The sequence below is a fragment of the Dermacentor variabilis genome, chromosome 7, assembly GCF_050947875.1.
Source record: "Dermacentor variabilis isolate Ectoservices chromosome 7, ASM5094787v1, whole genome shotgun sequence".
Classification (NCBI taxonomy): Eukaryota; Metazoa; Arthropoda; class Arachnida; order Ixodida; family Ixodidae; genus Dermacentor; species Dermacentor variabilis.
In genome coordinates this window covers 98,814,888-98,875,835 of record NC_134574.1, presented here as the reverse complement: position 1 = coordinate 98,875,835, position 60,948 = coordinate 98,814,888, and the positions used below count along the sequence as shown (strand labels likewise).

The following is a 60,948-nucleotide window of genomic DNA, read 5'->3' as shown; positions in this document are numbered from 1 at the left end:
CAGCACTTGAAGTTCAAATGATTACGGGCCCGGTTTATTTCCCAATACGCTCTCGGGCTACAGAGCCAGCACTAATCTGCCACCAACCGCTTTCTCGCGAATTCCTAAGCCCAGCAGATTGCTAAGCCCAGCAGAGACATGTTTGCGCCACCACACTAATTTGACGTCTGGTCAGTAGAAGTGTTGTTTACGGCGCACATGTGCGTGTACGAGCATTCTAATGAGTGGATTAGCAGGCAATTGCGAGTAGTATGGTTAGTTATTTATGCATGACGCCATCAGGATGGTTATTTGCCGATAATGAATCATGTTGTAAATAATTTTATTGAATATTGGTGCCAAGCATTTGTTGGAATAACCACAAAACGGGACAAGAGCGACAGAGGCTCGCAGAATGAAAAATGCGCTGTGATGAACACGCATGTGCAGGAGAAATGTACGCGTATGTTAAAGTCATGAGTGAGCCAATGCGTCAAGCGAAAAGAGCGCGCTTTTTAACAGTCGTCATCAATCGTATAGATAGCTGAAAAGAAAAAAAAATGTAGCAAGCACTGATCTCCTCGATGATGGAAGACATGTTCCGAGACGTCAACAATATCAGCCCAGCATCCTTCATAAATGAGTACACCAGAGGACTAAGACTAAGTCCTTTGTGAACACAGGAGGTAGGTGATGGCGTCGAGATCCGTTGCGGTTATCGTCATGACCGTGATGTTAGCAGCCACGTTAATTAGCGCTTATCAGAGCGGAGAGGGAAACTGCGAAAACTGCAAGCGCAAAAAGGAATGCCAACCGGCAGAGAAACCTGAAGAGAACCCGAAAGACACACTGGAAGGAGCACCACAAGCTGCCCCTGAAATAAATGCGGAAGAAAACCACCAAGAAAAACCAGGCGAAGAAAAGGCAGTAAAAAGAGACGTGGATATTGCAACGGTAAGTACTTTCTGTGGATTTCTTTGCCAGATACTTAATATGGATTGTAAGTTCATGACCTCCTAACGAAAAAATATGGCCGTTTATAAGACTAAAGGACATTGAGGGGGTGACATCATCGCTGACATTTCACTGGTTGTCAATTGCGTACTTTTTTGGTGTTAGTTTTATTATCAGCATCTTGCGAAACTAATAATAGGAAGTAATGCATTCCTTTGAGGCCCCACTAGACTTGATGTAGTTTAGATTAGTATACGCAATATATATATATATATATAAATATATATATAGTGCTTGCAAATATACGTCAAGCCTGTTCTCCGGTTATCCAGATTTTAAGAAAAGAATATTGAGGATATCCGGTTTGAACAACAGGTTAGCTGGATATTCGAAGCTACTAGGTTCTCCCGCTTAAATTATTTGAAGCGCAAGCTATTTTAGTTCAAGCACCTCTGAATTTAATTCAGCTGCCACACATTTAATCTCAGCACCAAAATATATTAATCCAAAGATGCATTAGCGGAGTTGTTCTAGGATGTTCAAAATTATGAAGAAATGCTTTAATTTTGCGCCGACCAAACATAACTGAATAGCTTTCTTGAGGAGCGTTGTCATGTCACTAGAAAAATGCCTTTCCCGCTCGGTACATGATCTGAATAATGCACTGTTATCGACACTACTGCCATGAGCAGGTCACGTGAAACGCAGCTATTTGATGGCTTCGCTAACATGCATTGAAATAAAGAGGCATCCAGCAACAAACCGTTGATTTCTAAAGTTGATAAAAACAGGCTGAAAAGAGCATCACGTGACCTCTCAACAGTTCATTTTCTACAAGGCCCATTCACATGGATATCACATGAACGAGCCTCTTACAATCTCTGCGATTATAACCACGTAACACATCTGAGATCGCGTGGAAGATCACGTATCTCACGCAACATCCGCCAGCATATTCTTCATTCTCAACCATAGTGACATGGATATCAAACCATCGGGCTTCAAAGGAGCTCTGTGATGATACCTACGGAGGGTACGCTAGACCACGTGGTAAAGGATGTCACGTGACCTTGCGTAACTTTCGGAGGCCCACATGTGATTCATAAACACAGTGAGATGGGTGTCAAACGAACGGGAATCGCAAGAGCTTTGCGATGATACGCACGTAGCGAACGTCGAATCACGTGGGAGACGCTGTCCCATAACCTCACGTATGTTTTGTTGGCCCATGCGTGTTTCCCAACTATACTGACATGGATATCAAGCAATGGGGCTTCGAACAAGGTCTGCCATGGAACACACTCCGCGTACTTCAGACCACGTGAAGAAGAGTCACCGAGATCACGTAACTTTAGCCAGATCATGGGTAATTTACCAACCATACCGACATGGATAGCCCACGAATGGGAGAATCAAAACTTTGCTATGGTGTACACGTAGTTAACGTCAAATCACGTTGGAAAGGGTGTCACGTGACCTCACGTATGATTCGCTAGCCCATGAGTGATTATCAACAATATTGACATGAATATCAAACGATCGGGCTTCGAACAAGGTTTGCAATGTTATGCACTTCGCGTACTTTAGACTACGTGGAAAAGAATCACGTGACATCACGTAACTTTAGCCAGACCATGGGTAATTACCAACCATGTCGACATGGATATCAAACCAACTGGAATAGAGCAATCTACGTGGTGGTGCCCACATAGCGAGACTCGTAGCAGGCGGCGAAGGGTATCACGTGACCTCTCATAACTTTCGCAGGCGCGTAGATGCTTCTCAATTATATTGACATGGGTAGCATATTAAAAACACCTAGACTGCAGCAAAACACTCATGTATACACATCGCCCAATCACTTGAACAGCCGCTGGCAGTGCTTCGCCTGCCGGCTGCGTCGGGATGACCGAGCGAAGAGCGACAGCAGCGCCCCGAGATGCGAGAACCTATGGCGGGCCAACGCATTCACAGAAGTTCGAAAACGGAAACCTAATCTAGGAACATTGGGTGGGACTGCGAGCGGTTACGACGAATCACGACGTTTACTGCGCATCCTTTCGTGATGAATGGAGACTTTAATGCCCGCCACTATCTCTCGGAAAGCTCTCAGATAAACTGGAGGGGCAGAATATTAGTGTTACTGGCCTACGAAAAAGAGCTGTTTTTGTTAAATGATGGAAATCCCACCTTTCTGCGTGGAATTGTCTACAGTAGCTGCCTGGGCCTCACCTTTGTTTCAAGCTCCTTTAACAAAAATGGTCAGGTTGTTTTCGGATTTTCGGCAAGACACCACCTCCCCTCTTATCTTGTGATTGAAGGGCTGAAGGGCTCCAAGTTACCCGGCGTCACCCAATGTATCGACTGGCCCATGTTGAAATCAACTGTGGAAGATGGCTGTCGTGAGGGCTCATCCTCTACCCCAGAGCGCACTATGAAGGGGGCCCAAGAGCCGCCCATGCATTCGCTTTCGAGAATATCTGAACGCACCTAATACGACATTGCATTAGAGAAGCTTCGTACAAGAAAGTATATAAAGAAAGTATAGAAAGAGAAAAGTATATAACAGCTGTGTCTTAACAGTACTCACCTACGGGACAGAAACCTGGAGGCTTACGAAAAGAGTTCTACTCAAATTGAGGACGACGCAACGAGCTATGGAAAGAAGAATGATAGGTGTAACGTTAAGGGATAAGAAAAGAGCAGATTGGGTGAGGGAACAAACGCGAGTTAATGACGTCTTAGTTGAAATCAAGAAAAAGAAATGGGCATGGGCAGGACATGTAATGAGGAGGGAAGATAACCGATGGTCATTAAGGGTTACGGACTGGATCCCAAGGGAAGGGAAGCGTAGCAGGGGGCGGCAGAAAGTTAGGTGGGCGCATGAGATTAAGAAGTTTGCAGGGACGGCATGGCCACAATTAGTACATGACCGGGGTTGTTGGAGAAGTATGGGAGAGGCCTTTGCCCTGCAGTGGTCGTAACCAGGCTGATGATGATGATGATGTACAAGGCGTCGCCGTGCAGAGCGAAGATATAGGCGCACGAAGTCGGTACATGACTTGAGGTTAGCCAGGTGATCACAAAAGGAAACTCATCTTGGCATGGACAAACTCGCTTCGCAAATATGGCTGTCGTTCGGCGAATGTTTGGATCAAGGAAAATCTTTTTCTCGCATATGGAGAACTGTTCGTGGTCTCCGTGGAACCTCTCAGCAACGCCATTCTTTCAAGTCTTGGGCACTTTACCATCAATGCACAGAGATTGACATCACTGAGGATTTCTGCAGGAGGATTTATGGAGAAACGAGTACGAACATCGACGCTCGACCACTCACATATTTCATGCGAACATCGCATGGGCAGTCCTTTCCCCACGGACGACATCGAAGCTGAAGTTGCCTTGTGCAAGCGTACACCATCACCAGAACCCGACCGTATAACTTATCGTGCCCTATGTAATCTTGGTAAATAGGCTTGGAAAGTGCTTTTTCACTTGTTCAACAGCTCCTGGCAGACAGACATGGTTCCACAGGAATGGAAGACCGTTCGCTTAATTCCACTGCTCAGGCCTGGTAAGTCGCCTGTAGAAATTTAATCACACAGACCGAATGCGCTTGCGAGCTACTTCAGAAAACTAATGGAGAGAATGGTTCTAGCAAAATAAGAATGATACCGCGAACATTACCAAGTACATCAAGACACAATCGCAGGTTTCATGCATAGTCGTTCTTCCATAGACAACGTTATCGACTTTGTCGAGCACCAGGAATCCTGCAAACGATTATCTGCTGCATTGTTTTGGATGTTAAGGGAGCATATAATAACGCACGCAGCAGTCTTCCGCACGTTAGAGGCAGTGGAACTTGGCGGCAATATGCACTTCTGGATTGGTAGCTACCTACAAAGATCATTTTTCATACACACCAAGGATGACGCAATCTCTCAACATTGCAGTAACAGTGGGGTTCCTCAGAATTGAGTACTGAACCCAACACTCTTCAATTTAACACTCATTGGACTCGCCGACATCCTTCCATTCACCATGCCGCTCTCCATCTATGCCGACCGCATTTGTATTTGGATGGCAGGCGTGGCACGACCTTAGCTTCGCGCACGGCTTCAGAATGCAGGCACATTAACATCACCGTACCTTCGGGAAGAATGACTTCAAATATTATTACGTAAGAAGACGCAGATGAAAAGCTATATACAAGAATATTTACAACGTAATACGCCACACTTGGCCAAGAGGCAACAGCCCGCGCTAGCCTCCAATCGTCGTAGTTGTCTCCTTACTGCTCGCCTCTTTGTCATTGGAAATACTATTCCGTAGCACTACCTCCGGCGGCAAAAGCACCGTGCCGGAGCGACTAAAGGCCGGGATCGGCAGCAGTGTAGTAGGCCTTGAACCTACTGACGTGCACGACATCACTAAATGCCAGAGTAAATGACGAGGTTAAGCTCACAGGAAGAATTTCGTACGTCACAGGCTTCACCTGGCGCAGCACGCGGTAGGGCCCTGTGTATCGCGAAAGGGGCTTCTCTGAAACTCCGACGTAGCGAGAGGGCGACCACAGGAGCACGAGCGCACCAGGCGAAAGCTGTACGTCACGGTGGCGGGCGTTGTACTGACGCTGCTGAGTGGTTTGCGAGTCAGTCGAGCACGGGCAAGCTGGCGTGCATGGTCGGGGAGGACGATGGCGTCGCGCGCATACTCGCTTGTTAAGCTCGCAGCAGGAGGAAGTGCCGTGTCAAGGGGCATGGTCGGTTCGCGACCGTACAGTAGGTACAATGGAGAAAATCTGGCGGTGTATTGCCGGGAAGAATTATAAGCAAATGAGACGTAAGGAAGGGCAATGTCCCAGACGTGGTGGCCCTTGGAAACGTACACGTACTTGCACAGCATATCGGTAAGAGTACGGTTTAACCGCTCTGTCAGGCCATTGGTTTGAGGATGGTATGAGGCAGTCAGCTTGTGTTGAGTGGAGCAGGAACGCCCAATGTCGGCGATAACTTTTGAGAGGAAGTTACGACCACGGCCAGTAAGCAGCTGTCGCGGGGCGCCATGAAGTAAGATAATGTCAGGCAAGGGAAAGTCCGCGACGTCAGTGGCGCAACTGGTAGGGAGAGCCTGCGTGATAGCGTATCGGGTGGCGTAATCAGTAGCGACGGCTACCCATTTGTTCCCAGAGGATGACGTGGGAAAGGGACAGAGGAGGTCTAATCTAACACGAAAGAACAGGTTCCACAGGGACGGTGATCGGCTGGAGATGACCGGCAGGTAGCACCTGGGGACTTTCCCGACGCTGGCAAGGATACCAGGCAGCAACACAGCGTCGGACGGAGCGAGCGAGACCAGGCCAATAGAAGCGGCGGCGGAAGCGGTCGTACGTGCGGGTTACGCCAAAATGTTCTGCAGTGGGTTCGTCATGCATCTCAAAAAGCACAGTCTGTCGTAGATGTTTTGGCGCGAGAAGAAGATCAGATCCGTCAGGGAGGAAGTTTTTTTCGGTACAGAATGCCGCCCTGGAGGACATATCGGCGCACGGATGCGTCGGTAGGTTTAGAGCGCAGGCGCTCGATGAGTGCTCGCAGCGATAAGTCTCGGTACGGCTCATCGGCGATTTTAGCGAAGGCGGACACAGAGAAAATTCCGTTGGCGGTACTACTGTCGGCGCCGTCAGGCTTGTCTACCGGCTAACGAGACAGACAGTCAGTGTCCTTGTGTAGCCGGCCAGATTTGTAGGTGACAGTATACGAATATTTTGGGAGGCGTAAGGCCCAGCGACCAAGTCTTTCTGCACGATCTTTCAGTGAGCATAACCAGCAAAGCGCGTGATGGTCTGTGACAATGGAAAAGGGACGGCCATATAAGTGTGGGCGGCACTTCACAACCGCCAAATCTAGGGCCAGACACTCACGCTCAGTTATGGAATAGTTGCGCTCGGAGGGTCAGAGGAGCCTGTTGGGGTAAGCGATAGCACGGTCGTTGCTGCGCTGGCGTTGTGCCAGTACTGTGCCAATTCCGTGACCGCTGGCATCAGTACGGACTTCCGCAGGCGCAGAAGGATCGAAATGGGCCAGAATGGGAGGCGTTGTGAGAAGGTTGATTAGATGCAAGAATGCAGAGGCTTTGTTATCGCCCCACTGGATAGGGGCATCTTTGTTCAAAAGCTCGGTTAGTGGTGTGCTATGGCCGCAAAATTTTTCACGAAACGGTGGAAGTACGAACAAAGGCCGATGAAGCTGCGCACATCCTTGACACACTTCGGAACAGGGAAGGGCGTAACAGCATGGATCTTGCCTGGTTCCGGTTGCACTCCGTTCGCGTCAACGAGATGCCCAAGGACGGTAATCTGGCGATGGCCGAATTGGCACTTCGATGCATTGAGTTGCCGAACGGCTTGACGAAAAACGTCCAGGACTGCCGAGAGGCGCTCGAGGTGCGTAGCGAATGTTGGGAAGAATACTGTAACGTCGTCCAAGTAGCACAGGCACATGGACCATTTAAAACCGTGAAGAAGGAAGTCTATCATGCGTTCGAAAGTGGAAGGAGCGTTACATAGACCGAACGGCATCACTACGAATTGATAAAGACATTCGGGTGTTACAAAAGCAGTCTTCTCGCGGTCGAGATCCTCCACGGCAACTTGCTTGTAGCCGGAGCGAAGGTCAATAGAGGAGAAGTAGCGAGCACCGTGGAGGCAGTCAAGGGCGTCACCAATGCGAGGTAGGGGATACACGTCCTTTTTGGTAACCCTGTTAAGGTGCCGATTCTTCACGCAAAAGCGCCATGAGCCATCCTTCTTTTTTACCAGTACAACAGGTGACGCTCATGGACTACATGACGGTTCTATAATGTTCTTGGCAAGCATATTGCGGACCTCTGCGTGAATAATTTGACGCTCAGCCAGTGACCCTCGATACGGGCGGCGATGAAAAGGAAGGGCATCGCCGGTATTAATGCGATGTTTAACAGCTGTAGTTTGGGCCGAAGGACGATCGTTAAAGTCAAAAATATCGTGGTAGGAAAACGTAACGCGGTAGAGCTCACGAGCGTGCTCGGACGGCATGTCGGGCGCAAGCATCTTCTGTAAGTCGGCGATGGTACAAGTTGCCGACTGCGGTGGTAGAGGAGGATCGGCTGAATTATCGTCTACTGCAATAGATGCTATTGAGTGATCCTCGAATGAGCAACGCTTGGCCAGAGACATCTTGCGTGGTAGAACTTGTGTCGTGAAGCCAAAATTGACCACTGGCAGGCAGACACAATTCGCCGTAATAGATAAAACGGTATGAGGTACTGGGATCCCGTGTGTAAGTAGGACGTCTTGCATAGGAGCCGCGATGTAGTGACCGTCGCGCACTGGTGGAGATGACACTAAGTCAATGTAAGCCAGTGCCGAAGGTGGCAAGCGAACGTAGTCAACGAAACTGAGGCGACTAGGTTGTGTTTCAGCGGTATCCAGAACGGGCAGGTCAAGGCGGAGAGTACTGGCGGAACAATCCATGAGAGCAGAATGTGCGGAGAGGAAGTCTAAGCCGAGGATGATGTCGTGGGGACAGGGGGCGATGACTGTAAATAGCACGATTGTGGAGCGATCGGCGAAGGAGACACGGGTGGCACACATACCAAGTACGGGGGCTGTTCCGCCATTGGGGACACGGACAACAGGCATCATTGCAGGCGTGACTATTTTCCTCAGGTGATTACGAAGGTCAGCGCTCATTACCGACAAATGCGACCCAGTGTCTATAAGAGCAGATACAGAAACACCGTTTACTTGCACGTGAAGAAGGCTCAGAGGAGTGGGCAACGTCAGTTGAGGATTTGACGGCGTAGGCAGAAATGCAGCGTCACCTCGAGGCGCTGCATCATCTAGTTTCCGGCTGGGAGCGGCGCCCGAAGGGAGTCGGCGAAAAGGAGCGACGGTGCTGGCGAGAGCGAGATTGTAATCGTTGGGGCGAAGGTGAATGTGAATAGGGGCGGTTCGGTGCAGGAGAATCAGGGGCGGTATTATCGGAGCCTGAGACATAGGAACGAGAAGGGCTACCTGAGGGGCGTGAGTAGTAAGTATAAGCGGACTGGGTCTGGGAAGTCCAGCGACTGTGACCGTGCCGAGAAGTGTGCGCGATTCGACGGCAGTGAAAACAAATCGGCTTGTCGACAGCAGTGCGCCATTCAGATGGGTTGCGGTAACGTGGTGGGTAAGAAGATGCGGGACGGGGCGGAATTGAAGAAGCCGGGTGAGCACCAGGGCGACGGGCTGAGCAGATGTTGTGAAGACCCATGTTTTCGAACTCCTCGCGGACAACTGCCTGGATCAGGGAAACCGTGACTGCAGATGCGTTGGTGGGGCTGGAGTCGAAGGCAGCCTCAATCTCCCGCCGGGCGATCCTGGTAATATCGCCAGTGTTGTTGGGACGAGGAGCGTCGGCACAGGAAGATGTCGCTGGGGTGTTGGGCAAACGGGCAAGCTGCATGTCGATACGTCGGCTTTTAGCGAGTTCCAGGCGACGGCAGTCTTTTATAACTGCATCCAACGTCGCGATGTTGTTGAATACGAGCAAGTTGAAGGCGTCATGGGCAATGCCTTTCAGGATGTGGGATACCTCGTCTGACTCAGTCATGGGTGCGTCAACTTTGCGGCACAGAGCCAAGAAGTCCTGAATGTACGTGACATAGGGCTCTGTTGGCGTCTGCACACGGCCGCAAAGCACCTTCTGCGCGGCAAGTTGGTGACCGTAGGGGTTGTCGAACAAGTCTCGAAGCTTTTGCTCGAGCAAATCCCAACTGGTAACTCATCTTCGTTTGTCCGAAACCAAACTCGAGGTGGGCCACCGAGGTAAAAGACTACGTTGGCGAGCATGATAGTAGGGTCCCACCGGTTATAGCGGCTGACGTGTTCATACAGGCTGATCCAGTCCTCAATGTCTTCCGCATCTTTGCCCGAGAATACGCCAGAGTCACGAGGAGCAGGGAGAGTGATGTAGGTCGTCGAAGTGGCAGCAGGTGTCGGAGGCGGCTGAGCTGTCATCGCCGGGAGCCATGAGGGAAGGCTCGACGTACTGTCCACTGCGAAGCTCCGTGACGAGGTACAGGGAACGTCCACCTCCACCAGATATCTTACAGAAGAAGACGCAGATGAAAATCTATATACAAGTATATTTAATACGTAATACGCCGCACTTCGCCAAGAGGCAACAGCCCGCGCTAGCCTCCAATCGTCGTCGTTGTCTTCTTACTGCTCGCCTCTTCTTCATTGGAAATACTATTCCGTAGCAACAAAAAGCGAAAAGTGGGCAGTTGTGACATTTAGCATGAAAGTAACGTCTCCATAAGTGAAATCCGCCAACGGACAGCTGATCTCGTACAGCACGAGTCACAGAATTTCGGGGGCGACAGATTTCGCTGGGACCACTCATGTAAATTTTGTGAAAAAATGACTGGCGGCAATTCGCCATATGTTTAGGTTCCTACCAAGAAAGACCCGGGTAGTGTCAATACAATCTGTGGTGCAACTGTACAGGGTCCTCATTATTGGATTCCTGCTGCATAGCCTACCGGGCATCTCCAACACCAGCAGAACTTACTTGAATACTATCCAAGGTAACTAAGCTCAAAGCCTCAGGTATGCCTTGGTCTACCACTGAGCGTGTCAATGGCAGAATTTATTCCAATCGATGAAGGTTACACTATCATGACGCAAATTGCCATTGAAACAATGCATGTGCACATAATACACTTCGCCCAGACCTCCCCCCCACAGCCACCACTTCGCAAGTCTCCATCGAGAAAGAACCCACACAACATTCACTTCAACTGCCTTGGCACACCGTGCCTCTCTTAATTCAGGGTACGCACCTGCTGGAAGACTTTCGATTCCTCCATGGTGCGTGAGCCGTACTCAAGTAAGCCTCACAATAACAAAACTTCAGAAAACGTTGGAGTAGCCGTCATCAGCACTCAAGCAAATTAGTTTGCTCCTCTTGTACGAGAAATACAGCGACTGCATACAGGCACGTCTATACTGATGGCTCAACTACATCAACCCGTTCCGTAGACGCTGTAGCTATAAAAAGAAGAATAACCTAACGGCTCCAGACTTCCCATATCAGTATGTCTACAGCTGCAGAGCCGCGAGAGCATTCGATGTGACCAACATAGAAACTCCTGAAAAATGAACAGCCTTTTGCAGTTCAAGGCCGGCCTAAGAATGTCCACAGTCATTTCTCCGAGGTGAAACCCACGATCAACTGCCGTGCTAAATCGTAGAACTCATTGAGCACTTCTGAGAAAAAGGCCATGATATCACTTTTCAATGAATACTAGGCCATTGCGGTATCATAGGAAATGATGACGCAGACAAGGCAGCTCAGCCGTCGAATCAAGAAGACCGCTGCGTCCCAATTCCTCTCTCAAGTACATATGCTGTGAGAGTGGTTTGCATTCTAGCACGCGCACTCTCGTTTGCTGAGTGTATCACCACGCATACAAGGTGCATCCGACTGCACAGACTGTACAACCCTTCACTGCAACTCAGACCTCCGGCCGAACTGCACCGACGTGAAGCGTCTCTTCTGTGTCGGTTGCGGTTGGGAGTTGCTTTCACGAAAGCTTATTCAGCACTTATTGGAATGGTTGACAGCCATGCATGGTATGTCTGTGTCTACGAGGAGAGCATTGACCACCTATTCTGCCACTGTTCTCAGTTTCAAGCACAAAGACAATCTGTGACCAACGCATTCCGGAAACTAGATGGTCGTCTGCTGAGTGAACAGGCAATACTAGAACAATGTCCCCCCTGATCGTCGGCTCAGAAGGCACGAAAGGCACTCTTGTGCTTTCGGAGAACGTCTGGCTTGTGCGAGCGCCTTTGACTACGTCTCTCTACCCCCATCTCTCACTTTCTCTCTCTTCTTTCTATTCCCCTACTCCCTTCCCCCAACGCAGGGTAGCCAACCGGACTCTTGACTGGCTAAAATTCCTGCCTTCCTTTTATCTTTCCCTCTCTCTTCATTAAGTAAGACTAATTACCTAATTAGCCGGAATGAGAGCAAACTAATTTGAGTATCTCCAAGCGATGGCAGACATTACCTTGGTTCGGACCAGCTACATGGCAGTCGCATATCTCAAACTCTGGCTAAACTTAGTTGGGACACCCTCTATATAAACAGTTTATATATATAGAAATACCACGGTCGAGACGACGCTTTATTCCAAGAAGGAAAAATTTCGCCGATGCCAAAACGAACACGAGCCGATGATCGATGATGACTTTGAACAGATGAAGATGAAGTCCGCATAAATGCTTACACTAATTTCCCCCGTGGACGGAAGCCGCCAGCCTGGCCGCACATTAGACAGTGGAACGGAGATGAAAAGGCTTCAGGCGGGAAACGTGCACGATATCTGTTCCGCAACAGCGTCGGTCAGTTGAAGCATCAACAGGTGTAACGCGATAGTTCACCGGCGAGGTCTGCTCTATGACTTTGTAGGGGCCAATATATCGAGACACAAGCTTCTCACATAAACCGGGCGTTCGTGCAGGTGTCCATATGAGCACATCGTCACCAGGGCGGTAGAAAACGACGTGGTGAGAGGCATCGTACCGACGTTTACGATCATCCTGGCTGACTTCTGTGTTTATACGGGCGCGACGACGACATTGGGCAAGACGAGAAACAAACTTCGAAAATTAATGGTGAAGCGTTGACGGGTGAGAGAAGAAAGAATCGTCGAGTGATGAGGTTGGGTGGCGGCCGTATACTAAGAAAAACGGAGAGTATCCGGTGGTCCGTTGAACAGACATGTTGTATGCAAATGTCACAAATGGGAGAATCGCATCCCAGTTACGATGGTCAGGCTGAATATACATGGATAGCATGTCGCACAACGTGCGATGAAATCACCCTGTTAGGCCATTGGTTTGAGGGTGGTAGCTAGACGTTGGCTTGTGCACGGTGTTCGACGCTTGCAGAACTTGATTAAGAGTGCTTGAAAGAAATGCCTTGCCTCGGTCGCTCAAAAGGACGTGAGGTGCCCCGTGAAGTAAGTAGATAGCCTGAAAGAAGAAGGACGGCACTTCTGAGGCAGCTCCTGAACCTATTGAGGCTGTTTCAGCGTACCGGGTCAAGTGGTCAACCGCAGTGACGATCCATCTATTGCCGTCTGGAGTAGGTGGAAGTGGCCCGAAAAGGTCAATGCCGATGCAGAGAAGGGTTCTGCTGGACAAGGAAGTGGTTGTAGCGTCCCGACTGGAGCAGTAGTAGGTTACGGTGTTGGCAAAGCGTGCACGTGGCAATATATCTAGCTAGGCTCGTGGAAAGACCTGGCCAAACGAATCGGCTGCGTATGCGCTCATGTGCTTTGTGGTAACCCAAGTGGCCTGACGGAGGCTCATCGTGTGAGCCCTGCAGAACTGGAGCGCGAAGAGAACGCGGTAGAACGGAACACATCGATGGCCTTCCGGGTGAAAAATGTACCGGTAGAGCACGTCGTCTTCGAACTTGAACAGTTTGAGCTGTTTCCGTAACCTGGCAGTGGGTGGCGATGAAACACCGCTAAGGCGATTGATGAGACCATGGCAATAAGAATTGGCGCGTTGTTGAGTGGAAAGCACTGAAGGGCGGTTTGATGGAGTCAAGTAAGAAATCGGTGTAATAGAAGAGGCGTCCTCCGTGCGGCCAATTTGACAAGGTGGTGTGATGTGCTCCGATGATGGTGGTAATGGGCATCGTGAGAGAGCATCGGCATCTTGGTGCTTCCTTCCGGACTTGTATACGACATCGAAATCATATGCTTGTAATGGGAGTATCCAGCGACCAAGGCGCCTAGACAAGTTTTTGATTGTCGACAACAAACATAGGGCATGGTGGTCGGTCACAACCGTGAAATGTCGACCGTAGAGATATGGACGAAATTTCTTTCTCTCTCTCTCTCTTTATATATATATATATATATATATATATATATATATATATATATATATATATATATATATATATATATATATATATATATATATATATAGAACGCAGGTTTATAGGTTTTTTTGTCGAAATGTACTACCTATGGCTAAATATAAAGGTGAACGACTCATCTAGTATTTCTTCCGGGGGAACCGTTCGGTAATTATAGGTTTAGAAGTCCAACTTGTACAGTAAGTGAAACCGTGAGAACAATTGAATAGTCCACCAATAAGTTCTCACAACACCAGAGAGCTCAGTTGAGCGTGGAATATTTGAGAGGTTGCACAACTGTTTACTTGTACGACGTAGGCTTATCCCAGGTGGCTGTACACAATATAGATAATTTACCCGCTGTGGTTGCTCAGTGGCTAGGTGTTGGGCTGCTGAGCACGAAGTAGCGGGATTGAATCCCGGCCATGGGGGCCGCATTTCGATGGAGGCGAAATGCGGAAACATCCGTGCACTTAGATTTAGGTGCATGGTAAAGATCCCCAGGTGGTCGAAATTTCCGCAGTCCTCATAATCATAATCAGAAAGTCTCAAAATCAGAAAGTGGTTTTGGCACGTAAAACCCCATTATTTAATTTTTAAATATATAGAATTGGAAAGTTGGTGTTCCTAATGTACCTGTAGATATTTTAAACATTGTTCGCCGTGACGATTGTGAAACAGAGCCCGCGACCTCCAGTCAAGCGCTGCTATATGAGGGGATCGAACCGGAATCAGAGATAACCGAGCGAGGTTGAGCTACCGGAGATTTTTTAAGGCCTGCCCTATGGTGTTGTGCGAGAGTAGCAATACATATAGCATTATTTTGAGGTCAAGCCACAGATGAAATTTTCATCCATCGTGCTATAATAGTATTCATGTTCACTCGACCGAGAAATTTCCCACTTACTGGCATGAGTCCGCTCAGTTGACCTCCTCCACTAGAAGTTGAAGAAGCCTACCACGTTGAAAAACATGCTGCTTTTTCTTTCAGTTCTATGCAGCTGGCGAGCACATTTGGATATTAGGATTAAGCGGATCGCAATACCCATGCATGCTCGACGTCGTTCAAGAGACAAATGAGACTTTTACTTCCTTTACGAGGCTCATTCATAAGGCACATTTCAGGTACGGAATCCATGCTTTTTAAGGACATTTCCATAATCTGGTATATTTTCTTATATGACATAGCTTACAAAGCAAGGACCTCCTTGGAAAAGTTATCAAAAAGCCTACGGCAGGAAACACATACAACACCATGGAAGTATCGCTCGCGCGTCCGAACTCACGTCGTAAGTACCTTTCATAGTTTTGGTGTTTATCTAGTAACGAGTAAATGTTTATGTTAACAAAACCTTGTAGCATGATTGCCTTAATATATTACCGCATTTGTTAAAGAACAAAGAAAGGGAGAGTCGTGCGACCCTGTACAATCACAACACTATTTGACGTGAATATTTAGAGCAGTTGCAATAGCTATTTTACTTGCCTCTAATAAGCCACACATTCTAAAGCGTTGCAGCACCTGGCAGATGACATGTACTCCATATCGTGGGAACTCTGCGGCTTATATATTCTGCTCTCATGAAGCGTACAAAGCATGCGTACAACGTTTTTGTGCTCTCGTAATTGGGTTATGTGAACACCGCAAACTTTGTGCGAACATAAACAATTTGACGTCCGTATTTGAACAGAATGCGAAGTCTCTGCCCCAGCAGCTCACCCGGGGACGCGGAGCAAGCGCCCCGTATGCTTTGCATAACGACTGAACATAGGAAGAACACAAGTATTTAGTAACTAATTACCAAGTGCATATTTAGCAACAAACGTTATCATTTTACCAACTATTACCACTTTCACGTCCTCATTTCTTACCTGTAGTGAAGTTCGTGTCACGTATAGTTCTTGTAGGATGCTTGTAAATATTAGGTATAATGGCCGTAAACACTACTGAGTGCTTCAATTATTTCAGAGGTCGCAATAATCCTTCATATACTAACCTTCGGAAATACATCAGCCACTATTCGTATTATGCAAGATTTGATCTCGGAGGGGTACTTTGAGGTTTTTCCAGACCATCGCAGTGAATTTTGAACGCTTGTAAAAAGCATTTCTCTGGGAAGCCGGTCTTAAGGCATACAGCGACACCAATTGCTGTTTTGTTATCGGATATAATTCTGAGCTAGGAATTTCAAAATAATGCATCCAGGCTGAAGAGCAATGAGCCCATAACCAATCGCCAGATTACCGACGGCCTAAACAACAATTTAAACAAATGTTAAATTTCAAAACGCGTGCAAGTAAAAAGTAAAATCATTGAGATTGAAGGCTGATTGCCCAACTATGGCATGGAATGAGAAAATATGACCGTTTCACGCCCTCGTCCCTGAAACGATCTGCAGCGCTAACATAACTAATTTAACTCAGTTTTGGTAGTTATGTCAGTCACTTTAGACTTAGCCTGCACCCATTCATAAACATGTCCATAATTCCAAAATACAGTAAAAACGATGCTCGTTTAATTCACCGAGGTCACCACGAGGACCTGGTATAGCGGAAAAAAAATAATAAGATTACGAGTATCCAGTGATTACTTATAAAGCTCATAATTCGGAGAGACATACCTAATTTTCCCCGCACATAAAGGCTCCTTTTGCTTCCATTGCCGTTAAATTTAAACAAAAGGTGACGAACTGTTTTGTGAACACACCAATGATGATGATGATATGTGGTGTTTATTGGCGCAAGGGCCAAGTGTGGCCAAAGAGCGCCAAGACAGTGGTGATGAGTTTGCAATGTAGTTATGGCATCGATGGGGATAATGTAAAGTGGCTGTATAGGGGCCTTAAGAATAGTCGCTCTAGAGTGCGTAAAATCTATCTGCAATAAGAATATGTCGATGACAATGACGTGTTCTATGTGCAATAAAATCCATCGTGAAAAGAGTCATGCAAAATAGAAAATATATAAGCTGGTAAAATCACTTGGAGCACTGCTGCCTCGCCAGAGCCCTTGACACGCAAGGGACGAGAGGCATGTGCTATACGGAAAAACTATCACAGCGCTATCCTCTATAGAGAGGAGGCGCTGCGAACGTATGGGCTAATTACATGTAATACAACATCTTTCAGGAAACCTAGGACTGCGTTAGTGTCAAAGAGCGGTTCTGCTCCGAGTAACATAACAGGATGGAGGGGGATATGCTGCCGGTATGCTAAGGGAAAATGTTTCTTTCTGTCATGTTCGGCTTCCCGACACTCTAGGAGGACGTGTAGGACGGTCAGCCTTTCCCCGCATCTACCACAGGTTGGAGGCTCGTTTCCCGTGAGCAAAAAGTTATGTGTGCCAAAAGTGTGTCCTATTCTTAGCCGGCAGAGTAGGACATCTGTCCGACGTGATTTTGTTGCAGAAGGCCAGAACCCTAATTGTGGCTTTATTACGTGCAGTTTATTATTTGTTTCCATGTCCCACGAGCGTTGCCAGTAGTTCCGCAGTTTTCTGCGCAAGTAGGGCCTCAGATCTGTGACAGGGACTGCTGCGGTAGGATTTACAGAATACGATGCTATTGATGTGGCCATCTGGTCCGCCAGAGCATTGCCTTCGATGCCCCTATGACCCGGCACCCAGCATATGGTGACATGCTGGTTACATATATACGTTTTACATAGGACGGAATAGAGTTCATTGATTACTGGGTTTTTGTGCTTAGAAAATGACATTAGGGCCTTCAGAACACTTAGTGAGTCCGTATATATAACTGATTTCTCGAGTTTTGATTTCTTTATATACTTTACAGCTGACAACAGTGCGTAGGCCTCAGCCGTAAAGATGCTTGTTTCCGGATGCAGTACATCGGATTCCGAGAAGGATGGGCCGACGGCTGCATAGGACACCCTCTCGGGTGACTTCGATGCGTCTGTGTAGAACTCCGTGCAGGAGTGTTTGTATTGGAGTTCCCGGAAATGCATTTGTATTTCAATCTCTGGAGCGTGTTTTGTAACTTGCATGAAAGATATATCGCATTCTATGTGCTGCCACTCCCAAGGAGGTAGCAGCTTGGCTGGCTGCATTAGGCGGGGCTCGAGGAGTGGGACATGCATTTCATCACTAAGCTCCCTCACACGCATCGAAAAAGGCCGTCTTACGGAAGGACGATTATGAAAGAGCGTGGCATATGTCATATCGTTAATGGTATTAAAACATGGGTGTTGAGGATTAGAGTGGACTTTCAGGAAGTATGTTTGGCTGATGTATGTTCTCTGCAGATGTAGTGACCACTCATTTGATTCTGCATATAAACTTTCTATGGGACTTGTTCTGAAAGCTCCAGTGGCCAGTCGAATTCCTAGATGGTGGACCGGATCTAGCATCTTTAGCGCGCTCGGGGCTGCAGAATGATAGATCACGGCACCGTAGTCCAACCGCGATCGGATGAGGCTCTTGTAAAGATTCATTAAACATTTCCTGTCGCTGCCCCATGCTGTGTGGGATAACACTTTAAGTAAGTTCATTGTTCTTAAGCATTTGACCTTGAGGTACTTTATGTGTGGAATGAAAGTTAATTTCGAATCAAGTATGATGCCTAAGAACTTGTGTTCTTTGTTCACAGGAATTCGCTGACCATACATTTCGATACTGGGTTCTGCAATGAGTCCTCTCTTTCTTGTGAAAAGCACACAAGAACTTTTGTTGGGGTTGACTTTAAATCCGTTTTCTTCTGCCCATTTGGACACTTTGTTCAAGCCCTGTTGAACTTGCCTCTCACATACTGTAAGGTTGCAGGATTTGAATCCTATCTGTATGTCGTCTACGTAAACAGAATAAAAAATGGCTGGCGGTAACGAGGCACGAAGGGTGTTCATTTTCATGATGAAGAGCGTGCAGCTAAGTACACCTCCTTGAGGTACACCAGTTTCCTGTATAAAAGGTCGCGACAATACATTGCCGACTTTCACGCGAAATGTACGGTTGGACAAATAGCTTTCTATTAAGACGAGCATATTGCCACGGATGCCAATTCCCCACAAGTCTCTCAATATTCCATAGCGCCACGTAGTGTCGTACGCCTTCTCCATATCGAGGAATACGGATAGGAAATATTGTTTATGTAGAAAGGCGTCGCGAATGTTTCCCTCAATGCGCACAAGGTGATCGGTTGTGGACCGCCCTTCTCTGAAGCCACACTGAAAGGGATCGAGGATATTGTTGAGTTCAAGGTAATGTACAAGTCTGCGGTTAACCATTTTTTCAAAAAGCTTACAAAGACAATTTGTAAGAGCTATCGGACGGTAACTTGCCGCCAAGGAAGGGTCCTTGCCCTGTTTAAGAACAGGGACCACAATCGCTTCTTTCCATGTGGATGGGAGGTTTCCCGCAGCCCAAATAGCGTTGAAAAGCGTGAGTAGTGTAAGTTTGGTGTCAGCGTGTAAGTTTCTGATCATTTCGTACATGACCCTATCAGGTCCCGGCGCAGAGCCCCTGCATGTGGTCAAGGCAGCTCTCAACTCAGCAATATTGAAAGGCCGGTTATAAGGTTCATTCTGCCTGGATTTTCGTATTATGGGCTTACATTCTTCTATTTGTTTGTATTTCAAAAATGATTGCGAATAATGGTTTGAACTCGACACGCTCTCGAAGTGTTCCCCAAGTGAATCTGCCTGATCTTTTATTGTTTCACCTTGTGTGTTTACCAAAGGAAGTGAATATGTTTGGCGCCCTTTTATCCTATTAAACCGGTTCCAGACTTTGGCCTCATCTGTATACGAGTTGATACCGGATAAAAACGTCTGCCAACTCTCCCTTCTAGCCTGTCGGCGTGTTCGCCTGCCTTGCGATTTCACTTTCTTAAAGTTAAACAGATTCTCCGCAGTGGGAGAGGCGCGTAGCAATCCCCACGCTTTGTTCTGTTTCTTACGAGCGATCCTACAGTCCTCGTTCCACCACGGGACACGCCGTTTGCATGCCCAGCCATTTCCTTGTAATATACATTTAGTTGCGGCATCTATTAAAAAGGCTGTAAAGTATTCCACGGCAGCATCAATTCCTAACGAGGACATCTCATCCCATGAAATATTACTGAGAGTTCGGAATTTCTCCCAGTCAGCTGTATCAATCTTCCACTTGGGAGCCTGTGGTGGATATTCGTTTTCTTTAGGTGTTCTTAATAGTATGGGGAAGTGGTCGCTTCCGTAAGGATTGTTTATAACTTCCCATGCGAGTTCAGGAAAAATAGAAGGAGAAACTATGCTGAGATCAATTGAAGAAAAGGTTTTGTTGGCAAGACAGTAATATGTGGGTGCCTTCTTATTAAGCAGACACGCACCGGAAGACAAAAGGAGCTGTTCAACGAGACGACCTCGCGCATCGATACGAGAGTCGCCCCATAGGGAGTTGTGCGCATTGAAATCGCCAAGAACAACATAAGGTTCTGGCAATTGATCTATAAAGGATTGGAATTCATGTTTCGTTAATTTGTAATGTGGGGGTATATAAAGAGAGCTAATGGTGATGAGTTTGTTTAGGAGAACAGCTCGAACCGCCACTGCTTCGAGAGGCGTTCGTAGCTGTAAAAGTTGACACGCAATGCTCTTATGGATAACAATGGCGACACCGCCCGATGATGCGACAGCATCATCGCGATCTTTGCGAAAAGTTATGTACTGTCGGAGAAAATTTGTGTGTTTAGATTTTAAATGTGTTTCCTGTAAACACAGCACTTTTGGATTGTGTTGGTGGATCAGTTCTTGTACATCATCAAGGTTTCTAAGGAGACCTCTGACGTTCCATTGTATGATTTGTGTATCCATATTTAATGTAAATTAGTGCTGTGTGTACGGAAACGGAAAGATACCTTAGATTACAGAGCCCTTTCGAGGCCCTGTAATTGGTGTTTTGTTCTTTTTGAAGCGTTCGAGTGATTCTCGACGCTCCTTAGGCGCCTGGTGCGCCTTGAGGATAGGTGTGGTGTCCATTGCCTCTTGTGAGGCGCCGGACACGTGCTCTTGAGAGCGGGAAGTTTTCAGAGGGAGTCCCGCCTTGGAGGGCAAGACCCCTGCGCCCACCAGCCCGGAGGTCGATGGGGCTCCCAGAGGGATTTGGCTGCGCTGGCCGTTGCCAGCGCTGGAAGGGGCCTCGGAGGCTGGGGCAGCCTCGGCTGCACCCACCTTCGGGGTGGATGGTCCCTTCTCCTCGGTTGACGGAGCAGCGCTAGCTGCAACCGCCGCGGGGGCAGATGGCGTGACTGCCGACTCACTGCTTGTGGGTCGGACAGCCGCCGGAGGCCGTTGTGACGCTGCCCCCTGACGCGCCACTTCGGCAAAGCTGGCCTTAGGAAGGTATGCAACCCGCCTGCGTGCCTCTTTGAATGATATGTTTTCTTTTACTTTGATAGTGACTATTTCTTTTTCTTTTTTCCAAGACGGGCATGACCGCGAGTATGCGGCATGCTCGCCATCACAGTTCACGCAGTGTGGAGCGTTTTCGCACGTTTCAGAGGCATGGTCACGGGAACTACATTTTGCACATGTCTGGCGGCCTCGGCAGTTCTGTGAGCTGTGGCCGAATCGCTGGCACTTAAAGCATCGTAGGGGATTCGGAATGTACGGTCTCACTCGGATTTTCACATAGCCTGTCTCGATAGTGTCTGGTAGGTTGCTTGAGCCAAATGTAAGTATTAGGTGCATGGTATTGATTTCTTTTCCGTCACGTCTTATTTTAATTCTCTTAACATTGATCACGTTCTGATCATTCCAACCATCTAGAAGTTCAGCTTCAGACAATTCAAGCAGATCAGCATCCGATACAACGCCACGGGTAGTATTCATGGTACGGTGTGGGGTCACTGTGACTGGAACACCCCCAAAAGATACAAGTTTGGACAGTTTTTCAAATTGTTTCTGATCGCGGAGCTCTAGGAGAAGATCACCGCTAGCCATTTTCGATGCTTTGTATCCGGGACCAAAAACTTCTGTCAGAGATTTCGAGACAATGAAAGGTGAGATCATTCTTACAGTCTTCTCAGGCTTATCGGAGTGGATGACATGAAAGCGGGGAAAGTTCTGTGTACGATTGCCAAAAAACTTAAAGACATCTTCGGTGCGCCCTCGCTTCTGAGGGCGATCAGGAAGTTTGGGGAAACCAGTTTCCATGAAGATATATAAAAATTCGGCAACAGCGCCGACCGCCCACCACGGAGCCCAACGCGGGGACGCGGCAGAGCTTGCATACAAGTCTGCACGACGCCAGCCGTACGCCGCCACTATAACCAAATATGGTGTACCCAAGGTTGGATAGCCACACAGGGTTAACCCTTGCCACCAAGAAGAAGGAAGTAAATAGAAGAGAGAAGGAGACAGGAAAGGTGGAAAGTAAGGGAAAGACGAAGGTTGTAGGAAGAGAGAGACAGGAAAAGGCGACTGCCGATTTCCCCCGGGTGGGTCAGTCCGGGGGTGCCGTCTACGTGAAGCAGAGGCCAAAGAGGTGTGTTGCCTCCGCCGGGGGGCCTTAAAGGTCCGAACACCCGGCATCGGCTCAACCTCCAGGATCCCCCTTTCCCCGGACACGGCTAAGCCGCGCACGGCTACACGCGGGAGGGTCCAACCCTCGTGTGCTCGGGTACGTGGTGGCGCAACACACCAAACGCCTGCTGACGCAGACGCCCCTGCGGGGGTGAACACACCAAAAAGGTACGGATAACTGCTATGCAACAATTTGAAGCGCTTCAGTACGCATTTTTTTTGAAGGCCTGTAATTAACGGACATCCTTGAAACCTTTCCCACGATTGAGGTGAAAAAAGTTCATCTCTTCATCTATGTCGAAGTTGTGACACGCTGAGTATTTTCGCTAATGTTGGGAAAAATTTATCTGCAGTTTAAAAATGCGCTTTTGATGATGCGAATTGATTGCACAAATAATTTGCGAGAAAGGCTGTGATTACCATAAGCAGACAAATTTTGCACATAACTCACAACACTGCCCCTATTATAAATATAAATGGCGCTCTTTCTTTAGTTCACACAGCAAAGCGGAGGAACCTGCTACATAACTCATAAAGGAGAGCGAAATCTGAACATTCAGTAATTATTTCCAAGGTAATTAAAAACTTACAGAGTTGCAACTTCTGCCAAATATTGCTCAGAACTTGTCCCCCATTCTATTTAAACATGAATTCGCTGGCGCTCTTGGTTCCAGAAGGGCAGTGAGGAAACTGTGCGTGCATCTGTTTCAGTTACCAGAACTAAACAGGCTGAACACGGGGGTTTAGGAGTTTTCGTTGAGCCTGCAAGTTGCTGATAACATGCAGCACACTATGTCCAAATATGAAATACACGGGGGGCCCAGTTCTTTTACGACGCTGTGAAATCTGGCATTTAATGTTTCCGATAGCTTCTAGTTGCACCAAGACCTTTGCTGTAAAGCAAGTGCTGTGTTCAAAGCAGAGAAATACCCAGTTTTTGCACTCTGCAAGAAGAAATGAGGTCAGTGTCAATGAATAAACGTTTTGTTGCTCACGCAGACGCTGCGATAACCGGATCCTGGAACAGCTCGGAGATAATGCTGTACGAAAGCATCGACAAGAAGTGTGCTTTGTTTTCCACCACGTACTACGAGCGACCTAGCATGCTTCCTCTTAAAAGTAAGCTTCGCAATATTGAACAAAGGAATGAAATACAAATGCTCGCCCTAGAATGATATATAAGTACCAGAATAACTTACAGCTAGAACGCCAGACCACTTCATTGTAAACGTTGAAGAACAAAAGCGCGAAGTAGTTTTTCTTCGGGAAAAAATTCATTTCATTTCATTTTATTACCTTAAAGGCCCCATTCGGGGTATTACATAAGGGGTCGTTAGCATGTGAACACAAGAAAAGGCAGGTGTTACATTGAAACACAAGTTTCAACAGTTTCTAGAAATTGGGAATGACATGTGATGACAGCGACATTAATGGGCAGGTCGTTCCCGTCCTTGGTAGCTTGAGGAAAAAATGATTATTGAAAAGTGACAGTTCGTGTTCTAGGACGAGAAACTTGGAGTTGGTGGCTTGTGCGCTGTGACATGTGTGAAGATGATGGCGTGACGTAAGGCGGGCGGCTTAGTGAGCTGTAAAAAAATTTGTGATAAAGAGAGAGCGTGGCGATGCGACGACGAAAAACAAGAGATGCCAAGCTAGATTGTGCCTTTAAGTGTGAAATGCTCATGTTATATGAATATGAAGAATGGATGAATCTAGTCGCACGGTTCTGAACTGACTCGAGTGCATTGATGATATATGTTTGATGAGGGTTCCAGATGGCGGCGGCATATTCCAGTTGGCTAAGGGATGCTGAAGCAGAAGGGGAATGCCGTCTTTAGCTCTACGCTGATCCGTAAAATAAAATAAAGGGCGTTTACCCTGCAGACGATTTTCCGAAACTTTGGTAAGAACCACTTTCTTCTTGATACACAGAACGAGCAAGAGCCGGTAAATTTCATCAGTCGTTTGCTTGATAAAGCGACTGAAAAATGCGCATAAAGAATATGAACCGTTACGAGGATCCTAAGGGCACAATATTTTCAACGACCTGGTTACTTTGACACTTCGTGTCATATACTAAACCGAGAACCACTCACAGAATCACTAGTCATACCAATTGAAGGCTTTAAATTTTAAGCATGGGGTAGGTTGCGCCGTTGGTAACAGACCTTGATAAAAAATTAAGTGGTTGTGCCCCTTAGCACGCCTAAGGTTTTTATCGGCGACCTTATTTGTGCTGCTGCCAAGAGTAAACGCGAATTTGCCTCCATTTCCATGCCCTCAACTATGAAACCTCTGTCACTGAATTCATTGAAATAATTACACATCATAGAGTAACACAACAGTACTAGGACGGAACCAAGGTTATTGATCAATAAATTTTGTAAGAAATAGCTACAAGCAAAAAAATCTCGACACTGGGTCTATAGTAATACAAAAAATCTTATTGAATGTAGATAGTGAGTTTTCACAGTATTCATTGATAAGAACACATTTAAATCACGTACCCAAATTAATCAATGCAAACAAAACAGTGCAACCGAAAAAGCAAGGTATCCACTATAATAACAGAGCACGCTATATTGAATGCCATTGTGTTTTCCTGGTGCTAATAATGAAGGTCGCGAAGGACATTTCAAAACAAAACAAAAAAAACACGATATCAAAATTTTGTGGTGTCACGATTATCAGTATGCTCACCGCATGCTGAATCCTTGTGCCATAAGTGGCTCGCATTCTAGCTTTATAGGTTTGACCATAAATTGCACCACTTTTACTGAACGTGGTGTTTTCTATATGGCCAACATGCGCGACCGGTAAGGCTAGACTTCTGTGCAGGGGATGGTATCCTTAATACGAAGTGCATCATTTTAAACTGCAGAACACGGGCAAGAAATGCGGAAGACCGGTAGCTTGGCATGCGAATGCCTCGCATGACGCGCCAACGTGAGACCGCTTGCGTGTCGCACCAATAAAACTGCAATATCATGAAGAGTTGATTCAGGGGATTTTATGGCGCAAGGGCATCGTTGGCCAAAGAGCGCCAAGTCTATATCATGAACAGTTAAAAGCAACGCCATTTAAATAGCTATTTACCTATGCTGACTAGCAGCACCCTTATGTACGTGGACTGCATGAATAAAAACGGACTGGTGGTTAACCAGCGAACATAAATGAGAAGAAGAAAAGCGCAAGCTTTGAGCAGAGGGAATTTCATTCCTGTTCGATCATTTATCAAGCAGTAAATGATATCGCATGCGGGAATAATTCTTAACGTTTGTGCTTTACAGAACAAAAATATGTGATGAATACGTGTTCCCAAGGTACGTATTATAATGATAATTTTTTGTGTTTATCGAATGCGCGTTAATACTCTCACGAGAGGCGCTACACACCGGTAATTAGAGAAGACGAGCGTGCAGCAAGACAAACATTTATTGAGACGAACTTGTGTCTTGCATAACCGAAAGCAATTAGCCCAGTAGCAGCAGCATGTGCGAGCATGGACTGCGATCAGCGAAGAAAAAGCATCACCTATGTGTGGGCAGTATTTAAAGAAATCAACCAAATTTGAAAAAAAGATATATATACCAGTTGTTAGTTTGCGTTTGTATCGTGCACTTCCTTTCGTCATTCGTCCAGATTGCGCTGCCCACCCCTAGGAATATGTTCAGTCATCAACTCGCCCAGCTTGCTGGGCTAATTCTGTATTTAAAGGCTGTGAAGGAACGTGCGTACAACTATCGCTAGAGATAGCGCCAGTTGCTCTGCCTAATACGATAGGCCCACCATAGGCGCGAAGCTATCGCTGTAGGTTTGCCCGATTGCTTACACGGATTAACACCCGTCGTTCGAACGCCACAGGCACAGATGCAAAACCCGAAGGCCACGTGGCATTGCTCCCCTCAAAAAAAAAAAAAAAAAGAAATACATCGCCCCGATTTTGGAAATAAGGATTTAGGTAAACAATTAGACAGCACTGGAGGTTGTGGAGAACCCAAAGGTAATGAAAAAACTACGCAAGCAGTTTTCTAACGTGCGTAATACGCCTTCATGCACACAACATGAACAATTTGGGGTCGTGCATGCCGGCGCTGAGAGTTCGTCAACCCGTCAAGAACGACCTCATAATTCAGTGCACCCACGTGGCGGACAATCTTGTATGGGCCGAAATAACGTTGAAGGAGCTTCTCGCTGAGCCTCATCCACGAACTGGTGCCCATACCCAAATTTGCTCGCCTGGCGTGTATTCTTTATGGCGGTGCCGAAGGTTGTATTGTCAGGCGCCAGTCGCTTGATTTCTTGCGGTTAGGACTCGAGCGAGCCGCCGGGCTTCTTCGGCGCGCTGCTGAAACATCGCCACGTCAGATTGCGAGCTTCTTCATTGACATGTGGCAGCATGGCGCTGAGTGTCGTTGTCACGGCGCGGCCGTAAACAAGAGTGAACGGTGTCAGCCCAGTTGTATCCTGAATGGCCGTGTTATTGGCGAAGGTGATATAAGGGAGTACTTCATCCCACGTTTTATGTTCAACGTCAACGTACATCGACATCATGTCCGTCAGGGTTTTATTTAGCCGCGCTGTGGGACCACTAGTTTGCGGATGGTATGCGGTAGTTCTGCGGCGAGTGGTTTGGCTGTGCCGCAAAATGGGCTGCATCAGGTCACTACAGAATGCTGTCCCCATGGCAGTGATAATAGCCTCTGGCGCACCGGGACACAGGACAATACTAAAAAAAATATATATGGTGGCTTCCTCAGCGGTTCTTCTCGAGAGTGAGGAAGTTTCTCCGTAGCGCGTCAAGCAATCTGTTGCAACAAGAATCAATTTGTTCGCAGTAGTGGGCGTCGGGTTCGCAGTAGTAGGCCCAAGAAAGTCCAATCCAACTTGCTGGAACGGTCTTGTCAAGGGTTCGATTGGTTGCAGTAGTCCGGCAGTTTTCGTTCGGGCCGTCTTCCGGCGTTGACACTCTCTGCACCTACGGACGTAAGGCTTGACTTCTTCGGCAATACGCGGCCAGTAATAACGTTCTCCAATCCGCGCGAGTGTTCGTGCACAGCCGAGCTGTCCGAATGTTGCTTCATCGTGAGACGCCAGCGAAATTTCTGGACGTAACAACGATGGTACAACAAGAAGGTAGGCCTTCTTCGTAGGATTGAAGTTCTTTTTGGCTATAACACCATTTCTCACAGAGAATGCGGACACACTGCGTTTGATGATTTGTGCGATGCTGTCACTTCCTCCTTCAAGGTACTCAATGAGGCCACTCAGTTCAGGGTAGGCGCACTGTTGCTTGGCGAAATCGGAGGCCGTAGCCATGCCCAGAAAAGTTGAGTCGTCGTCTGTACACGGCGAAAGTTGCTCGACGGGGGCTGGGGACAGACAGTCTGAGCCTGAATGCTTTCTTCCGTTCTTGTAAACTACGGTGATGTCAAACTCCTGCAGCCGAAAACTCCATCTCGCGAGGCGTCCGGACGGGTCCTTCAGGTTTGCCTTCCAGCACAAAGCATGGTCATCGCTAAGGACAGTATAATATCTACCGTGTACATATGGGCGGAATTTTGAGCTTGCCCACACTATTGCCAGACATTCTTTTTTCCCACTGTGTAATGGTTTGACTCTGCCTTCGATAAAGAACGACTAGCATAGGCGATGACGTATTCTCGTCCATTCCGTCTCTGAACAAGAACGGCGCCGAGGCCGATCCTGCTTGCATCGGTGTGGATTTCCGTTTCCGCGTTGTTGCCGAAGTGTGCCAAAATGGGTAGTGATTAAAGACGGCGCTTGAGCTCTCGAAACGCTTCCTCTTGTGGTGCGTGCCATAGAAACGGGACGTCCTCTTTTCTCAGGCGTGTCAGTAGCTGTGCGATCCGTGAGACGTCTTAGACGAAGTTTCTGTAGTGGGCGCGAAGTGCGAGAAACATTCTGACGCTTTCCTTTTCACAGGGCTGTGGGAAGTGTCCCACGGCTGCTGTCTTCTCAGGGTCTGGTAAGACGCCTGCAGAGTTGACAACGTGGCCCAGGAATTTGAGCTGTTCGTAGGCGAAGCAAAATTTTTTCTGGCAGCGTAAGTCCGGAAGATTTGATAGAGCACAGTCCCACCTCTAGCCTGCTAAGGTGTTCCTCGAAGGTAGAAGCGAATACCATCCAATCATCAAGATAAACCATACAAGTCTGCCATTTCAGACAAGTCAACACGGGGGGCATTACTTTTTAGAAGGTTGCAGGGCAGTACAGGGCCCAAATGGTATGACCTTGAACTGTTATAAGCCATCCAGTGTTATGAAAGCAGTCTTCTCGCGATCCCTTTCATCAACCTCCACATGCCAATAGCCCCTCTTTAGGTCCAAGGACGAGACGTATCTTGCACTGCAAATGTGATTCAAGGCATTGTCAACTCGAGGGAACGGGTAGACGTACTTTCTCGTGACCTTGTTCAGTCGGTGGTAATCGACACAGAATATTACAGGCTGTTCTCTTTTTTTTCACAAGCACGACGGGCGAAGTTCAGGGACATTGAGAGCGTTCGATGAGATCGTCGTGCAGCATTTCTGTTGTCTGTTTCCTGATTGCTTCGCTTTCTTTCATGAACACGTGGTGCAGTGACCTGTGAATAGGCCATGCACATTCATCTGTTATTATTTGAGGATTTGTAAAGGTCGTCTGGCGAATCTTGAACGATGTAACGAAGCAATCCTCGTAGGTATGAAGCAGTTTCTGCAGCCGTTCTTGTCTCGCTTGCGACAGAGCAGGGTTTATCGCGAATGAAATGCCAGCAGGTCGAGGTGCAAGCTCGTTTTTGAGCGTGAGGATGCTGCGTTTGTCGGGAATAGTCTCGAAGAGCGCCACCGTGTTGCATTTAGTGAGGTGACGATATTCCGAGCCGAAATTCGTTATCAATATATTGGCTGTTCCTTCGACCAGGCGGACGATTGCCCTTGCTACAGTCAGCATACGCTCAAACAAGCAACTTGGGTTCGCTTCGACCAACCTCTCGGCACAGCTGTCGTTGTTGGTACCAACTGCGATTAGAGTACTCGAGCGGGGTGGAAACGTGATATGGTCAACCAGAATCGCGAGTGAAGCAGATAATGCAGAACTTGGATCTCGCGCAATTGCGTTGTCTGGTGAAAGACTTCTGGCCTCTGCCTGTCCATTAATGACCACACTGGTAGCAGAAAGGAAGTCTGCGCCCAGAATGACGTCATGGGAGCACTGTAATAGGACCATGAAAATCGTAGGGTACGCGTGTCCTCGCACCACTGCACGAGCCGCATATCTTCCTTTTGCTGTTACTACATGATGACCTACTCTTCGTATCTGCGGGCCGTCCCAAGCCGTAACAACTTTCCTTAATTGAGTGGCGAACCCCTCGCTCACGATGGAGAAATCAGCACCGGCGTCAACCAATGCCAGTACATCCTGGTTGTCTGTCTTCGCTGCTAGGTCCGTGCATCGCGTCCTCTCGTCGGTGGCATGAAGATTATGTTGTCGCGTCCTTGACACATATTGTTCGTACGGTGCAGGCGTAGTTACACCACTGGAATGTTGCGGTGTGGGAGGGCCTTTAGCAGTGCAAAAAGCTGCAACCGTGCCTCCACCGGTTGCCATACTCAGTTTACCATGCTAGGGCTGGGAGACCTTCCCGCGCTGCTCCCGCGTAGCTAGGGCAGGGAGAAGTAGAACGGCGGGATGAGGGTGATGGCTTGCGGTAGCGGCTCGTTGCCGAATCCTGCCTTTGTATGTAGTGTTCAATCTCAAGTGGCCTTTCACCACGTTGTGGACATGTAGCCCCGATAGGGAACCCACGGATGCCGAAGTTCCTATATAAGCAGTGACAGTATACATGGCCGGGCTCGCCGCAGTGGGAACGTAGAGGACGCTTGTCGGGAGTCATCGAGACGCCGGACTTTCTCGGGGCTGCCTGTTCGACCATAGGCAGGCGGTTATTTGGTGGTGAGCGTTGCAGCGGTGAGTACGTCGATCTGGCCGGCCACACTTGGTTTTGCAGAGCGGAGGCATACGACATAAGCTGAGGTGACCGAGAGATGTATTCGGGTGCTTGCTGCGGCTGAACTTGTTTCCCTGTTTTCAGTGCCTGCTGGAATTCTTGCGTGATAACGCCACTGAGCACTGCGACTTGAAGACCGGAGCTAGGGAACATTTTATGAAGTTCCTCTTGTACTACAGCCTTGATTGTGTCTTGAAAGTTGCTCACGCTCATGGCGTCGAATTCCGTAGGAGACGTACCATGGACCAGCGCAGGGGGTCCATACTGTCTTCTTTAAACGGTGAATGTTTTTTCAATGGCTGCGGCTTCAGTTCAAAATTCAGCGACTGTTTTTGGTGGGCTCCGCAATAGCCCAGCCAGAAAATTTTCTTTCACTCCTCTAATTAGAAAACCAAGATTCTTCCGGCATTTCTGGATCTGCTCAACTAAAAAGATTCTCAACTTCTTCAACTAAGAAGGCCACACTTTCATTAGGCAGCTGGAGACGTGTTTTAAGTTGTCTCTCAGCTCTTTCCTGGCGAAGGACACTTGTAAATGTCGGAAGAAGGCTTCGCTTGATGCTTTCTCATGTTCTGAGCTGGGAATCCTGGTTGATGAACCGTGCACGTGCAGACTACTGCAGCGCGAAGTAAACGTGCTGCAACTATCGAGTGGTCGTTCCACTTCTAACTCACTACGCGCTAGAATTGTCCGAGCCAGTACTCAGGATGAACGCTGGGGGTTCCACGCAAATTCGGTGACTCCTGTGGTTGCTGCAACACGATAGCTGTAGGAGTGATGGGTTCGGTCATCTCGGCTGTCGTGACCTCTTTTGCAGGGCGTGTCTTCTCTGGTAGGAGGCCTTACTCAGGGAAGAGCCTAAGATTCTAGCGGCTTCTTCGCTGGTCGTCTTCTGGCTAGTGCAGACTGTTGTCGCGAGTGCCCGAACGAGCGCTGGACATACCTAGCCCTTCCAGCAGATGTGGTGAAAACGTGAAGAACGGGCTAGTGGTTAACCAGTAAATATAAATGAGAAAGAAAAAGTTCAAGCTTTGAGTAGAGTGAATTTCAGTCATGTATGATCATTTATACAGCAGTAAATGTTATTGGATGCGGGAATAATCCTTAATGTTTGTCCTTTACAGAACAAAAAGATGGGATGAATACGTGTTCCCAGGGTACGTATTACAGAGTTCAATTTTTTGTGTTTATCGAATGCACGTTAACGCTGACATGAAGAGATGACAGTTATAACTCTTGTAATGGAGCGCGCCTGTGAGCACTAAATAGCGCGGGGAAGTAGAGGAATGAAATAAAAAAAAACTTTTGGAAAAAGGACACCTATCTGCTATGCACTTTATCTACAGAGCACACTTGTACCCGTAGTGGCAGCTCCACTTATCAGTATCACGTATATTGTGTACGCTTCCTTGCCTTCGACTTCAGCAGCAGCAAAGAGTGCACCAGACGGGCAACCACAATGGGTGCTCAAACATAAATAGCTGTGAATCTGGAACGTTTACCAGCGTCAACTACAGCAGGGCTTCTTTCAATGTCATCGGTGCTACGGTACAAAACACGGTAAAGAAAAGGGTTATTATGTGTAATTATCACACACAGTTATCGTATCCCAGTAATGTCACATAAGTTCGCAGAACTCAGTTTCAATTTACGAGATTCAAAATTAAGCTTTGTAAAGCAACTCGCTGCTTGACAACTTAAAATAATGTACCTCACTTTCCATCTTTAAATCTCAAATAAACGACTACTTATTTGGCATCTACAAATAACTCGACCAATTAACTGTATATTGCTTGTGCATTTTTATGTCTACTTCTTGGAATTTGTGATTGGTGGCAACACGTTATACCATGGTATTTATTTTATTGTTATTTTGTGTTGGCTTTTCCTTGTATGTCATGGGCTCCTTCCTTTTAATATTTGTAACTTGGCTTTATATGATTACGTATAAAATCAGCGTGCTTATACCGTCTTTAATCTGTTCATTCATTTTTTTCACCTATGTACAGTGAGGTTCGCTTTATTATTTGGTTTACAAGTCATTTATTAGGGTTAGGATCCTTTATTAAATGTTCCATGTCCGCACCTATATGCTAGAGTGGGAAGGTGCTCTTCTTTCAGTTCGAATCAAAACGAAATTTTTGTGATATCTGATGCTTCAGGCAGATCTTCAACATTGTAAACAGCCACCTGAAACATAACGCACCCGCGAATCAGAAATATATCAGCTCAGCCAGTGCGGCGCTTACACGAACGGAAAAAAGAAAAAAGAAGGGCTAACAAAGCGTCAATGATAAAGTAGACAAGGTCGTCATACATGGTGATTAAAATCGGACGACGATAAACTTATGATTATGCGGCAACGATACGATTCACGCTTTTGGACGAACCGGGGCTCGCGAGCTCCGGCTACTGCTCTTTAACGCCCGATTGCAGACTCGAGAATCTTACGGTGAAAAGTAGCACCTTTTACAATGGGCAATGGACCAGGTAGAACTTCTTGCACGGGAGGCGGGCATGACATGCGCCCCCGAAAAGTCGGGGTTTGTGCTGGTGCGTGCAAAATACGCCAGACGTGCAAACCGGTCGAATATGGAACTCCCTCTGAACGGACAGGAAGCCTGGGAAGTGCAAACCGTAAGAATATTGGGGATGTGAATTCAACTGAAAGCCAACGCCGAGCATGCGATACGGTTGCTCACGGCAGGGTGATGAACTTGGCGAAAATGAACCGCGGGGTCCCACGCATTCAAGAAGGCTTTTCGGAGGGCGAGGCCGTTAGACTAGTGCACGCCTGCTCATGCCACACGCGTTGTCGTAAAGCTTGCCCTTTCGCTATACTAGCTAAATCAAGGGTTAACTGCTGAATCGCGGGACCACACCTGAGTAACAATACTGGAATGGCGTCCGAAAATTCCTCCCAGAAAGAGTGGATTACTCAGGAGGAGTCCCGCGATTCAGCAGTTGACCTTTGATGTAGCTAATATATCAAAAGGAAAAGCTTAATGCCAAACCGTATGGCTTAAGCAAGACGCCAGGAGGATGATACATAAGAGAACTAGAGTCTTGAAGCCGTGAAAGCTCAACTGCCCTTCTATCATGTCTAACTTTCGGGCTTCTGTGAGTCTTCAGATAAGTGTTTGGATGGCTACTTTTGTGGTTTATTTTATTGGATTGGGCAGCTGCTTAGATCTTTAACTCGACCCGGTGGCTCTCGGTGCGAGCACGGCACTTTCTTGTGCCCAGTGGTTGTGCGTGTGTGTTCCCAGGAAGGAGGCCACAATGAAGCGATTGCTCAGACCCTAAGCTGCAGTGTGCCATCAGCCATCGCTTCTATATGATGACTGAGGTCGCGACTGGTGGTAAACGTTATTGAAAGGGGAAAGGGTAAAGGGGGACGCGGCTGAGGGATCGGGTTCAAGTAAGGCCCTGGGCCTGCTTGGCCTTCTCCGCCCACTCCACCAGTTCAAGCTGTCGGTCGACGTCGCCGGAACTGAGCCCGGTCTAGTCAGTCTCGCTGCTGACAGGTGGATAAGACTGAATACCGACACTTCGGGAAACCTAACAGGTGGTCATTCTCAGGTGGGCATTACCGCCGGCGATTGAGACTGTTGCGCCTTAAAATGTCAGAGGGAATTTTATGGGTGTTTCCCACAAGGCGAGTCCCTCACCCGCGCCAGCCGGTGACGGGGCCCAAAACTGGCTAATGACGGGCAACCAAAAAAACCTATCTTCGAGGTGACAGCCAACGCCACATTCTGTGGAAGGGACAACAGCTGTCAAAGCTAGGACTCTGAACCTGGCACGCTGACCGTCATGGAGAGCCCCACTAATTCGGAGAAGGAGTCAATGTCGACGGCTTTCGTGGGAACCGCGTGGACGACCGTTTCGCGACTGCGCCGTCATTGCATCGCAGGCGGGTTCGAAAGTTGAACATCAGAGACGGAGTTCCGCAAGGTGGTGCGAACATGGGATTGTTCATGAGAACATGGGAATAGGGGAATTCGCTTGTGTGGGAAACCAGGAGAAACGAACTGCTTTAAAAGGACTTTCCAAGTTTTGCTGAGTGAGCTCTGACTAGAATCTCACACTTGCTTTTATATGTAGATAAACCTCTTCGTTCACTTCTATTCCTGGACGTACTCATTCCTATGACAGGGGGATTCCTAGCCTGAACGCTACCCCTATCCGCGACAATGCCCAGACCTGCGTAAACTTCGTCCTTGTTGCTTCCAACGACTTTGTGGCGTTGCCAATTCGCCAATTTCAGGAAAGTATGGCCATGTAATGCAGCAATTGGTGATATGCATTCATGCCCAATGCAACTTATTGGCTTGAATCAATTAGAAATACATGATTGTGTGGAAATCTAAAAATACATAGCCTGACAAATAACGCTACCCTAGTGTATTAAGCCAAAAGCGTTAACAGTATAAAAATTTGTGTATAACTTATCCCGACCATGGTAGCGAAAGGGTCACAAAGCCAGATAACTTTTAAGCGAGTTCAGCAGAACAGAATAGTGATGACAAATCCACTCTGAAGGTCTTAACTGCAGTGTGCAAACCAATGGCTGTAGGATTGTGTGTTCATCAAGTACGTTTATCCGACCAGTTGTAAAATTGTTTTTGTCAAAAAACTTATCTGATGATGGTGAGACTTTCAGCAAGTAGCTGGTCACCTAATTTGAGCGTATTGTCCGAGCAATGCATTAAAAGGCTTGTCATGTTGGCAACAGCGAATCACTTTTTTTTTAGAATGTTTGACCTGTGCCTTCTTCATATAACATACATTCAAATTGGGGCTCTTGTTGGAAAGGAACTTTGCAAAGTCACGAGCTACAATTCATAAAATGCAATAAATCCAGTAAAGCAATCAAGAAGGCGAATTTATTATTTCGTTGGTGTTTCAGTTATTCATGAAGATAACGTCCGCTTCTCTGAATATTCCAGCTGAAGGACTAGAATTACGGCATCTGGAACAGGCGATGTTCTAAAATTCAGCAAAACTTAAAAATTGTCGCCCCGTAGTTTTTTATTTGCGTCACTGCTCCATAGTAATTGTTTGTTTATTATTCAGGTATGCCCACACAGTCAGTTGAGTACAATTTCCGGCTAAAGAATTCCATTGGGACACAAGAAAAGGCGCAAGAATGCATGCAAGAACTCATAAGTCAAAGGGAGGCACGCGAAGAAAATGCAGAAGCTATAGGAACGCTGCCCAAACTCTCCGACTGCAGGAAAACCTGTCGGAGCCGTGGCTTCTGCAGTGCTGCTTCACAAGAGGAGGACACAGCGCCATAAAACCCACCGAACCAATCCAAAAGCGAACAGTGCAAGCCAAGAAGACGATGCGTGACATAATAAAGTGTATCTTAAAAAAATTATTGTTTTTTTGCGCCAAAACCACAATTTCATTTTCAGGTATGCTGTAGTGCAACTCTCTGCATTATTCTCGATCAGCTGGGGTTCTTCATCGTGCGCTCAATTCAAGGCACAGAAGCGTTTTTGGCATTTCGCCCCCATCGAAATGCAACCGCGAAAGCTTGAATTTGATCCAGCGACCCCCCCCCCCCCTTTAACAGTACATCCCCAAAGCCACTAAGCAACTATAGTGGATAACATCTTTTCGTGCCATTTCTCATTGGTAATATCATTTTTTCACAACAATAAAACCAAGTAAAGAGGAAAACACGTTGCCATACACAACTCCAGTTGAGCGCTACGTAAGACGAAGAATTGTTGTATGGTTGTTTAGCGTTAAGCTCAAATTCTATGCACAGCGACCTAACAATAGGCCGAGGCGACATGCATGACGCAATTCGTGAGAAAATTGCTGCTGCTTCAAGGGAACCGCGTTTTAGCCAAGTTGGTGAATGCTGAAATTCATAATTGCCGTGTACAAGACATGCCCAAAAAGGTCGTCGTCTCTGATTCTGCATTTTTGTGCGTGTCTTATTTACGGCCATTATGCTTTTCATTGCAGCTGCCCAGCAGGAACAGCGCCGTGGTTAGTACCAGGCGTGTCAACAGGCTTCCGCGGTGAGAACCATCGGCAGCGGCGTTATAGCGTCGCCCCTTGATGATGCAGAAGGTGTTACTTAGGAAAAATCATTTGCCTGTTCAAGTGCCCGATGAAATGTTCTGACTTGACGCTTACTTTCCGGCCGACTCAGAGCAGTGTATTAACCTTTTAGCATCTACGCAGCATCCTAGCAGGTGAGCTAGATTCACTTTGGAGAACATTCATTCAAGTAAGGGAAGCCAGGTTACTAGGTCCTTCCGGTATAACCGCTTGAGCAGAGCGTGCTCAAACGCATGCCAGTACGTCTCTGTACCTCCTATTGGCTTGGACAAATCGCGTAACAATTACTTCAGGCCTAAAATCAGCGCCTGTTCCTCTCTCTGCAGTGGACGACATAGAAGTGGTAGTGACTCCACGCTATTGTGATTTCGCCCTTTTCACCCATTGCCTTGACGCCTACCACAGCCAGACAAAGTCTTCAGGTGAAAAGAACGCTGGCTCCTACTAAAGCTGAAGATAAGATGTTTACATACATCCGAAAGATTACTTAACCATATGAAGGCTGATGGAACCATGGTTCACATTATTCTACAACATTCAGCTCACAACGCTGAGAGAGGAGCCGTATGAGGTCTGCATACCGACACCTGAACTTTCAGATGGCCAGACTTCCAGATCTCCTGTATCGTTCGAGGCTACGGGCACTGTGCAGCAGCGCTTTCCAGCCTCTATTAGACTTTGCAAAGGACACCGACTTCTACGGTTGTGTCTAAGTAGACTTGGCACGTATGCTAACACTAAATTATGGTGTGGGACGGACAATAACTATTATTGTCTGTCACGTTCCTTGCCGTCTAACTGGCAACTTTTTTGCACATTACGTTCCCCACTTCTTAAACAGCTTACCTCACTCCCATTATATAGATGTGCCGGTATTGCACCCACATATACATCGACGGCTCCGTCCTGCCGAAGAGCTCTACCACAGCTGTGGTCATTGCAGCAAAAGCGACCCCTATCAAGATGAAAACATGTCAATTCACAACGTCAACAGCAGCAGAACTCGCAGTGCCTCGAGTTGCACTGCACTCTATTAAGGCCGGACCAACACACAAATGGCCGATCTTCTGCGACTAGAAGAGGGCACTACAGTGTCTATTGTCAGCCTTATGGCGCAATCCGCATGAACAGTTGGTACTTGAAATGACAAAAGTCATACACCACCTGATTGAAAATAGACAATAAAGAATTTTGCAGTAGCTACCAAGATACCGTGGTGTCATAAGAAATAAGCGTACCTATCAAGCTGATCATTCAGCTCATACAGAAGACAACGGCCTCTCGATCGCGCTGTCTAAGACGGATGTTGCAAGGATGCTGCGCCTACATGCACGCCAATACACTACTAAAGAGTGGAATGAAACAAATTTTAGGCAGGCCAGTTCATACACCCTGGATTCAACCTTAAGCCACTGACTTTCCCCAATACTTCCCCCAAGGGACGTGGCCGTTTTGTGTAGGCTATGGCTGGAATCGTATTTACCAATGCCTACGCGTTTTTCATAGGGATGGCCAACACCGCCGCATTAGGAGGGCGGTACTGCGCGCGTGAGTCAGCCTTCGATCACCTTACATAAGGAAGAGATCAAATGCCTTAACAGTTACCTCTCAGGTAGACCAGCACGTGTACCCGATTGACACGTGGTGCTACCATTCCAAAGCATGCACAGATGAGTGTTGTGTCTTCTTTCTTTTTTCGCCTTAGTGCTTTCTTCAGTTGATAGTCGGCGTTCCTATTCTCCTCTATTCTTTTGTGTCTGTGTCTGCACGCCTTACCCATTCTTTGCATTATGCACCACAGCATGCCACGATTGTGGCGACACGGAAGCAATTCGTCAAGTTCTTTGTCAGAGCTCGCAGTAAAGTGTGCAGAGATAAGGGATTTCAGTAGTGCTGAACCAGTTAGAGAACCAGCCTCTGTCGCAAGAAAGAACATTGAAACATCGATAGGAGTTAACATGGCATAAGATAACAAAATCCAACGTAGCAACGAGCGAATGCAGGAGAGACACTATGGAACTAGTGCAGGTCTTCGTCATAAGCAGAATAACCTGCGTTCTTTCTTTTCAAGCCGCCCGACAAACCGAAATCGACCAAGCAAATCGACTGATTCGAATTGCCTGCAAGGCGGCACTCGGCTTGCCCTAAAACACGTGCACAGAACTCCTCAGTGACCTGCACATGACGAACACAGACGAACAACTCGCCGCAGCAACACCTATGGCCCAGCGCGAAAGACTCAACGAAACACGCTACGGGCGCTCCATGCTAACACTACTACGCTACCCGCTGTGTCACAGTTCTGCGGAGACGAGACGTCATTTACACCGCCTGATCTACGAGGAAGAATCCATGCTCACCTCATCTCGCGTCAGGTCAACGTTTTCTGCCATACGGAACGGTGATAAGCCCTAGGAGTCATCCTGCGCAGAAGGTAGGAGGACACAGAGGTGTACATACTGACGAGGGCTTATACCCCGGAGGTGAGGCGGCGACTCCCACTTACGCGGCGGTGGCGACTAACCGGGGGAGACGGATCATAGAAGCGCCCATACGCATTACATCAAGCGCCACGGCGGAATACGTGGCCGTAGCCCTGGCCATGCGAGACACTGAGGCCAGGACCCAATCGGCTCATTTACTCACAGACTCGCAAGATGCCTGCCGGCTCTTTCTTCGGGAAGTTCTACCAGCAGAGGCCCTTCGCATACTGGTACCAAGCCTCCAAATGGACCACCAGATAACCTTGTGTCCAGCGCACACCGCAGTGGCAGGCAACGATCGGGCAGATCGCCTGGCAGGAGGTATAACAGCCCGCGTCGCGATACACACCACTCAAGCGGATGCCTCTCCTACAGCAGGCAGCACACCCACAGACATACTGGAAACACAATGACGTGGAGGACGAACCAATGCCCCACGTCACCCCAAGCTCAACAGGCCACAGGTGAGGGACTGGGACCTAATGCAGATGAACACCTACCCACAATTACACAGACATCACACAATTTTTCCTGCCAAACACGGTGACAGAAGTTCATGCTGCGGCTCCACCCCAACACTCGAAAATATAACTTATCAGTGCAAGGAGTGTTCGGCAGACGCCATCTCACTGCCCAGCATTTAGTCGTGGGAGGCAGGACTCTCCGCACTGGACTTAGGAAGCCAATTGGCGACCCTCGACCAGGCGCGGAGAGCCGCAATAGCCAGTGGGGCGATGGAAGAGGGCCTGTACCGGCAGTCACCATGCATATTCATTATTATTGCGATAGCACTTATATGGACACTCCAGGTGCATTTCTGCTGTCGGCGTCGACGTCGGTTTTATTTATTTTGCGATTAGTATATTTAGTTTACTTCAGATGCTATGAGTCTGTCTGTCTGTCTGTCTGTCTGTCTGTCTGTCTGTCTGTCTGTCTGTCCTCTTAAGCCGAAGCAGTGACCCAACAGGTACAATCACTAGGTAAGCCAGGCCACCGTGAATTCACGTGCTCGCTCCATCGTCGTTATTTCCACTTCGTCATCTGACTCTCGTTCCGACAGCTTCGTCACGCCATCTGAACCGACTCAGTAACAAAAGTTGTCTAGTATTTTGGGCCCCTATAGAGAACCGCGTCGCCGAGAGGCAGTCAATCTTACTGCAGCGTCGTCACCGCAGGTTTGTCGTCCCACTTTCGTCATACGCTCGTCGTCATGCCATTATCTTCATACACTGTTCACACTTTCCTTGTCATAACGTCGTTGTGATGTCGTGGTGGTCGTTTCATTGTCGTCACTTCATCTTCGTCAGCCAACTTTCGTCATACCATCGTCGTCGCGCAACTGTCGTCATACAGTTGTCGTGATAAGTCCTTCTCAGGCCATAGTCACCACATACTCCTCGTCCGACAGTCTACATACCGTTGCCATGCCTTCGTCGTCATTGTGCCATCGACATATAGTCATCATTCTTTCCTTGTTATACCATCGCTGTGGCGTCGTCATGGTCATTTCGTCTTTGTCACTATAACTTCGTCGTGCAACTTATGCCATGCCGTCATCACATCATCGGTGTTACACAGTCATCGCCTGTCTGAAACCATTGTCGCTACACTGTCGTATTTCCCATTATCATCAGTTCATAAAAGTCACCCCATTATCGTCACGCCGTTGGCGTCGTACCGTATTTGTAGTTTCATCAACGTAATTCGTCCTCTTTTATTTCATTGGAATCATGCTGTGGTAATTTCGTCGTGATTATGCTACCGTTGTCATGCCTTGGTCGTTATCTGAGAGGCGCTGTAATCTATTCGCTCTACTAAAGTCACCATCATGTAGCCGTGGTCCGGCCATCGTCGCGATCCAGTCTTCGTTGTTGGATTGTCGTGATACCATCAGAGTGACTCCATCCTCGTCACATACTCATCGTCTTGCCATTGACCTCAAGCCGCCATCGTCACCCTGTCGCCGATATACCATTGCCATTTCAGAATAGTCATGGAATTGGCGTCATCTCGTCATAGCGCATTTTTGAGCGCAGCTATTAGCCACTCATTCCTGCTTCGAGCGTCGGCGTCTTAAGTAACCGACCACAGCGAAGAATGAGATGACAAACGTGGAGCGCAGCGGGAGATGAAAGAGGCCGATAGCGAAGAGAGTGCGAGGAAGAAAGCGGAGGAGGATGGTGCAGCGGAACCAAGAGGTGGAAAGCGGAAGGGGAGGGCATGGCGAAAGCGTGAGAAGAAAAGCGTAGTGCCGCTCAAGAAGGGCTCTGCGGCGACGATGGCTGCGAGATGGCGCCAGTGTAACGGGCGTCTCCTGTTCCCCGATGATTTCACCGATACCATGTATGGAAACAAAGCACTGCACGAGCGGAGGTCTGTCTGCGGCGGCTGCTGTGAATCACGCCGACACGTCACCGACGCACTATCTCTTGCTATCTCCGGATTAACCGATTTGGTGGTGCGCCCTTCGCTCCATTTGCAACGTGCCGCACGAGGCAGGTTGTCGGCGCCAGCCAATATATATCGCGAAACCAAAATATACATAGAGCTGCGCTCAAATGTTGCATTACGTAATATCGTAATTGTCCGTGAATTTTCCTTTCCCGTTCCATCGGCGTAATTTGTTTTTCATTCGACCATCGTCACAAAGTCGTCGTCCAGCCGTCATGTTCGTAGGCGGCCTTGGCAAGTGAGTGCCATAAACAAAGTGGGCCAGTACTGGATGCAGCGTTTGTTTTATATGAAAGCGTTTGTTTAATGAAAGCATCAAAGTTAACACCACATATTTTAACTACACGTGGCTTCACCAATGCATTTAGTGGCTTCATTGCTTGAATGCTACTCGCTTTACCGTCGGCGTCCGTTCATGCGATAAGCGTCGGCCTCGTCCCTTGTAACCAAGCGAACGAACATAGCGAAATGCTGGGAGAATGGCAGCAAATAAAAAAAAAGACAAAACATTCAGAGGCAGACATAGACAAAGCGACAGGAACGTGGTTGGACTAACAACTGATGTTTATTCATGAAAACAACGTCTCCCAAGTCCGTACTGAACATGCGCAAGGCACAACATATTGTCACATAGTATTGACGGTGAAGAAAGCAGCAAAAGTTAGAATGAAGAAACTAGAGTTTAATTGGGCGCGCTTGTGGGCCCTCAAAAACAAGCTACTCTGAAACAACGGGGACAGTGGTGAACACATTTGGCGTTTGTTGAAAATGTGATCAGCTGATCAAGCGCCTTAGCTTTTAAACATAAACAATCGAAGGTTACAGAGTAATCGCTGGTGACCGCGCATTTTCCAGAAAGTTCTAGACAATTCGCGTCCCACATGTAATCAGATTTCACAAGCTTGGGTGACAACAGACAGAAGAAAGAATAGTCTATAACTTTCGAGTACCTTTCGATACATGCCAGCATGTCCCGCGTTGAGCGACAACATTTGTGAGACGGTGAAAAGCGGCCACCCGAAAAACATATACAAGTACACGTGTCAATTCCCCGCTTTCAAACAGCATCGTCGGGATGCTTCTAACACAACAGGAGAGCGCAAAAACAAAAGGTCACTTATTCAACAGTTACAAAACAAGAAAGAAAAAGCGTAGAGTAATACAGTAAAAAAGAAAAAGAAAGTCCAAAGTCGAGCTATGCAACGTCTCAAAGTTCGTTAACGCTGGTAGTATGGTTTAAGTCGCACAACATGGACTATTTTAGGTCGGGGGCGGGTAGCGCTGTCATATCAACATGGCGTCTGGCACGACCTCACAGTCAAGTGTGCTAATGCGTCGGATCATCTTGAAGGGTCCGAAATAGCGGCGTAAGAGCTTCTCTCTAAGGCCTCGTCGATGTATTGGGGTCCAAACCCAAATACGACCGTCGGGCTGGTACTCGACGTAGCGTCGCCGGATGTTGTAGTGTCGGCTGTCAGCGCGCTGCTGGTTCTTGATCCGTAGGCGGGCGAGTTGTCGGGCTTCTTCGGCGTGCTGGAGAAATGTCGCGACGTGAAGATTTTCTTCGTCGGTGACGTGCGGCAGCATGGCGTCGAGCGTCGTCGTCAGGTTCCTGCCGTAAACCAGCTTAAACGTCGTGAACTGTGTTGTTTCTTGCACCGCCGTGTTGTAAGAAAAGGTTAGGTGCGGCAGGACCGCGTCCCACATCTTGTGCTCAACGTCGACGTACATTGCTAGCATGTCGGCGAGGGTCTTATTCCGGCGCTCCGTAAGACCACTCGTTTGGGGGTGGTAGGCAGTTGTCCTCCTGTGGCATCTCTGGCTGTATTGCTGAAGGGCTTGGGTGAGCTTCACTGTAAAGGCCGTTCCTCTGTCGGTGATGAGGACTTCTGGGGCGCCATGTCGCAGCGAGATGTTCTCGACGAAGAATTTCGCCACTTCGGCCGCGTTACCTTTAGGCAGAGCTTTCGTTTCAGCGAAGCGGGTGACGTAGGTCGTCGCCACGACGATCCACTTATTTCCGGACATTGCCGTCGGAAAGGGTCCCACCAAGTCTATCCCGATCTGCTGAAATGGGCGGCAAGGAGGCTTGATCGGCTGTACTAGTCTCGCTGGCCTTGTCGGTGGTGTCTTGACTCGCAGACAATCTCCGGATGTCTTGACGTAACGAGCGACCTTGGCGGTCAGGCGCGGGTAGTAATGTTTTCCCTGTATCCTGGATAGCGTCCGGAACGATCCGAAGTGCGCAGTGGTCGGATCGTATTGTAGGACGTGCAGTACCTCTGCACGCAGCGCTAAGGGAACAACAAGAAGGTAGTTAGCGCGGACTGGCGAGATGTTCTTTTTTACGAGTAGGTTGTCTTGAAGCGAGGACAAAGACAATCCTCGCTTAAATGCCCTAGAAAGAACGTCGGTGTTCCCTTGCAAATACTCGACAAGGCCTTTTAGCTCGAGGTCTGCTCGTTGCTCTTCAGCGAAGTTTGACGCGCTTATTATTCCAAGGAAGGCGTCGTTATGCTCGTCATCTTGCCGCGGTGGGTCAAAGGGGCGCGTTTAGGCAGTTGGCATCAGAGTGCTTTCGTCCGGAGTTGTCGATAACATTATTGGCGTGTATGTGCAGCGCGACACCAACGTATCGTTCATTCTTTGTCCCGCGTCTGTGTCGCGCTGCACATGTACGCCAAAAATTGCACTTGCGAACGACATATCATGCAAGGCGTGCGCAGTTCAGCGTATGCAGGAGTGTTAGTCGAGCTAAATGCTGCTTTAGTGCGAACAAAGCACACTTACTTCTGTAAACGAGGCGAACACACCTCGCATATCCTAGTCCCTTCGGAGCCGGCCGGTCTCGTCCGTCCACACGGCACCACGTAAAAAGCTTTGCCACCTTCTGTGCGATTTGTGCAGTTTGGCGCGCTGCATCGTGTCATACTGGAACACAAGTGTCAAAATGGTGTGTTTCGTATCACTTCACCAAAGTCATTACCTTAATATCGCCGAATACCGTACCTGCAATCCGGAGCCGATTGTGGCAACGCGCGCTCGATGAATGCAATTTCGGTGGCACTGACGGAAAGGAGTTCGCGCTGCGCCCGTAAAGTTGGCTTTGCAGCGGCGCAGTTGAACATTTGATGTCATTTTGCGCCATGTGATAGCACTCGGCGAATAGCAATGCGAGCCGCCCCGGAAAAGTTATGCGCAACTCAGCGCTCTGCGGAAGCATATACAGGAACGCTACGCTTCCCATCTAAAAGCGGCAGGCAATGCTGCAGATATGTACAGCCGGCTTTTATGGCCTCGTGTTGTAAAAATTATTAGTTTGCCGTAAATATGTCTTGATTTGTACTCAAGAGTGGAGCAATGCCCCAAGGAAGAGGGATGGATGGGTGATTACGATGCTTGAGTCTCGGCATGTTCGAACTGGCAAAGTTCCGAATTTGTCGCTGTGTGGTACGCTTGTATTCTCGTCATGTGCCATCATAGCGCGGTGATATTTGCGATGAATGTGTTTCTCTTCGTCTACAAAACTGCACGCATCGAAGAAGTTGTCCTGTGTTCGTGTACCACGTGTGAGCTTGGACACGCGATAGACTGCTCTTAACAGATGTTCAACCATCTACGCATGCTTGTAACTTGCTCATGAGGTAAGCCCGTTTTAATACTATTTGGTTTGCATAACGTAGGTGCTAAAATGATCTGTGGTAAGCCGGCATCGCGAACAAATATTTTTTTCAAAAAGTCACTAAGCAGCGTCTTAGGGCAGGAATGACACATGAATGGGGAAAAGGATCCCTTATCTTTTCCGATCGATCTCAATGGTAACGCGATCGGCTTGATCGCGATAACAATTTTCCATGTGACACTTCTAACCCCTTCCTCAGTTGCGTTAAAAGCACAGAAAAAAGCGAATTCAGTTGTGCACTTGCATCAACGCTTGTGCCGTCTTGAGAGCACACTGTATCCGATATGGCCAGAAGTTTTGTTAGACTACGGTACTAAACGATCGAGATACTAGCAGTGGCTCACTACGTTGATCGTTACTTTCTTGCTTGCATGCAAGTTTTTATTGTAGTGACGAAAAAATGTTCTGCGCTCAGGCTGCTCTGTTGTGTGTTTACTTGGTGCAACTGCTTGCGATGCAGCAAGATGTTTTCTTCGAATGCTGTCTGGGCAGTCATTGATCAGTCAGAATAATGTCTGGGATGCCTGGGTGTCTGGTATCAGTAAGCAAGCTGTAAATGTTGTATCAGTTGCAAAAAACTTGTACATACAAGAGAAGCGGATGCAATCATCTTAGACTGTATTTACAGATAATTAAGTTGTATTCCTAAATTGGAGAGTAGACATGCATGGACAGCAAAGTGTATTGATACTGAACGGGAATAAGGCAACTTATCCTCACATAGAATCATTTTCTTTTACTTAAAGACTAGTTGCTCTTCTCCTGCTGGAGCTGGGAAGAGGTCTGCTGCCTGCAATGGGTCCATCTCTCCCAAGTGATCGCAGTATTGTTGCTCTCAAAGTGAGTGGATTTTTCGTTTTCCAGCATTTCGCTACCTGAATGATGACCATTTACTTAGCTGAGTAGGTGATCACGGTTAGGGCCGTTGGGGTTCTGGTGGACAAGCACCCCTTCATTATTGCAACACAATTTGAGAGAGTGCTGCTGTGGCAGTATGCGTATGTGTTATTATGTAAACCAAATTAGGTGGTATGAGTTATTATGCTAATATATTGATGACATTGTATTGTGGGCTAGTAGTAAAGAATGCTAAAGAACGAGAAGTAATTTTGAATTTGTGCTTGGTAAGTTTTGCAAGCAAATCATTTAAGCTGTTACGTATGAAATCGGACATTTGTAGATGTGTTATGCAATGGCCCATACCTGAATAGCTTTAGAGTTAAGTGATATACCACTATAATTTCTTTGTAAAGCATGCAGCAAGAATCAGCCTTGTAAGAGGCTGGCATAAATAGAGGTCTATTTGTTGTGAAGTTCAAATGATGTGTACATGTTAGGGTGACCGTATAAAATGTGTGCTTTAGTTCTACTTTTGTATGAAGCAGACATGGATGGAAAAATGTATTTCTTTTGGACAATGGCAGAAATGCATGGATAATGCTTACATACATAGACATCGCATCACTATTGTTTAACCGAGTGGGGCCCCTACATGCTAAAATTGACAGGGCTCTGATTGAAAAGCGTCAGCTTTTTTGCAACATTAAGGCAACGCCTTTTATATTGTGAGAGATTACTTTATTGTGCGCCATCAAGTGTTGTATTTCCACTAAATGCATTTGAGTTTGACTATGATACCCTGCACACTGGTGCTTCATGAAATTTATCATGTGAATCATGTCATACAGCTTACGAATTTGCAAGAATGCAATGCAAGATTTCTTCCATTGTTTCTGGCCTATGAATGCACTTCATGTTATATTCTTATTCGCGACAAGACTGTAATGCAGTTTTTTCTCTGCATATTTTCTGCCACTTCAAACTGCTGCAAGCTAAACCACTGGGCAACAATACTGAAATGGCTATCACATGCGTAGCCGTTTTCAAACACACAAATAAACACGGCTTTGTCTTGTTTGACTGTGTTGCGTGCACTTCTCAAGTACTGCCTGTCCAATAACCTTGTTGGCATGGAAGCTCCGTCCACTTCTATGCGTCGTTTTCTGTTTCAATGTGGCATCACAGCTCGTTATAATCGTAATATATGTGTTCTTTTTCTAAGAGACCCATAGTCCTCCCCTTGTGTTGTATTTTCAGTCGCATTATTTATGCGGAAATCACCAGTGTTCCAATTTCCACTATATCGCCAAGTAATATACTAGTACTTAAACAATTTCGCATAGCAGAAAACCAATCCTGAACTGCCGAACAGTACTAAGCAGGAACCTCTGTGTAGTCTGAAGTAGACAGATTGCATTGGTCATGCAGAGGTGCACAGCGTACCTCTTTATTACTTGCTGAACAATTAAGCTGAGTGAAAACTGAATATTTATGTAGCTTCAACAATGTGCTATTGGCCATTGCTCATGCACTCAGCAAAGGTGGATACAGTGGGATTACTGTATGTGTAAGTAGGAAACAAATTACATAGGCAATAGAAAACCAATTATATGTAAACTTAGAACATTGTGCAGTTTGATGACTCGAAGTAAGTCGAAATATACCATAAACACTTCATAATTACCTTTTACTTGACACAGTGATAGAGCATACAGTAATCATACTGTGTGCTCATACAGCGTCCCATAAACTGAAATTCTAGTGTAGCTACAGGGGATGAATAGCACATCGAGCTCTCTCGACTGAAGCTAAACTTGGCCCGGAAGTAGGCGCTTCCCGGCTTCGCTCCAGCACTTCCTTTTCACGGGTGTGTGGCCTTTCTTCCCCTAAAATACCTGCCCGCTGTGCCGTAAACTACCCAAGCACACCGGAGCAGTGTTTAAAGAACATGTCCACAATTTTTCTATTGCAGCACCCACAGCGTCGCTAACATAAGGAGCGCGCACTTGAAATACTGGTGAATGAGAGAACATTTTGTGTAAGAAAGCACTATCGTATATTACTATCAGATTGTCGTAAAAGTATTTACCACACATGTGGAGACTTCTAAAATGTGAAAAAACCACGAAAAAAATTTTACGGCAACCATATTCAGGACTCTGGACCTCATAGGACCTCGACGCGTCACGTGCTGTATGACGGGTCGGTGGTGTATATATAGCTACTAGAACGAGAAATAGATCTGTTGTTGAAAGTAGCGCTGTGTGTGTCAGATGTTTCTTCTGTTGTCCGTGTCAAGCTTGCACTATAACAAAATAAGTCTTGCATAACCTTCATAAGCATTTCTCCTTGTCTGCCCCACAAATCATTGTTGCTATGACTGTAAAAACAGGTTGCCTGTTTACAGCACACATAGAGAACAGTCTGTGAGTATTTAACGAACAGTAAACATAATGAATAATTGAATAATTTTAATAATTTTCAACAAATTTGGCACTCGTTTCCTACCACTGGGGGTTTTTCATAAGGTTGGTACATCTGCACAACGTTTGACTGCGGGATGTCATTTTGCATGAAAGAGTGCATTTGTGCACATAGCACCTTATCGGCAACGTTCTGCTGCACAGAATGTCATGAGATTTCGTATGCATCGGTCACCATCTGAAAAACCGGCTCCTCCTTTGTCGATTGGAATGTAGCATTAGGGTAAAGCAGATTTGATGTTCTAACACAAAGAATTGGTCCATCTGATCCCCTAATTCTCCTCACTTGATGCCAAGTGTTATAAGCGTATGATCGGCCTATGAGAGTCAGTGTCGTGTATAATTATTGTGTGCGTGATGGGGTGTGGAGGTACAATAATTTTAGCAACTTTTCCGGATGCCTTAAATCAGTATCGTGGAATGCTGTTTGTTTCTTTCACTCATTGTTACGAAACATTTTGGTTGTGGCAACAAGTATACTGTAGTTTACTAGCGCTCCTGCCAACATGTATAATGTGCAGGCATCTGTGTTAAAAAAACAGCTAATGATTTGCCATAAGCTAAGGTCTTCTTAGACATTGCAATATTGAGCTCACACCTGTGCATATTACATATGAATGAATGCCCACCCAGGAGAATTGTCCATCACATTTTTGGTCCAGTAGAATAATGCTGAAGCTTTGAACTGCATTTGAACTTAGACTTGTTTAAAAAATGACCCATTTCCTTGTTAAAGTAAGACAAAAGTTCCACAACAAGACAGAAACTTGAAGCCATCTTCAGCGGCATGAATATAAACAGTGCTCAACGTTTCGCAATCTTGCACCTAGTTATCATATTGCGCATCTCATTTTTTTTCACAGGCTGTATTTTACTGTTTAGTGGTCATACCCAGTTTATACTTGATGTCCTTATTTTTTATTATTTGGTGAATATATTTTTTGTTCATCGGCTTCCAGCAATATGTGTATTCGTTCTGTGCCTTCATTTACCATTTCCACTGACCTTAATCAGATGCACCTTGATACAATGCTTATTTTACTATTTATTCGTTGCATTTAGCAAATGTTTCTCCTCCCAAAAACAAGGTAGGGGCATGACAGCTACGCACAAAAAGAACGCTGCAAAAGAAAACCGTTGCTACCCTGACGACAAGCACCTTCGTTGAAATGTTGTTGGAAGTCAGCGCTCTCTTCCTTTATCTGGCGGGCTCGGCTTGCTTCTTCCGTTGTACGTTGCGCTGTACCAGTTCTAGAATGCAATACCAACTTGCACAATCCTCAATGCTAGTGAAATGTCGGCTGCAGCATCATCCCTTGTTCCAGCAGTGTTGGTCTACGTACATGTTTTTCTAACACATAAGTTACTACTTTGTTGTGTTCTGTGATTATACTTTTTTGCCGCTTTCTTTAGGATGGAAATTCACGAATACTATTTGTTTCTCCTAACAGCAGCAAGGTTGTCCTTGCGAGGCGTTTCGGTTCAAGAACAACTTTCACCAGGAAAGAGTGCAAGACGAGTGATTGAAGAAAATAAAGTTGCTTCTGTGATCTAAATAACTTCAGGACTGACATTTTGCACCTTTTCGTATATATGCTAGGCAATTCATTCATATCACAAAGTAAAAAGTGTTTCATCTTTTCAGTTATGTTGATGTGTTGGCAAGACAATTTTCTCAGTTGTGACCTGCTGCTTCGGCGTTGAGCTGCCTTCATGACATTTGCATTAAGGATATGTACTGTCGTGGAAAAAAGTACAGTGGAAGTGCGAGCGTCGACCAAATTGCATCTGTGTGTTCAAGGTCGCTGGAAACAGTGGGTCGCGTATGAGCATTCCGAACGCAGATGTTAGCGCAGCTGATCCCAGCAGACAGCGCACCAATAAAGTTTGGTGAGCGCGCGCGCGTCCTGGGCAATGTTGTCCGGATAGCATATTCTCCAAAGAATAAATTGTTCAGACCAAATGCGGGAAGCACCAGTACTTTAGCCGATATAGCAAAGATTCAGCATACAAAGTCATTCGTTTTCTTAATACGGGAAGCACCAGAACTTTAACGTTTACAGTACAGATTCAGTATACGGTGTGCTTCATTTTCTGAATTGCGAGAATCACCTGTGCTCTAACGGTTACTACAGAAGCAGCATACAGTATTCCGTTTTCTGAATACGAAAACAGTGGTATTTTGTATTACGGTCTCTCTTTTACGGCTGTCTGTTCTACGGAAATGACCTTTCTTTATTTACGGAAAAGCGTTCGGTCACACATTACCAGCAGATTTGCCAAAAAACCGGGAAATGTTATTAGAGTGTAAAATTCACACAGTTTTTATAATTATCAGGGGGTAGCTACTGTAACAAGCGTGAAATGTTAATATAAATTTATAAAAAGCGTGAATATAAATTTCCAAAAAAACAGTGCACATGTGTTTCAAGAGGAAAACGAATGTACCTAATTACATCTATAACATAAATGGCCCCGTATTGGAAACTGTTCTCGAATATAATTATTTAGGTGTGTAAATCACCTCAAAACTATGTTGGCATCGACGTGTTGATTATTTTGCTCAGAAAGCTTGCAAAATGTTGGTTTCTTTGCGCCGTAACACGAGAAGTTTTCTGCAAGACTGTAGGGAGTTACTATTTGAAACGTATATTAGGTCCGCGCTGAAATGTGCTTGTACTGTATGGGACCCGCCGGCAAAGACCGACAGACAAAAATTAGAAAGAATCCAGAACTTAGCGGCCCTCTATGTTTATGGAAATTTTAGTAGATGCATTAGTGTGTCTCGCATAAAACAGGAATTAGAATGGGAACCTCTTGAAGTAGGAATGAGAAAGCCAAGGCTTAAATTTTTTCATAATATATATTACGATAAGATTGCTATTCCTAGGGAGAAGTACATTTTTTATCCACACTACACATCCAAGCGGGTTGGTCATAACCATAAAGTGCGTGAATTCAAGTCAAGAACCGATATGTTCAAGATGGTCGTTCTTTCCTCACACTGTTCGAGAATGGAATGCTTCATCTTCATTTCTTGTTAATATTACTGACAATGAAGTGTTTGCATTGTCATTGTGACTGCCCTTGTAATATTTTTTTTGTACAAACCCCCACTGTAATGCTATTGTGGCGCTGTGGGTAAATAAATAAATAAATAAATAAATAAATAAATAAATAAATAAATAAATAAATAAATAAATAAACATGCCTAAAACAACTCTCAACATGATGTAAAGTAGCACGACTGTCTTTTTTATAAGATATATTTTATTAAAATTATTATGCGACAGCCTACGTGTTTTTCAGTTATAGTTATCCTCACCACTTGATCACAGAAATAAGGTTGGCAATAAAACAAAGCCAAAACTTTTCGTGATTCATTCATTCCACGCACATCGTATGGCTGAACCGTTGTTTCCGCTGTGGTGTTGGCACAATTATTTACAATGCATTGTCTTATTCTATCATGTATATTTCCTTAAACTAATGAAATGGTGCGATTTTTGTGTTAATTTCGTGTCAGTTTTGAAATATTGTCAATGGGTAATATGGAATGGCCGCCAAAGAGCAGATAGAAGGGTGAGAAGCCGGCAGTGTCATAACGCGATGAGTTGTATGCAAATGTGACGAACGGAAGGGTAAAGTCCCAACCGTGGTTTTCATCGGAAACGTACATGGAAAGCATGTCGGTCAGGGTACGGTAGAGGCTTTGGGTGATTCCATTGGTTTGAGGGTGATATCAGGGGGTGAAGCTGTGATGAGTAGCATATGATCGAAGCAGATCGTCAACCACACTAGACAGGAAGTACCGGCCGCGATCTGTGAGTAGGTGACCTGGAGCACGATGTTGGAGATGACGTATAGTAAGAAGTCGGCTACGTCAGTGGCGCATATGGTTGCCAACGCTCGAGTAAGTGCATGAAGGACATCGCATATCGCGTGGAAAATCTGCAGCGACTCCAATCCATTTGTTGCCCTTCGTGGAAATTGGAAAGGGGTGGGCAAGTCCAGGCCCACTCGTTAAAATGACTCGGTTGGAACAATTGGCTGCAGCAGACCAGCTGGTTGAGTCGCAGGTTTCTTGCGCCGCTGACACAGGTCAGAGCACTTTACGTAGCGGGGAACGGAACGATAAAGGACCTTCCAGAAGAAATGTCGTCGTATGCGATCATAAGTTGTGGAGACACCTAAGTGCCTGTCAGAAGTTGGGGCGTCATGAAACTGGACTAGGACATCTCTGCGTAGATGACGCGGGACAACTAGCAGGAGTTCTGCGCCGTCGGGGTGCATTTACGCCGGTGAAGAACGCTATCGTGAAGCAAGAACATGTTGAGTGGGGAGTCGAGGGCGCGGAATTGCAGGCGGTCAATAAGAGAGAGAAATGATGGATCTCTACGTTGTTTGTCGGACACATGGGTGAAGTCTGTTATTGCTAAGACGTAGATGTCGACGTCTGTTTCAGTGGAGTCCAATGGTTAAACGGGGTGACGGGATAGGGAGTCAACGTCAGTATGCAACTTGCCAGATTTGTACACAACGCATAAGGTGTACTACTGTAATGGTAAAGCTCAACGGCCGAGCCTCCCTGTGGGGTCTTTGAGTGCGGAGAGCCAGCAGAGCGCATGATCATCTGTTATGACCACAAACGGCAGTCCGTATAGGTACGGACGGAATTTCGCAACAGCCGAGACGAGAGCTATGCCCTCCTGCTCAGTAATGGTGCAATTCTTCTCCGACTGACAAGAGAGGACTAGTATACGCTATCGCACGGTCAGCTCCGTTCTGTGTTTGGGGCGAGGATAGCACCTATGCCATGGCTGCTTGCATAGGTTCGAAGCTCTGTTCTAGCAGCTGGATCAAAATGAGCCAGCACAGGTTGTGACGTAAGGGCAGAAATCAGCGATGTAAAGGAAGTCGCTTGGTCCGCACCCGAAGAAAAGGTCGCATGCTTTTTGAGGAGTTCCATGAGAGGTCGAGCAATGTCCGAAAAGTTGAGAACAAAGTGGCGAAAGTAAGACCAGAGCCCAAGAAAGCTGCGTACTTCATGTGTTGACCGCGGAAGCGGGAACTAACGGATGGCTCGGACTTTTTCAGGCTCTGGTTAGACACCTGCAGCATCACCTAGGTGCCCAAGTAATTTGATCTAGTGGCGCCCAAAGGTGTATTTAGATGAATTGAGCTGGAGGCCAGCCCGGCGACATATGTCGAGAATGGCCGAGCGATGAGGGAGACGGCTTTCAAATCTGGGTAAGAGAACAATGACGTCGTTCAGATACCAAAGACAGGTGGACCACTTAAGACCACGTAGAAGAGTGTCCATGATCCGTTCGAAGGTTGCAGGTGCGTTGCACAACCCAATTGGTATGGGCCGTCAGGTGCGATGAAAGTGGTCTTCTCGTGGTCGCGGTCACCGACGGCAATCTGCGAGTACCTCGAGCGGAGATCTAGCGATGAGAAATATCTCGCACCGTGGAGGCAGTCGAGTGCACCATCAATTCGAGAGAGAGCATACACATCCTTCTTCGTCACTCGATTGAGATGGTAACAATCGACCCAAAACCGACAGCTGTTCTTCTCTCCCACAAGACCACAGGGGATGCCCAAGGGCTAGAGGAAGGCTCTATCATATTGCTATGGAACAGTGTTTACAATGAGGAAGAGGCGAGCAGTGAGAAGACGACGACGACGATTAGAGGCTAGCGCGAGCTGTTGCCTCTTGGCCAAGTGCGGCGTATTCCCTTGTAAATATACTTGTATATAGCTTTCTGTCTGCGTCTTCCTACGTAACAATATCTTCGTAAAGCATTTTCTCTACCTCGTTTTGTATGACTTGGCACTAAGAGTGACACACTCGGTAAGGGTGATTGTGAAGAGGGCTGGCGTCTCCATTGTTGATGCGGCGGGCCAGGACATGTGGATGGCCTAGTGGACTGTTCTCAATATTAAAAACGTCAAAGTTACAAAATGGAACAGCCTCGAGTGCTTCATTTCGGGAAAGTAAAAGGTCGGCGGATATCATTTTGTTCAGAAGAGCCTTGGTTGGCGCCGGTATGACAGGTTGTGGCACCGTCTCATAGTCAGCAGCAAATGCGGAAACTGTACACTCTTTCAGTGCTGACAGTTCGGCTGGTGAAATTGCTCGTGGAGGTATACGGGTCGAAGTAGAAAAGTTGAGGACTGGTAGCATAGTTCTGTTGCTGGTAACAACCACTACAGTGTGATAAATTACGGTCAACTCTTGTCGCAGGCGGCGTTGGAGAGTAGAACTCGTACCATATAAGTGGGCGACATGTATATATTTTACATATATTTTCTGTATTGTGCTGCTGTATATTCTTAAACCACTCCCCACTGAAATGCTATACGTGCGCATTGAGAGTTGTCCAAAATAAACGCAATAATAAAAAAAAAACATAAACTGACACAACGGTATAGAACACTGATTCGCACATAAAAAGCGAAGGCCCTTCCCGTCTTCCCTAAGCTGGTAGTTGGCACAAGGCACAAATCGCGGCTTTTCATAAATCGGCCATTTGTTTATTCTTCTTGAATACTCAATGGACGGTACCGGAGACATTGGTTTTCTTCAGGCAAACACTGGTACAAACAACCTGCAATCATCTAGCGCGGCGTACGGTTTCGTGCCAACAACGACCGTGACGTCGTTCTTTGCAGCAGCCGCTGATGACACCAGCTTAGCTCACATCAGCAGCTTGGAAATTGTCGTACGTTTCAATGCGGAGGTCAACGCGAAGGGCCTTCGTATGCTCATTTTTAACATGTGACCCCTCTCTCCTACATTCCATTGGCCGCATCTTTCTTCCCTCGTGGACAAGACTGAGTGCGCATGCGTTCACGCATGGGTTATTCCCAAACTGCTTGCGTGTTCTCTGTTCTTTTTTTTACATTCCTAATGCCAATGTGCGCACGCTCAAGGTTGCATTGAAGTTTTCTTTTTAGAGCGCAGCTCTTTGGCGTCCGTTCCTGGGTTTCGCGTCGTCGTCGGCGTTGTCGTCGGCCTCGTAACCAGCTCCGCCCCCCTTTCATCCCCCCAGCGCTAGCAGCGACCGACTGATACCGCTGGATGCCGCTGACGCCGCTAGAGAGTCAAGATAACGTGACTGCATAGAACACCGTCGCCGCCATGCAGAAAGAGGAGGAAAGGGTCCCCCCCCCTGTTCTTGTGTGGCGGATAGGGTGCTCTTCAGTTGCCGACGCGCCGGTTATTTCACGTAGGCCCCGGCACGTCGACGAATACGTGACCACCTTCCCACGGCTAGACCTGGTTCTTAGCGCTGCGGAAGCGAGGGTATCATATTGTTTGTGTCGGCATCGGCGGCGTTGTCCCTGAAACCAACTCCGCAGCTGGGGTTGACTCACTATCGGCGTCAGCGGCATCAGTCAGTCGCTGCTATCTCTTCCCTCCTCCCTTTATCGTGTTGTCCGCTTGCTGCGCGCGCTTCTGCCCCCATCGTTTGCCGCTGGGTGTACACGTCGCCCCCCTCCCCCTTCTTCCTGCGAGTCTCCGGTTGTCAAAGCGCCGGCTCGAACTTAATTCCTTTCTTCGCTCCTCCTCCAATGCAATCCCTGTGCGGTGGCAATCAGAGAGCCAGATCGGTGGCGGCGGATCTGTATATGTGCACCGCCCGAGCCGAAATTGCCGCTGCCGTTCGCCCTGTGCGGTGGCAATCAGAGAGCCAGATCGGTGGCGGCGGATCTGTATATGTGCACCGCCCGAGCCGAAATTGCCGCTGCCGTTCGCCACTGCGAAATTATCTGCCAGTTCTTTCTGAGCCATGAGCGAGACGACCGATGGAAGTCCTCCGTCTGCTGCTGCTACTGCTAAACGAGCTGCCAGAGCAGAGGCCCAGCGCCGTCGCCGTCAGAATCCAGAGGTGCGTGCCGCCGAAGCAGAAGCTTACCTAGTGGAGTCTTTGTTAAAGGAATACGTGTGAAAAATAAAAAAAAATTCTGTGATAGCGCATACATGTGTTGCTCGATTTCTTCGCCTCAATCTATCGAAAAGGTGAAACAGCTTATTTGCTGCGCTCAAATTTCGCATTAGGAAGTAACGTAATCGTCGGTAATTTTTTTCATTGACTTTAACAAGAGTTAATTTACGTGTCGGTATTCGGGACGTCAATAAATGTACGTGTGTTTTGCGGGTATAGGCTACCTACTAGTTCTTTTTTTTCATTGTACTCTTACGGAGAAAATGTATGAATTGAACGGTCTGTGCCCGTCCAATCTAACTCTGGGTGAAGCTGAAACACCAGCCAAAACGTCGAAATTAAAGGTGCTTTACTGTCCTACATGCGCCTCAAGCTACAGACGATTTACTTCGATATATATATATATATATATATATATATATATATATATATATATATATATATATATATATACATATATACCGGGTGTCCCGGCTAACTTGGACGACGCAGATTTAACCGAAATCGACGAAGATCATAACAGAAATCACGTGGATGCTGTTAGCGTTTATCTAAACTTACAGTACCATTCTTGCTCGTCTTTTTTTGAGTAATTAGCGGAAATAAATTAACTTTTTAAATGTAGCTTCAAACGTTCAGGCGTCAACAGGCAAGTTGTGGTGCTACACAAATATTGCCCAACCCGGGCATTTTCAACGAGATAGACGTAGCGTGGCCATTTTTGTCGGGGAAAAACGAAAGCCCGCGGAGTTTAGCAAATACCACGTGACAGCACGCTCTGTGCGCCTGAATGCGCCACGAATGCGCTCAACCGCGCTTTGCAAGAAACGTCGCTCGCTTCGCGCCTTTCGTGCTGCCCACGACAGAGCTTCGTGTTGTGCTTCGTACCGAGATAAACGCCAGTGGGTTCGGGCGGCACTTGAAATACAGCGCGGATCCCGTTTCTGCGGCGATAATTGCACTCTCACCCTAGCAGAATGCATGCGGAGGAAAAATGACAAGCTCATGAGTTCAAATTCGGGAGCAAGACTCCGACAAGCAAACAGGCATTATAACAAGCTTGATAACGTATTGTGAATTACGCTGGTTGTCACAAAAGGAAGAATTGTAAACTGACACGGAATGTTGCTTTTTAGCTTCCTGTCCATTTGTTGTCGGCAGAGAATTTGTAATTTTATGTTACTTACGTAGCTTTTCCACGTCATACAAAAGTTTACACAAACGGCTCTTTTCATGGATGACGGTTGTAGAGATTTATTAGCTGTGATGTCTGTCTAAAGAATGTGCTCAAACAAGTCACGCTGTGCCATAATGCAGTAATGGCACCTTTTCAGAGCATCCGATGTAGATTTTTTTTATAACGCAAGAAGGTATCTCGCTGCAGGTCTCAGCAATCTCTGCCTTTAGCGCTTCTGGTGTAGTTGTAGTTTTGCGGTACACTCGGTATTTCACATGTCCTCACAAGAAGAAGTCAAGAGGTGTTAAGTACGGTGATCTTGCAGGCCATGCGACAAGTCCATGCCGCCCGACCCACTGGCGTTCGAAGGCTTCGTCAAGCCAGGCTCGGGCAAGGCTGCTGTTGTGAGCTGGTGCACTGTCGTCCTGGTACCAAGTTCTCTATAAAAACGCAAGAGGAAGATGACAGCAAAAAATCTTCGACTGGGCCTTCCAAGATGTCGTTCATGTACCGCTGAGCATTGAGCATGTGATTATCAAATGTGGAGAAATTATTATCCCGACAAAGATACCGCAGCACACACTGAATGACCATTGCTACTGGTGTCTGGTCTGCGCCAACCCGGGTTCGTATCGCACCAGTAATGCGCATTATGGATGTTGAGGATTTCTGTAGAAGGTTGCCTCATCTCTCCAGAGCACTTTGTCAACACAATCAGGTATTTGGTCACTATTCACAAGGATCCAATTTGAGAAATGAAGCCGCCATTGAAAGTCTCTTTCTTGCAGCTTTCTATGCAGTTGGAGGTGATAAAGATGCATTTCAGCCTTTTTAAGTACTCTTGACACTGAAGACTGAAATGCCGACCTCACCACTCACATCATGCAAGCTGGAATGAGGGTTTGCAGCCGTGAAATCCAAGTTGTATCCTTCAGCGTTTTGAGTGATGGTCCCCTTTCTGTGCCGGGTCTTCTTGAAGCAGCCTGTGTCAGCGTCACGTAACTCCTCATAATTGTTTTCGGGCTAGGTATTCCCCCAAATTGCCAATTTCAGTATACCTTGGCAGCTTTCGTATTGTCGTCTCGTGGGGCTCTCAAGGCTAAGACCATGTTCGTCTTCTACTCGCTCGAATACGGCATGATTTAGGCCCTGCAAACAAAATCTTCGAAACGGTTGCGCGGCACGACAGTAATTCACAGTCGAGCTCACATGCATCTAGCCGCTGGCACAGCTTGGAAGAAAAGTGGCGTTGTAACAAATGATGCTCTCTCTCGAACAGGTTCCAGATGCATGATGCATGTTTTGGGTTTACTTTTTGTATTCCGCATCGACTTGAACGCTGGAAAAAAATTTGTCTTCTCGTCCTATTGGAATAAAGGGCTGATGACGGCGCGTTCTTCGGCGTCAGGTGCGAGCGGCTGCTGACGAAGCGCTTTTTCGGAGTTCCGTCGCCAGCCGCTGCCGGTAATGTCAGAGCTGAGCAAAGGTTGGCAATTCATCAAGCGCAATTCATCAAACGACGACGACGAAGTGCGGAACGGTAGACCTTGTTTCTGTGGTTCTTCAAAGTTGTGCGACTTCTGCATATCAGGAGCTTCCTCGAAGACGGCATCCTCCGGAATGGAGGGCGGAGGACCTCCGCGCCCTCATGGCAAGGCGAGTCCCGCGGCGGTGGCCCTGTCCGTGGGAAACCGCGACTTCACCGACTATAGGCTTCCCAATTCATCTGACAGCTCAACAGCGGCAGAGATGGAATCGGACAGTGATTACACGCTAGTCCAATCGCGCCACTTGAAGCGCAAGCTTCGCCGGACGTCAGCAAGCAGTGATTCTACTCATAAAAGCAGATGTGACGCACGGGTCTTCTCCGTGGGCTACACCCCAACAACGGAAGGTACGAATATGAATTCGTTGAACAGACAATCACTGACCAAATACTTCGATCGAATAGCCTCAGGACATGTGAGAGAGATCCGCATTAATGCTCGGAAGAACATTCTGACAGTGGACGTTAATTCTCAGGCAGTATTGGAGGCTTTGAAAGGCATTCAAGTGGTTGGTAACATCCCAGTTCGCTCATTCCTAGCGTACGGCAAAGATACCTGCTCTGGTGTGATTTCAGATGTGGACATTGACATAAAGGATGAAGACCTGAGATCTCTTTTATCGTCGACAGTGTGAATCCTCGACATCCACCGATTCGGCCGTTCGCGGTGCATCAAGTTGGTCTTCGAGTCAGACTCTTTGCGAGCATTGGTGAAAGTAGGTTATGTGAGGCACTCAGTGCGTCCATACGTACCACGACCGTTACAGTGTCACAAGTGCTTCAAACTGGGCCACGTGAGTGCAGTGTGTAAGAATCCTACGTCGTGCCGAAGATGTGGTGGTGCACATCATGTAGACTCCTGTGAGACTGACGCCATGAAATGTGCAAATTGCTCCGGAGCCCATGAAGCGACATCCAAAGACTGCCCCAAAATGGCAGAGGAGAGGCAAATCCTGAGAAAAATGGTGAGAGAGAACTCCACGCACAAGGAGGCTGCCAATTCCGTCCGCAAGAAAAGGCGCCGGTTGCGGCAAAGGCGTCGCCGCTCCCAGAGCAAGCCTGGAGGGACAGCGGCACTTCCTTTGCGTACTTGGATGCAAAACGTGCCACAGAGAGTGCACGGCCGGGACACACAAGATGCGCCTTCCCCAGTACCACCGTGCCGGTCAAGGAATGAGGCGTCATCGTACGTGCGCCCAACCTCTTCGGCTATTGAGTGGCCTTCGCTACCACTAAGGGCTTTCGGAGGAGATACTCCTTCGGCTCTCCCCAAGTGCCGGGAGGGTAATGAAAGGCTGGGAAATGAAAAGGTGATAGACATTCTCAAACAGCTAGTGAACACTATGCGTATATTACTCTCCGAAATGGCAACGCCAACTGCACTATCGGTCGTGAAGGCGTTAGATGCTATGGAACCGCTATTAGCGGCTCTAAAATAAGGGTGTTAATCATGGCTCTCACGATAAAACACTGGACATTGGAACAAAAGATGCATCATTCTGTTATAATGCAATGGAATGCTCGAGGTTTATGCGGCCGCATGTCTGACTTTAGGCAACAAGTCTTCAAATACCGCGTCCCAGTGATCGTGATATGCGAGCCAAATCTCACGTCGGAATTTCGCCTTTCCGGATACGTTAAGCTCTGGTCACGTGAAGATCGACACAAGAGCAAAGTGTTAATGTGTATACGCAGTGACATGACGTTTGTGCGGACCACGATCGCTCCACATGACAGCAATGAATATGTGTGTGTGACACTAAAACATAAACTGCATGTGTTTTCGATCATCGGCGCCTACATACATCCTAGACAAAGACTTGAA

General features: G+C 47.2%; 1 protein-coding gene across 1 annotated transcript; it reads left to right on the top strand.

Annotated features, from left to right (window-relative positions):
• The first annotated feature begins 641 nt into the window (after window positions 1–641).
• On the top strand, window positions 642–35,786 carry LOC142586980 (uncharacterized). The gene is made up of 7 exons (XM_075697849.1): window positions 642–933; window positions 14,890–15,023; window positions 15,087–15,187; window positions 23,411–23,530; window positions 25,702–25,734; window positions 31,547–31,579; window positions 35,502–35,786. The coding sequence occupies exons 1-7, from the start codon at window positions 673–675 to the stop codon at window positions 35,723–35,725; spliced, it is 906 nt and encodes a 301-aa protein (XP_075553964.1). The 5' UTR covers window positions 642–672; the 3' UTR covers window positions 35,726–35,786.
• Window positions 35,787–60,948: the final 25,162 nt, after the last annotated feature.

What these genes read in the sequence shown, in the direction of transcription:
- LOC142586980 (XM_075697849.1), top strand. Translation starts at nt 673, where the DNA reads ATGGCGTCGAGATCCGTTGCGGTTATCGTCATGACCGTGATGTTAGCA. An exon ending in GATGAATACGTGTTCCCAAG is followed by an intron (nt 25,735 to 31,546) that starts GTACGTATTATA and finishes TGTCCTTTACAG; the next exon opens with AACAAAAAGATGGGATGAAT. An exon ending in GATGAATACGTGTTCCCAGG is followed by an intron (nt 31,580 to 35,501) that starts GTACGTATTACA and finishes TTTATTATTCAG; the next exon opens with GTATGCCCACACAGTCAGTT.